Source organism: Diadema antillarum, unplaced genomic scaffold (genome assembly GCF_040938485.1).
Source record: "Diadema antillarum isolate AM-2024a unplaced genomic scaffold, OU_Dant_1.0 scf00000006, whole genome shotgun sequence".
Classification (NCBI taxonomy): Eukaryota; Metazoa; Echinodermata; class Echinoidea; order Diadematoida; family Diadematidae; genus Diadema; species Diadema antillarum.
The window spans coordinates 2,354,325-2,426,413 of record NW_027270895.1 but is presented as its reverse complement, the minus strand read 5'-3'; the positions used below and the strand labels follow the sequence as shown (position 1 = coordinate 2,426,413).

The following is a 72,089-nucleotide window of genomic DNA, read 5'->3' as shown; positions in this document are numbered from 1 at the left end:
TTTAAGGTCGGAACTGGTGTCTTCGAATGACAGTTCATTGTCCATTATCAATGACAGTTGCATGCTATATAAAAATGTATATGGTATGTACAACAAGGGCAGATTTGTTCATATTTTGATTCACCCGGACTATTGTATACAGGTTTTGAGGAAAAGAGGGAATTAAACAGTACATTCGATTGTTCACGTGGAACTTCTTGCACTAGAATGAAATGACGAATATAAAATATATCTATGAAACCTGCTGGTTTCTATTTACCACGCGGGGGTCTTTGAAAGTTATAAAAAGTTATGATAATAGTCACCGTGCCTTATGAAAGTAAAAATGTCAAGTGGCGCAATCAAATTGCAAATCAGTATACCACATGTTATTTACAGACACCATTACAGACATCATTATATATAATTATATATATATATATATATATATATATATATATATATATATATTATTTTCTGCTATTTTTACCGCTATCTATCATTATCGTTATATATATATATATATATATATATATATATATATATATATTATTTTCTGCTATTTTTACCGCTATCTATCATTATCGTTATCATTTTCAATATTATCTTCATCATTATTATTTTTTGTATACAATATCTTTATCATTATTTTGACCGATTTCTTTGATCCTCAGTCTTGATAAAAGGCAGGGCCTGAAAGCTTGAGAATAAAAATCAAACCGTGAGGATTCATGCTACGTCTATCGTGTCATCCTTTCTCTCACCTACGCACTACTAAGATGCGACGGCCCAGGGGTTTAACAACTGAAAACACACTTATCGCGCTGTACATTATATGTATATATATATATATATATATATATATATATATATATATATATATATATATAATGTAATATATGTATGTGCATATACATTACTCATGCATATATATGGTCAAATAGTATTCAACCGATCCAGACGTAGCTTTGTATTTCTGTTTTCTCTATTTTAGTTCGAGCTTTCTGCTCTGATGGCCATCAGGATCTATATGCATTGTCAGATCCTGTAGAAACATTATTTTTGTATAGATCTTGCCTCTGAATGAATGCCTGTAGGGCTCAAAGCTCGAATAAGATAGCGGCAACAGAAAGCAGAAGCAACGTGTATATATATATATATATATATATATATATATACATTATATATATGTATATATATATATATACATTCATTTATCATAGATATCTAAAATATAAATATATACATTATATATATATATATATATTTCTCTTTGTTTCGGTCATCTGTTGTACCCGTGCTCCTCATCTCAATCTGTTACTCGAACATATTTGGGACCTACGCTCCACAAGCTTGCTTTTTAGTAGGTTCCTTCATATTTCTTCAGCATTCTTTCCCATTCTCTAACTTTTATAGATCGACCACTATGTGTGATATGTTTACAGTATTCTATGTATGTCTCCTGCAGCTGGATATCATGTATTCAATTTTGTTACATTTGATGCATTTTTATTATTCATTGAGAAATGAAAATAAATGAAGTGGAAATGAAATGAAATATGTACAATATATATATATATATATATATATATATATATATATATATATATATCCGTTGGGTATATATCCGTCGGGAATATATGGTTTGTTGAGGGTCGAAAAGTGCTCAATGCTGTACAGCAGAGCATATTAGGCGTACCTGTGTTTTGGTGCCTTGTCTGCTACCGGCGGTTTCACGCTGTCGCGATCTTCAGGCAGACTGACAAAGTGGTGTGTTTCTTTCAACTTTTTCAACTTTCAACTTTATTTTCACCTCCATCAAAATGAACAAAGAACTTTATGTACATTGCGTATACACGGGATATTTGTGATACAGAACAAAACTTGAAAAGGTACATAAGAAAATTATGAAAGTGAAAAGTAGATGTGATTACATCTTTGTTAAATACATAAAGCGTATAATACAAGTCAACTAAGGATGAGGATGGAAGTGGAGGGTCCCACTAAGAAGCAAAGCTTGTACGATATGGGACCCTCAGAAAAATACACAAAACATCAATATAAAACACAATAAACGAACCGATGTCAACTGACATCAAAATGATTGGGAAGAGGAAAAAGAGAGAAAAGGAAAGGAAAAAGAAGAGGAAAAAAAGAGAGGAAAAAAAGGGAGAAAAAAGAGGGAACTACAGCATGTGCCATCGTGGACGCAAGCAATCTGGATTTCATAATGTAAAATAAGTGATAAAATACAAGCTGGATTGAATGTAATGCAAAACATTTTTTATACGTAGTTATGTTGGTAAGAATGCAGGAGAAAAAAAAAACACATCGTTATATTTAGAACACAAAGAGGGACATAGTTTAATAGGAGGACTTATGTAAAAAAAAAAATGATGACTTGACTGAGATGATAAAGGGAAACTAACTCTGTTGGATGTTGTAAAGTTTCAATAAAAATGGTTTTAATTTATTCTTAAAGGAATTCAGAGATTGAGCAGTAGTAATGTTACTGGGAAGTGAATTCCAGTACTTTCTGTGCTCATGTGGCGCGGTGGATCGGTTTGACGCATGGATGGTTTTCCTTTTCCGGTGTCTGCATTTGGATAAAAAAAAAAACCACATCGTTATATTTAGAACACAAAGAGGGACATAGTTTAATAGGAGGACTTATGTAAAAAAAAAAAAAATGATGACTTGACTGAGATGATAAAGGGAAACTAACTCTGTTGGATGTTGTAAAGTTTCAATAAAAATGGTTTTAATTTATTCTTAAAGGAATTCAGAGATTGAGCAGTAGTAATGTTACTGGGAAGTGAATTCCAGTACTTTCTGTGCTCATGTGGCGCGGTGGATCGGTTTGACGCATGGATGGTTTTTCTTTTCCGGTGTCTGCATTTGGATAAAAGCAACCTCTGCCTCGATGAGAAGGCCATCATCATCCGAAACAAAAATGCACTCAACAAAAGGTCCGAACTTATATCCAAATGCAGACACCGGAAAAGAAAAACCATCCATTTTTAGAATTTGATTGGTTGATTTGTGGGCTCGTTATGTGACACGTGATCACCACCACGAGTATCACGCCGTTTTCAATTATAACGAAATTATAACGAAAAATACTAGGCACCTTTTGGATCTAACCTCAGTGATCGCTACATCATCAAGTTCCTATGCATCATGAGTCAGTGTTGGCGCATTAGATTATTCTGGAATCATTTCATGAATACATGATTTCAAATTCTATATGCAATCTCTAGTGTATTGATCGGATCAACGACAATAACAGCGAAGAGATATGGGGGAAAATACCATGCTTAATGTCATGTGTCTGGTTGCTCTTGTACTGTTAGTAGATCACCGTAGTGGGCAATGTATGCCAACCCGGAGAACTCCGGGCCCTGCTTCGTGCAACGCCAAATGTACCTACTCAGAGACAACGAGAGAGGCTGACTGCGAAAACAGACAGCTGAGTGAGGTACCAATGGAGTGTAGTGCTGCTTTCTTCCTCTCCTTGAGTCACAATCAGATCGAGAAAATCGAACCTGGAACCTTTGAGGGATTTTCTGACCTCCAAGTTCTTACCTTATCCAACAATAACATCAGACAGGTAAGCTATAGATGCTGTATGAGTTATATTAGCAGTGAATCTAGTTTATATTGCCCGTGGCTAGCGATTATTGGGGAGCTTTAGATTTGCGACACGACAGTTACGTTGGCCGTTCTTCTCGGGCGTTCTTCTCTCTCCCTCTCTCGTTCATCACAATAAACTATGAAAAAAAAAACTATTTATAATGGTGTTTACACCAAGTATAAATGTTAAAATGGATACTAGTTCATTGATTATGATGTTGTTTTTGTTTTTAATACATCTGTAAATTTATATGAAACTCGAAATCCGTGCAATATGTATGTTCCATTTTATCAATATAACATATCATATAAGTAGCATAAAATTGTGGAACAGAGAGCCCATTACTTCCATCATTCAGAAGAAAATGTAAGTTACAGCTTATTTCAAACTATTGTGTAAATGTGTAGTCTTATATGGCTGTATGTTACACTGTACATAACGTTCGTTTTGTAGATTTTTTTGTTTTGCTTTGTAATTGTTTCGTTTGGTACCCTGCAAGTGCATTTAGCCCTTGTTACTGTGAACTGTGTTTGTTGTTGATTATTCTGTAATGTTTTGATTGATAAGTGGTTATTACCATAATATCATTCTCAACAGCTCACTATTCTTTTGTCTATGGGGTTCGGCCTCGGAAAGTCAATGACCTATCTGATCCCCTCCACACGTTACTCGCCACTCATCCCGAGTCACATATTTATGTGCATTGTTAACAGTTGTTTTGCTGTATGTACAGTTTGCAATGTTTACTTGATTCTTTTTGTATTTTATGAAAAGTGGAAAATAAAATTTGAAACTTGAATAGTGGTATGCATCAATTAGCTCTCTGCGGCGTGAATTTGAGCGGACGCTAAAAAGGCACAGAAACTTTCATGAAAACTCAGACGTCGCGAGATTGATTTTGACAAGCGGTCTTGCGCATGAGCAGAGCAGTTCAATAGTGTTAGTTGAGATTGGAGTAATTTTTAACTCTTTGCAAGACAGTTAGGAATCACTAGCTAGTAGACCCTATATGAAAGATTAAAGTGCGTACAATTCCAAGTGAAATTAAATGGTCATTTGATGAAAACCGGGTTTGAATTGGCTTAGCTATCGAAAAAAAAAATAGTGGTCCGTATAACTGTGGGTCCCACCTTTTATTAGTACAAACTTGTTTTACTTTGGATTTTCTTTTTTAATATCGCAGCCATTTCAAACCGATTTTCCATCAAATAAGATTTTTATTCTTTTCAGAATGTTCCTTGATATTTCGTTTACACGTTAAAAGTGGTTTTCTAATCATCTTGCGAAAAGTTCAAACCTAAATCCCCATGTCAACCAAAACTTTACCATCCCGTTAGAATGTCCGCGTCGCACAAAACTGAAGTTCCCTGTGTTATATCAGACATACAAAACACCAGTTGATGACGAATCATAAAAAAAACCTCATTCATGAATCTGGCCTCTTTTCCTGAATATCTATGACACACTTCATCTGTAGTAATAGTCCAACATACCCAAGCTTATCCCTCGCCACCAATGTCTATCAAATTTATGCCCTAATTTTTGAAGACAAGACTTTTCACCATAATTATGAAGATAAATATTATTCCGTTTAGAAATTAAATTCTGTAAAAAGTTATAAGATGAACAAAATCAGTAGGCCTCAATGTTTAAATAAGTTCGGCCAAGCAATGAGGAAAATATAAAACTTGCAGTGAATCTGAGCAATCGACTCAAAGTACATATAGCCAGGGCTGTGCCGTCATCTCACAACTCTTTCTTTTTTCTTTTTTTCTTTTGATTGGTCATTTAAATACAGTTCTATGCAGAATCTTCTACACCTTTTCACGCTCCATACACACTTTAATACACAATGGAGACGAACACGCGGAACAAGAGGTGGCACACATCACATTTCCCTGAATGTTCTTTTTTATTGGAAAAAAAAATCAAATATTTGTATAACCTAAAATGATATTATACATCACAACGTTGAAGTTCAGTTTTTAACACTATGAATGTCATGCCTCCCTCGTATTGAAGAGGGTCCTCTACCCCATCCCACCCCCTCCCTCGGTTACCGAGCGCGCTCCCTCGCCTGCTTGTATTCCCCAAATATTGAACATAACGGTATGATCGTTGCCCCCTAGGAACGATCATGAATATATAACATTTCACACGTAGGATATATGTGGGGGTTTTTTATTCACTGAAATTGCCATATTGGTATGACCAATTATGGTATGATAAATATAATTGATAAATATAAATATGTGACCGTGCACCTCAAAACGAACATAAAGTCGCACACACTGATTTTGCATGAGGACTGAAAATAAGTGAAATGGGTCAACCTAGCCGAACTTGACTTTTTCATATTTTCTGAAAGAGCGGGTCTTCCTTTACATTATGTTTAAATTTGGTATCACAAAACGGGAAGGAAAGTGTGTTTTTTTAGCAGTTTATCTCGAGCATTTTTGGTAGAATAGTGTGATTAGGTGTTTCTTTAGAATCCCTTTTTCATTTCTGAAAAACCTTGTCCACAGTCTTCACTTTCAACTCTAATAACTTTTAAAAGGATAGTGCTACTGCTTTGAAAGTTGGCATCAATTATGGACAGAATGTGTTAATGAAGCATGCTAAATTTCAGTTTAATCTGATAATCCCTTCATTGTTGTCACTCTGGTGGTTTACTTCCTGTTTTTTGTCCATTCATCGCACAGCCAGCACGGTTTGGTAAAGATTAAGCGCTTGAATAGACACTGTACTTCAGAGCCTCTTTTATCAGTTCACACTTTTCCTGAGTTTGTGCTTTCTTTCCAATATTTAGATAGGTTAGGAGAGTCCATTTGATTTGAGTTATACATCATTTTAAAGCTTAAAGTCTGCTCTTTCAGAATATGGTCTTAACTAAAAATTCATGTCTGGCGACTTTTTGTTTGTTTTGAGGTGCAGTGTCACATATATTGACTGCTATTTTGTTGCTTTTTTTCCAAGGATAGGCTTAGTTCGTCCCTTCTCCTTTGTTAGGAGAATTCTTGTACAACTATGAGTTGGCGAATAATTTGATTTTTATTGAATTTATAGTTTGGGTTCGGCAAACCTTAATGGGGTGGGAAGGGCTCTCTTTTTTGTATGTTGTTCACTACTCATGAATATGAGCTATAGAATCATGTGTAACAGGCTGTATTTTTCTCTTGTCCTTGTGCTGTCCTTGTTTATCGTCGGTACTCTGCTCTCTTGTAACACTCGCACCTTGTCTTCTCCTGCTTCTCTCTCCCCCTTCTACTATTCCATTCTTTTCGCATCGTTGCTCGCATTCTTCAGTTATCCCTTTTCTTCTGTTCCTTGGGTCATTGCCTTGTGCACTCGAACACACTCTGCATGGTTCTCGCTGAAACTCGAGTTCGGTCTTGCCATTCATCCTTTATATCTTAGATGATGCGAATTGAAAACTTCGCTTTCAGTTCACTAAATGACGACGAATTTTTTGAAATGTTTCATCCAGATCCAGTATCAAACACAATCAATGACTCCCAAAATGATGAGTATCCTGCTGTTTATGATTTCGATTTCTGTGAAACAGATGTAGAATTTGATGAGGATAATAATGAACGATATTTAAGCTCCAAGTGTTATACTATGAATCAATTCAAATCTTTAACCGGACTCACCGATTGTTTTTCATTATTGCATTTGAACATAAGGAGTTTGAACAAGAATTTTGATAAGTTCTGTTGTTTTCTGAATAATACTCATGATATATCTTTTTCTATAATAGGTCTTACTGAAACATATATTACTCAGGATTCTGCTTCCGCATATTCTCTTCCAGGCTATGATTTTATAGAGAATAGTAGACGCGATAGAATGGGCGGAGGTGTTGGTTTATACGTTAAACAAAACCTTGATTACGTTATACAAAAAGATTTAATTTGTATGAACGGAATCGTTGAATCATTATGTGTTGAAATTAAGGTCGCCCATGCTAAAAACAAACTTGTATTTATAATGTATAGACCTCCTAATTGTAACACCCAACATTTTTTGGATTATTTGCAATTTCTATTCCATAATCCAATATTTCATAATAAAGACTGTTATATCATGGGAGATTTCAATATAGATTTATCTAAGTTTCAAACAATGAATACTGCTCAATGTTTTCTTGATATTATTATGTCCACATCTTTTTTACCCCTTATAACCAAACCAACTCGAGTAACCAATCACTCGGCAACTCTTATTGATAATATATTTTGTAATATTAACCCCTTACCGGTCTCCGGTATCATCCTTTCAGATTTATCAGATCATTATCCTATTTTCACTCACATACCCCTTCAGAAAAAAATCACCATAAACGACCCGGTGTCAACTTTCCGGAAGGTGACACCTGGAAATATAGAGAGGTTGCAAAATGACCTCGGTAATGGGGATTGGTCTTTTGTATATTATACCGAAAATACAAATGAAGCTTATGACTTGTTTATGAGTACTTTAATTTCGGTTATGGATAAGCATGTTCCTGTTGTTAAAAAGAAATCCAGAAATTATAAAAGATCCCCTAGACTTCCATGGGTATCTATTAGAAGTCCTTACTGCGATCAATCAATCGAAAGAATAATTTGTATTATGCTGACAAAATTAAACGTACCCAGCAATCTCATGATAAATACACTTCATATAAATACGTCCTCACACAAATATTACGTTATGAGAAACGGAAATATTTCACCACTCAGATAAGTTTGTTTAAACATGATATCCAAAATACTTGGAAAGTTATCAATAAGGCTATCAACAAAAATAAGGACAAACCCCGTATTACATCAATCAAACATGGTGATGTATTTGTTGATGATGTTTCCTCAATAGTTGATATTTTCAACCAGTATTTTTCACAAATAGGAAGTAATCTTGCCCAAAATATTCCACATAGTCATCTGAATTTTCAAGATTATTTAGAAGTCCCTAATCCAAGCTCATTGTTTTTCGTGCCTTTGCATAGAAATGAATTATTAGATATAGTTCAGAATTTGAAAAATAAAAAAAGCTCTGGATATGACGGCATTGATAATGTCCTTTTAAAAAGTATCATTGATTATATTATTGATCCACTTGTATATGTATTTAATTTGTCTGTAAGTAATGGTGTTGTCCCTGAGGCTATGAAAGTCTCCAAAGTAATTCCCGTCCATAAAAAAGGGGAAAGGGAAGATGTCTCCAATTATAGACCAATATCCCTGCTAACCTCTGTTTCGAAAATATTAGAAAGGGTTGTTTACACCAGGCCTTTGAAGTTCTTAGACACCCATAAAATTATTTCTGATTATCAATTCGGATTTCGGCAAAAGTATTGCACATCTCATGCAACCCTTACCTTCCTTGATAGGGTTTCAAAAGCGATAGACACATTTCACCATACTATTGGAGTTTTCCTGGACCTCTCCAAGGCCTTTGACACCATAGACCACAGCATACTACTTCACAAATTATCACATTATGGTATCAGAGGAAAGGCCTTGGAGTGGTTCAGGAGTTACCTTACTAATCGAAAACAGTTTGTATTTATCAACGGACATGCATCGACTACACAAAATGTTAACTGTGGTGTTCCTCAAGGAAGCTTACTTGGTCCCCTTTTATTTATTCTCTATGTTAATGATATGTCAAATTCTTCAAACATCCTCTCTTTCTTATTATTTGCGGATGATACCAATGTGTTTTTATCCGATTCTGATTCTGATCGATTAATTGATATTCTAAATAGTGAATTAATGAAGTTACTTCAGTGGATAAGAGCGAACAAATTATCAATGAATTTGCAAAAAACAAAATGCATGTTGTTCAGTAATTCGCTCGAAAATTTACCGAGAAATATTTTCTTGGAAGACACGGTCATAGAAGAAGTTTCCTCCATCAAATTCTTAGGTTTGATCCTGGACAATAAACTTACCTGGGGTTCGCATAATTCTGTATGTCGTGTTATTTCAAGGAATATAGGTGTTATAAACAAAGTTAAATTTTATCTTCCCAAAAATGTACTTTTTATGTTATAATTATTCTTCTTTGATACTACCTTACTTAAATTATGGGATACTCGCATGGGGAAACACTTTTTCTACTTATAGACTATACAGAAAGAATATTATTATTACAGGAAAAAAGCTCTTCGTATCATTTGTCACGAATCGTGGAGAAGTCATACTAATAATTTATTCCACGAAAATAATATTTTGAAAATTCATGATTTTTATCGTTTGCAACTAGGACAATTCATGTATAAACTCACCAACCATTCTCTCCCCCTTGTGTTTGATTCCATGTTTTTAAAGAATGAAACTGTTCATGCATATCCTACCCGTCAATCCCATGAATATCATTTGCCTTTTACTAGGACGGTTTTCGCAAAATCTTTATTCTCCTTTTCTGGACCAAAATTCTGGAATTCTCTGGATAATAATATAAAAGAAGCTTTAAGTTTTTATACATTTTCTTTAAAGTTAAAGAATCATTCAAAAACTTCGTACGCAGCATAATTCATTTTTTTTTTTTTTTTTACTTTTGATTATCACAGTTGTTGTTGCTTCGTTATTCTCACTACCCTTTCTTCATCAGCGAGCCCGTGCTTCTGTGCCTCCAGTGCCCTGGCTATGACCCACCATTTTCCTCTCCTCTCCCCTCCCCCCCCCCCCCCCCCTTGTCCACCTCGGACTTACTACCTTCTTCACTACTATATCTTTATATCTTTCTATCCTCTCGTCATTTTTTTCCTTACAAGAGAGCCGCCATGTGATTGTTAATGTGCGTGCGTATGTGTGCATGTATGTGTGTATTACTCTGTCTGTCTTTTTGGGGTTTTTTTTTGGTTTGTTTGTGTTTTTTTTTTTTTTGCTACCGCTTAGGGAAATTTGTTGTTGTTGTCTTTTTGCAATTTTTTTTTCTCTATGAGGGGATTGCAATTCTACAAGCTCTGCTTTTTAGCAGTCCCCTCCATTTCCAGCAATATCGTTTGTGCATTTGCCACAGTGACGTAACAGTTATTTGTATCTCTGTTGATAATTTACCTATATTTTTCTTACAATGTTATTCTGTTCATCGCATTGTGGTACTGATTTCATGACGTCTGTGTATATGAGCGTTTCTTTGCATTTCTTATTTGTTTGTTGGAAGTGAAATAAATCAACTTGAACTTGAACAATTAGAAGTAGTACAAGTTGGCAAATATTGCCATATGTAGCGGTTAAGAACATTAGATATTAGTACTTCAGACAGAGGTGCATGTAGGCCTAGCTGTTAACTATACCTCAAACCGAACAAAATAATCACGAGGAACGGAAGTACATTACTTCTACAAATTAAGTGGTTACAAAATAGATGCAAGAGTGATTACTGACATATCCACATTAGAACAGGAAGAAAGAATGGGAAAATGTTTAGGGTGCCTAGTACCCATCAAGAGGTTTGTGCTTGGACCAAGACAGACATGAAATTGTCTGATTGGTTTCTATATAAATGGATGTTAAAGATATTATGATAGGGATTAAAGAGTTGCCAATTCGGATCCCTTCAGGTGTATTTCGAAAACTCTCTGCTATGTCATGAGCATGATTACTGTAGACAGAGGTAAATTGAAGCTAAATCTCAATTTCACGCAACATGTCAGACAGAATCTGAAAATTCTTAATACAACGAAAATTATCATTTCATCTATTTTGTCGTACAGGTGGAATCTAACGTCTTCGCTGGTGCACCAAAGCTGAAAGAGATTTACCTTTACGATAACAATATCGAGATATTCGACAGTCTTGCCCTGGATGGCACTAACGGTGGTCTTCAACTCATAGATTTAAGCAACAATTGCATCAAATACATTGAATCAGGCACCTTTCAGTTTGTTGTCAAACTAAAGTTCATTGCCCTGTACAACAATAGCTTGTCAAGACTTAATCCTGGTGTCTTCGATAATTTGAGACATCTAGAAGTTCTCGACCTCGGGTCTAACAAACTGAAGACATTACCAAGCAACATTTTTATGCATTTGATTCGACTTCAAACGATCATCCTTTCTGGCAACCAGTTGATGTCTACTGGAAGAGTTCTCCTTCTCCCGCGAATCACGACTCTGGACATGCGCAATAACAACTTGACGAGACTTGCGAATATAACGGAGGAGACACTGGGTCGTCTGCAAGTATTATTACTCGAAGGCAATCCTTGGAACTGTAACTGTCAACTAGAGACCCTCCGTCTATGGTACTCTAGGCGTAACTCTCAGGGAGATCACAGAGCATACGTTGATAGTCCCACTTGTTATGAGCCGCATATTCTCGCCAATCAACCAATAAATGGAGTTCTTGAGGGATTTTGCCCGAATTTAAATTTTAACTCTACCACTGACTCACCAATGACCACGAAATTATCATCTGACGAAATCAACAATATCACATCACCGGATACAAACAAACCAAAGTCTCCTGGTAGAAGTAACTTGATCGTTGCAGTGACGTTGATTATTTTAACGATGTTGTTAGTGTGTATGATGTTATGTGTATTGAAACACAAATGTCGGACTTCTAAGCGTAATTTGCAATCAAAAACCAAGACAACAAACGATCAACAACAGCCCGACAGCACGTCATTTCCTCAGAGCGAGCACCAAATCGCCAGTGAGAATATATTAATGGGAAATGGGTCAGTAAATGAAGGAAGAGCAGTTAAACATGACAGGTGCGAGAGTGAGCCAATAACGAATGAGACTACTCCAATGATAAATTCCTCAGTGCAAGGAGCACAAGAAGCTCCAACGCATGAGAGAGAGCGACGAACCAACGAGACTACACCAAAAAAGATTAATGGATTTAAGGGTAATACGGCCGTAAAGGGAAGAAAAACGCTACCTGTGTCGTTCTGTTATGAGAAAGAGAAAGCCCGAAAGCAGTTATCATTTTGAGACTCATTCCCTTCCAATCAACGGCGTAGCCAGGATTTCATCTTAGGGGGGGCGGTTAGTCGGCGAGGGAGCGAAGCGACCGAGCCCGAGCGAGCGGAGCGAGCGAGGGGGGGGGGGGGGGGGGGGAGGGTGTGGGAGGGGGGTGTCCCCCCTCCCATGGTAAGAACTTTTTGCATTTTGATGTTGTAAATGGTGCAATTTGATGCATGTTTTTGCGCGTTTTATCGACGTGAAACAGTCCCACTTGTTTAAGGTATATAGCAGTTTATTTTGATGTAGATTATTATTGAACAATTTGCCTATAAAATGGTATAATTTAGACACACTTCTTGTATTAATTCTTTTCACTGAATATCATGAACGCGACTGAACCCTAGCGAGCGGAGCGAGCGAGGGGGTAGGGGAGGGTGTGGGAGGGGGTGTCACCCCTCCCACGGTAAGAACTTTTTGCATTTTGATGTTGCAAATGGTGCAATTTGATGCATGTTTTTGCGCATTTTATCGACGTGAAACAGTCCCACTTGTATAAGGTATATAGCAGTATATTTTAGTGTAGATTATTATTGAAGAATTTGCCTATAAAATGGTATAATTCAAATACACTTCTTGTATTAAGTCTTTTCATTGAATATCATGAAGGCAACTGAACCCTAGCGAGCGGAGCGAGCGAGGGGGGAGGGGAGGGTGTGGGAGGGGGTGTCCCCCCCCCCCCCACGGTAAGAACTTTTTGCATTTTGATGTTGCAATGGTGCAACTTGATGCATGTTTTTGCGCGTTTTATCGACGTGAAACAGTCCCACTTGTTTAAGGTATATAGCAGTATATTTTAGCGTAGATTATTATTGAAGAATTTGCCTATAAATTGGTGTAATTTAAACACACTTCTTGTATTAATTCTTTTCACTGAATATCATGATCGCGACTGAACCCGGGCGAGCGGAGTGAGCGCGGGGGGAAGGGGAGGGTGTGGGAGGGGGGTGTCCCCCCTCCCACGGTAAGAACTTTTTGCATTTTGATGTTGCAATGGTGCAATTTGATGCATGTTTTTGCGCGTTTATCGACGTGAAACAGTCCCACTTGTTCAAGGTATATAGCAGTTTATTTTGATGTAGATTATTATTGAACAATTTGCCTATAAAATGGTATAATTTAGATACACTTCTTGTATTAATTCTTTTCACTGAATATCATGAACGCGACTGAACCCTAGCGAGCGGAGCGAGCGAGGGGGTAGGGGAGGGTGTGGGAGGGGGGTGTCACCCCTCCCACGGTAAGAACTTTTTGCATTTTGATGTTGCAAATGGTGCAATTTGATGCATGTTTTTGCGCGTTTTATCGACGTGAAACAGTCCCACTTGTAATATAAGGTATATAGCAGTATATTTTAGTGTAGATCATTTTGAAGAATTTGCCTCTAAAATGGTATAATTCAAATACACTTCTTGTATTAAGTCTTTTCATTGAATATCATGAAGGCGACTGAACCCTCGCGAGCGGAGCGAGCGAGGGGGAGTGGAGGGTGTGGGAGGGGGGTGTCCCCCCTCCCACGGTAAGAACTTTTTGCACTTTGATGTTGCAATGGTGCAATTTGATGCATGTTTTTGCGCGTTTTATCGACGTGAAACAGTCCCACTTGTTCAAGGTATATAGCAGTTTATTTTGATGTAGATTATTATTGAACAATTTGCCTATAAAATGGTATAATTTAGATACACTTCTTGTATTAATTCTTTTCACTGAATATCATGAACGCGACTGAACCCTAGCGAGCGGAGCGAGCGAGGGGGTAGGGGAGGGTGTGGGAGGGGGGTGTCACCCCTCCCACGGTGAGAACTTTTTGCATTTTGATGTTGCAAATGGTGCAATTTGATGCATGTTTTTGCGCGTTTTATCGACGTGAAACAGTCCCACTTGTAATATAAGGTATATAGCAGTATATTTTAGTGTAGATCATTTTGAAGAATTTGCCTCTAAAATGGTATAATTCAAATACACTTCTTGTATTAAGTCTTTTCATTGAATATCATGAAGGCGACTGAACCCTCGCGAGCGGAGCGAGCGAGGGGGAGTGGAGGGTGTGGGAGGGGGGTGTCCCCCCTCCCACGGTAAGAACTTTTTGCACTTTGATGTTGCAATGGTGCAATTTGATGCATGTTTTTGCGCGTTTTATCGACGTGAAACAGTCCCACTTGTTTCAGGTAGCAGTATATTTTAGTGTAGATTATTATGGAACAATTTGCCTATAAAATGGTGTAATCTAAATGCACTTCTTGTATTAATTCTTTTCGCTGAATATCATGAACGCGACTGAACCCGAGCGAGTGGAGCGAGCGAGGGGGGAGGGGAGGGTGTGGGAGGGGGTGTGCCCCCTCCCACGGTGAGAACTTTTTGCATTTTGACGTTGCAAATGGTGCAATTTGATGTATGTTTTTGCGTGTTTTAACGAGTTGAAACAGTCCCACTTGTTTAAGGTTGCAGTATATTTTAGTGTAGATTATTATTGAACAATTTGCCTATAAAATGGTATAATTTAAATACACTAGTCTTCTTGTATTAATTCGTACACTGAATATCATGAACGCTGTCTGTTCAGCAATCAAGCAGAAAAAGCATGCACACGAGGGTGTAGATAGGGGCATATCCCCTGCCACACGAAGGTGATTTTGCGTTTTCAGACCTGAAATTCAGCGATCTGGTGCAAATTTTTGGTGCAATACTTTTTCATCGAAGTGTTATAATCACGGAATTTAGCTCTTATTCCGAATGTGCACCATCTGTGTGTATGTATAAAGTCTAGTGAGGTAGAGCTTAGGGGAAGGGGGATTCCCCCTCCCGCTCGCGGAGCTTTTGGGTTTTTAGAATTGAAATAAAGCGATCTGGGTATAGCCACAGTCTACTTCTATGCGTGGCGGGGGGGGGGGGGCGAGCAGGGAGAAGGCGATGGAGCTTTTGCCTTTTTAAGGTTGAAGTTGAGATATCTCGTATACGCATATTTGATAGAATCAACATTTGGGAAATCACCAGAGGGGGAGGGTTTGGGAGGGGGATACCCCCTCCCAAGCACGAGAGATTTTGCATATTTTGAATTGAAATTCAACGATCTGGTGCACACTTTGAGTGAAATATTAAAAAAAAAAAAAAATCTTATTTGATGAAAGGTTGCAAAGGAGACCCGCTTCATGTGCATGCATACAGTATACACGCATTTTCTTTTTCGCCTCCCAAATCCCCGGTCCAAATCTTAGGGGGGGGGGGGGGGGGGGCGACCGCCCCCATCGCCCCCCCTGGCTACGCCAGTGCTTCCAATAGAACATAAAATAAAACATTTGTCTCTGCTTCTTTCCAGTAATGCGGCGATGAAAGCTGATGAAGGAATGTATATTTTCGTGTACATGTATATTGATATGAACTGACGAATGATATTGCTTGTGGCTATGTTTAAAGTGCGTAGATCCCAAGTGTTTTGAATGAGATCAAACAAGATTGATTTATCAAAATTATGAATCAATGATTGATTCAAGTTTACAAATGATTAAGAGCAAATATAGATAGTGTCCTCCCAATTGCAGTTCATTGTCCACTGTTATGATTGGCGCATGATATCAAACACATTATACAACAATAATATCTGAAAAGGCCAGATGTTGTTTTTTCTTTCACTTGCCCTTTGTATACACAAGTTTCGTGGACATGAGGGGTGGCGGTACACAAGTTTCGTGGACATGAGCGGAGGTGGTGCACATGGAGTGCATAAAGAACAGTGTATAACTACACATTCATTGGAAACTTCTTGCAGCAGACCATGAATCCATCTATTCATTCATTCATTCGTTCAAGTGCATGGGCACAATGTGCGTGTTCGTTATGTGCTAGTAATTTGCATTCAAACTTCTAATCTGGAAATTAAAAAAAAAGGTAACTCTGTGAGAAAACAGAAGTATTCGCAGGTCTTGTGTAAGAACGATTATATTACATTAAGTAAATTCAGATGTCGATCTAATGGACTACCCGTTAATAAGGGCAGGTTTGATGCAAGCCTGACGGATAAATTGCATTGTATTATATGTTCATCTGCAGATATAGGGGATGAATTTTATTATATCAACATTTCTGTTTGTCCCTTTTGCCACAAAGAGATACTATCGTATTTACCTAGTAGCTTGACGGCCATTAGACCAAGTGCATTACACACAGAAACAAAAATAAAGCAATTAATTACTTTATTTTTTTAAAAATCGAGTGAAAAAAATCACTCTTGAACGAGTGAATACAAAAAATAAGAGTGAATTAGAGCGAAATTAGAGTGAATTTTGAGTGACCTCAGGGATCACTCCAAAATCTTCGAGTAATCCCTGAGGTCACTCTAAAACGAGTGAAAATGAACATTTTCACTAAAAATTCACTCTAATTTCGCTCTAATTCACTCTTTTGTTTTGTATTCACTCCTTCAAGAATGATTTTTTTTCACTCGATTTTTTTAGAGAGATATATTTCAAGACTGCACTTTTTTTAACGTACAGATGATTCTGAAAGTACTATTTGTATCACACTTTATTTTTTGCAGGTGTTTAATGTAAACTCTTCTTTTTGATTAGTTTGAGGGATGCTTTAAAGATTATCACGGAACTTTTTTTTAGAGCAAGTTCAATTTGTGTAATGTAATGCAAGTGTCTTAGGTGACTAGGCAATGTTGATGGTATGGCATACACGTCCAATTGTGTACTCGTGACGTCTTGGTTGCAGATTGATGTAATATCGGCGATCTTGCCGTTTGAGCAAGATACATGGAGTGCAAAAATATGTACTTGTCTTCGATTTAAAACCAGATTCTTATGTACATTATCATATATACATCATAACTATGCACATGCGTATGGCCTATATAGAGATATAATTTCATCATGGAAATACATTTATCAAAGAAATATTGACACACAGTATTATTGGAGTATGTTTCGTATTTGTCGGATGGTGCATGTGTACGTGGTACAAATCATTGTTTTACATACAACATATATTCTTTTTCAGGGCCGATTATATTTTTCTAATAATTATATTCAATCTCATCTGTGTCCCCACCAAGGATCTCCGCATTGCTAATAAAAAACGGTCTGCCAATGTCAGTGATTGGAGATCTAGGGAGAATTCAGAAAATGAAACCGGAAGGTTACTAAGTATTCTCTAACTTCCTTAGATTTGAAATCAATCTATGATACTGTGGTTAGAGACAAATCTAAAAATTATAGACTGAGACAGTACATTGAATTCTAACTCTATTATATCGAGATTTTCAGTCTAATTTTAGAGTTGTTCCTCAGCTCAATGTATTAGGAATTTAGAGAGTACCAGTCAAAAAGTTAAGTACTATAATATATATTTTGTGTGCATATTTGAAAAGACAACAACCAAACTATATATATATATATACATATATATACTGTATATATATATATATATATATATATATATATATATATATATGTGTGTGTGTGTGTGTGTGTTGATTATATACAAAACTTAGCATTTCATCATTGCCATTTCTTGTATTGTTTTTTTTTTCAAATCATAGAACCTGTAATGAGGAGAAATTACATTACACAGCACCCAGGCGTTAGTGCGGGGGAGTGTGTATGTGTGTGTGTGTGTGTGTGTCCATACGCGCGCAGAAGGTGGGACATGGGTGTGCGGGTAGAAAATAAGTTTCCCTTTCAGGGGTCGGAGCGTTCGACTGCTACACCGGGATCTAAATGACAGTGAGATAAGAAACATCAATGACATTATCTCACTTCTCATTGGTCAGCTCATACGGCACAATCAGACAGTTATAATGGGCTTTAAAACGTAAGTAAACCATTGAAAAAACACTGCAAGGCACAAGGATAAAAACCAATCAATGTTTTACGATTTTTAGATAGTTACTGCAACGTTGTAAATATAAATCGCAAAATATTGTTTTCAATGTAATCTTAAAAGAGATGGGGAAAATAAACAATGACATATTCGTATCCGTTCTCCCAAAGTTTGAAACCATCGATTTTATGTACCTATTTACTATTAATTTAGTATCTGTTCATCACAACATGTCAATACAGGATGTCTTGATCAGCATGAGCTGTTTTTCATCAAAGTCCTAAAATTAAACACAAGAAAACATGAAAATGGTCCAATCTTGGCAAAAATTATCAGCATTCAAATCAAGGTCAGCTGTAGTTACAGAAACAACAAAGCAAACAAAAATTGCCAAATGAATACAAATCAATTAATAGTCACATATTTGCAAATCTTTTAACAATCAAAAAGACTGTAAAGAAAAAATGGAACAAATCTCACAAATGAAATAGCATCAGAACTCATATTCGCAAGAAATGATACACAATACAATTCATGTCGCACTTTTCTATGGCAAGTTCTCAAGTTAGCAAACACAGTCAAAGGCACGAACATACAACCATGCATCCCTCACACACATTTTACACGCGTATAGATGCTAACATACATACCGGTACACACACTTTTACAGGAATATTGCATTAGATTCATGAACATAGCAGACATCATTCCCTGGCACGACCTCTCAGAAGGAGAACGTTTCAAATATTTATGAAAACTCCAACAATCTTCAATTCGGAAATATTAAACGGAGACCAGAAGAATATATAAAGACTATATTAGCAGCTGAAATGGTCACACGAAGAAGAGAATATAATTACAGAAGATATTATTTACTTATATATGCCTTTAAGATTCTGCGACAGATTGTAAATTTTGTAATAAGCTTCTAGTAACATTTATTTTTTGTGCTTCTGAGAATCGAACATTTATGAAACGTTCTAAATTAGGTTTTAGAAAAACCACAATAAGTGAGTCAGCAATACGGGTACTGTGACCGTGTGTGGCAAACCAATTCTATTTCAGTGAACAACGTTTATATCTTTTTCCATTTTTTATATTTGACATTATAGTATGGTAGAGGACAGACCGAAATCCATTATCTCATATACGAACTGAATGATGACCTAGCTTTCACATAGCGTTCATGCTCCCAGACAGACAGAGCCGTTAGCGACCTTTGCATCCTTTGCCTCCAGTACTGGTTTTGTTTAGGTGAAACATTGATTCGCAAACGGAAAGAGCTCTGTTGTTGTTGTGAATGGCACTCTTTCTGAATGGCACAGTTGGCCTTTTTCCAGTCTGTGGGTTGTTTTTCTACAAGCTTGCACCCCTCCCCTTGACATACAGGTGCAACCATCGGGATAAAATGTTTGTTCGTTCCTATTTCTGACAGTAATATAATGTATATTTTATAATACTTCGAGAGCCCGTTCAATCATTCACATCTGATACGGATTTTTAGCAGAGGATACCTATAGTTTCTACTGTTATTAAACAAAACAGATTATTCGTTGCAATTTTAACAATTTGGGAAGTCATGTCAAAGCTTTGTCCAATGGTGAGCCAAACCAAAGCACAACACCACAATTGAATAGAATGCTGTCCCTCTGCCTGTGCGTAGCTGCAATCATTATATTTTACTATCGAGATATAGGGAGGTGAAACGTACATAATCGTTATTTTTATTCCGCCTCCCTCGGCCAAATATGATTATTTTCCTTTAAAGCATGGAATACAACGCGTAGAATTAAACGTGTCAGTGTGGAGTGCCTACAACTCTGACAGGCATAATGCATTCATTATATAATGATTCGATCATAAACTCGTAATCATAACTATATATAAAGACCAGCTACGTAGACTACCACTGACCTCACTGCATGTCTGGATGTGAGCAGCATAAAGTGCACGATTCGTCAGTGTTAGATTGATCATAACCACGATAACCTACCTTCCTTCTATCCCTCCCTCTCTCGCTCTCTCTACCACTCTTTCTCCCTCCATCTCTCCTTTTCTACATGTGTAGTATGATTATCTCACTGTGATGTTGATAAACATAATAGCATTGTATTATATTTCAGTTGTCTTTTTTTCTCTAAAGTCCTGAACAAGGCAATACAGACGCTATATTATGCATTGTTCTACCAGGACACTTCCACTACGGCAGAATGGGGATCCCCAAATGATCTGATTGGCTGGCTCATGCTCAATGTCATGTGATCACACTGCGCGAAATTTTGAAATGTGTAAAGATCTCGCCGCATTACAGTTTCAGTTACACGTCGCGATCAAAGCCATGGAAGTGAATCACATCGATATAACTGTCTTAGCATTGTGAGCTACCTAGCTTCAACGTGTGACACTAGCTGAAAATCAATTATATATCCTTCATTAATTCAACGAAATCAGTTTTCGCTCTACAGAGATGTTCGGATCAAAGTTGATAGCAGTGACGGAAAAGAATATGATTAGAATTTGTTTGGTTGTACTGTTGTTAGATCAGGATTACCACAGCGGGCGATGTATGCCAATTGTGTCTACTCCGACCCGTGCTTCATGCGACGCCAAGTGCACCTATTCAGAGGCCACGCGAGAAGCAAACTGTGAATACAGACAACTAAGTGAGGTACCCACGGAATGTAATGCTGCTACCTATCTCTCCTTGAATCACAATCAGATTGAGAGGATCGAACCTAGAACCTTCCAGGGCTTTTATGATCTGGAGGTTCTCATCTTGTCCAACAATAAAATCAAACAGGTAAGACATCGTCAACGGGCAGTGTTCCTATATAATTGCTCGTTAAATACATTAACAAAACGCCAGGTGAAGGATCCACAAAATGTGTCCCGTGGATATGACTTCTTGTCCTGAATGCCTTTGACAAATTTATTTTTCGGTAAGCAGTACAAAATATCAGAGCACATTCTTCGCCATAGATTTCTGCCAAATTTCATTTGAAACAAACGCTTTTCACAATAAGGGAAGCATTACCTCCATCTTCAAATTGACTTCAAATTGATTAAAAGAGTAATGTTGAACAAAACCAGAAAATAATTTTAGAATTAGGCCATTTAGTGAGAAAGATATGGAATTGCGATGATAAAGCGGCTTCTTCTAATGCAGTGTTTTCGACGTGAAAAATAATTTATAGAAGCAATACCCAGTTCTGTATATGAAAAGAGATCACTGCTAGAATATTACGATACTACAGTGATTTGACAAGAGTGATATTCATCATCATTTTGTTTATTTCAGTTTAAGTCCTACATGGTTATGATTTCTGATAAGGTAGATTTCAGAAACAGTATTTTGGAAGTAGCAGTTTCTAGAAGGTCAAAGGATTGGATATTAGTACATGTACTTGTATATAAACAAGTGTAAACTGCTTAAAACTAAATAATAAGTGAGGAGTGAAAGAAGATAATGATTAAATAAAGTTGTATAATAGTATCACAATAGTGATTGCATTCTTATCTAATTTAGAACAAGAAAAGAATGGAAAACAATGAAATGTGTAATGGCAAACAAAATGCTTGTCCTATAAACGATTATTCATGAAATCGTTTGACTGGGTTCTATAGCGGAAGTGCTTAGGTCGACTGTGAAGGAGGATAAACTGTTACCAATCTCATGGAAGCATATCCTAACTTCCAAACTACCAAGTGATGGCGTTCTGTGTTATCTATGTAGGCTTAAACTCATTACAGTAGAGTTTATTTAAACATCTCATGTGTGACATAATCTGAACACATCATATCTGAGAACATCATAATAATCCATGTTCATATTCCTTTATCATACAGTTGGGAGCCAACGCCTTCACTGGTGCACCAAAGCTGAAAGAGATTTACCTTTACGATAACAATGTCGAGATATTCGACAGTCTTGCCCTGGATGGCACTAACGGTGGTCTTCAACTCATAGACTTAAGCAACAATTGCATCAAATACATTGAATCAGGCACCTTTCAGTTTGTTGTCAAACTAAAGTTCATTGCCCTGTACAACAATAGCTTGTCAAGACTTAATCCTGGTGTCTTCGATAATTTGAGACATCTAGAAGTTCTCGACCTCGGGTCTAACAAACTGAAGACATTACCAAGCGACATTTTTATGCATTTGATTCGACTTCAAACGATCATCCTTTCTGAAAACCAGTTGATGTCTACTGGAAGAGTTCTCCTTCTCCCGCGAATCACGACTCTGGACATGCGCAATAACAACTTGACGAGACTTGCGAATATAACGGAGGAGACACTGGGTCGTCTGCAAGTATTATTACTCGAAGGCAATCCTTGGAACTGTAACTGTCAACTAGAGACCCTCCGTCTATGGTACTCTAGGCGTAACTCTCAGGGAGATCACAGAGCATACGTTGATAGTCCCACTTGTTATGAGCCGCATATTCTCGCCAATCAACCAATAAATGGAGTTCTTGAGGGATTTTGCGCGAATTTAAATTTTAACTCTACCACTGACTCACCAATGACCACGAAATTATCATCTGACGAAATCAACAATATCACATCACCGGATACAAACAAACCAAAGTCTCCTGGTAGAAGTAACTTGATCGTTGCAGTGACGTTGATTATTTTAACGATGTTGTTAGTGTGTATGATGTTATGTGTATTGAAACACAAATGCCGGACTTCTAAGCGTAATTTGCAATCAAAAACCAAGACAACAAACGATCAACAACAGCCCGACAGCACGTCATTTCCTCAGAGCGAGCACCAAATCGCCAGTGAGAATATATTAATGGGAAATGGGTCAGTAAATGAAGGAAGAGCAGTTAAACATGACAGGTGCGAGAGTGAGCCAATAACGAATGAGTCTACTCCAATGATAAATTCCTCAGTGCAAGGAGCACAAGAAGCTCCAACGCATGAGAGAGAGCGACGAACCAACGAGACTACACCAAAAAAGATTAATGGATTTAAGGGTAATACGGCCGTAAAGGGAAGAAAAACGCTACCTGTGTCGTTCTGTTATGAGAAAGAGAAAGCCCGAAAGCAGTTATCATTTTGAGACTCATTCCCTTTCAATAGAACATAAAATCAAACATTTGTCTCTGCTTCTTTCCAGTAATGCGGCGATGAAAGCTGATGAAGGAATGTATATTTTCGTGTACATGTATATTGATATGAACTGACGAATGATATTGCTTGTGGCCATGTTTAAAGTGCGTAGATCCCAAGTGTTTTGAATGAGATCAAACAAGATTGATTTATCAAAATTATGAATCAATGACTGATTCAAGTTTACAAATGATTAAGAGCAAATATAGATAGTGTCCTCCCAATTGCAGTTCATTGTCCACTGTTATGATTGGCGCATGATATCAAACACATTATACAACAATAATATCTGAAAAGGCCAGATGTTGTTTTGTCTTTCACTTGCCCTTTGTATACACAAGTTTCGTGGACATGAGGGGTGGCGGTACACAAGTTTCGTGGACATGAGCGGAGGTGGTGCACATGGAGTGCATAAAGAACAGTGTATAACTACACATTCATGGGAAACTTCTTGCAGCAGACCATGAATCCATCTATTCATTCATTCATTCGTTCAAGTGCATGGGCACAATGTGCGTGTTCGTTATGTGCTAGTAATTTGCATTCAAACTTCTAATCTGGAAATTTAAAAAAAAAGGTAACTCTGTGAGAAAACAGAAGTATTCGCAGGTCTTGTGTAAGAACGATTATATTACATTAAGTAAATTCAGATGTCGATCTAATGGACTACCCGTTAATAAGGGCAGGTTTGATGCAAGCCTGACGGATAAATTGCATTGTATTATATGTTCATCTGCAGATATAGGGGATGAATTTTATTATATCAACATTTCTGTTTGTCCCTTTTGCCACAAAGAGATACTATCGTATTTACCTAGTAGCTTGACGGCCATTAGACCAAGTGCATTACACACAGAAACAAAAATAAAGCAATTAATTACTTTATTTTTTTAAAAATCGAGTGAAAAAAATCACTCTTGAACGAGTGAATACAAAAAATAAGAGTGAATTAGAGCGAAATTAGAGTGAATTTTGAGTGACCTCAGGGATCACTCCAAAATCTTCGAGTAATCCCTGAGGTCACTCTAAAACGAGTGAAAATGAACATTTTCACTAAAAATTCTCTCTAATTTCGCTCTAATTCACTCTTTTGTTTTGTATTCACTCCTTCAAGAATGATTTTTTTTCACTCGATTTTTTTAGAGAGATATATTTCAAGACTGCACTTTTTTTAACGTACAGATGATTCTGAAAGTACTATTTGTATCACACTTTATTTTTTGCAGGTGTTTAATGTAAACTCTTCTTTTTGATTAGTTTGAGGGATGCTTTAAAGATTATCACGGAACTTTTTTTTAGAGCAAGTTCAATTTGTGTAATGTAATGCAAGTGTCTTAGGTGACTAGGCAATGTTGATGGTATGGCATACACGTCCAATTGTGTACTCGTGACGTCTTGGTTGCAGATTGATGTAATATCGGCGATCTTGCCGTTTGAGCAAGATACATGGAGTGCAAAAATATGTACTTGTCTTCGATTTAAAACCAGATTCTTATGTACATTATCATGTATACATCATAACTATGCACATGCGTATGGCCTATATAGAGATATAATTTCATCATGGAAATACATTTATCAAAGAAATATTGACACACAGTATTATTGGAGTATGTTTCGTATTTGTTGGATGGTGCGTGTGTACGTGGTGCGTATCATTGTTTTACATAATACATATCATATTCTTTTTCAGGGCCGATTACATTACTAGTTTTTCTAATCTCATCTGTGTCCCCACCAAGGATCTCCGCATTGCGAATAAAAAACAGTCTGCCAATGTCAGTGATTGGAGATCTAGGGAGAATTCAGAAAATGAAACCGGAAGGTTACTAAGTACTCTCTAACTTCCTTAGATTTGAAATCAATCTATGATACTGTACTTAGAGACAAATCTAAAGATTATAGACTGAGACAGTACATTGAATTCTAACTCTATTATATCGAGATTTTCAGTCTAATTTTAGATCCGTTATTTTGTTCCTCAGCTCGATGTATTAGGAATTTAGAGAGTACCAGTCGAAAAGTTAAGTACTATAATATATATTTTGTGTGCATATTTGAAAAGACAACAGTCAAACTATATATATATATATATATATATATATATATATATATACAAAACTTAGCATTTTCATCATTGCCATTTCGTGTATTGTTTTTTTTTTCAAATAATAAAACCTGTAATGAGGAGAAATTACATTGCACAGCACCCAGGCGTTAGTGCAGGCGAGTGTGTACGTATGTGTGTGTGTGTGTGTGTGTCCATACGCGCGCAGAAGGTGGAACATGGGTGTGCGGGTAGAAAATCAGTTTCCCTTTCAGGGGAGCGTTCGACTGCTACACCGGTATCTAAATGACGGTGAGGTAAGAAACATCAATGACATTATCTCACTTCTCATTGGTCAGCTCATACGGCACAATCAGACAGTTATTATAATGGGCTTTAAAACGTAAGTAAACCATTGAAAAACACTGCAAGGCACAAGGATAAAAACCAATCAATGTTTTACGATTTTTAGATAGTTACTGCAACGTTGTAAATATAAATCGCAAAATATTGTTTTCAATGTAATCTTAAAAGAGATGGGGAAAATAAACAATGACATATTCGTATCCGTTCTCCCAAAGTTTGAAACCATCGATTTTATGTACCTATTTACTATTAATTTAGTATCTGTTCATCAAAACATGTCAATACAGGATGTCTTGATCAGCATGAGCTGTTTTTCATCAAAGTCCTAAAATTAAACACAAGAAAACATGAAAATGGTCCAATCTTGGCAAAAATTATCAGCATTCAAATCAAGGTCAGCTGTAGTTACAGAAACAACAAAGCAAACAAAAATTGCCAAATGAATACAAATCAATTAATAGTCACATATTTGCAAATCTTTTAACAATCAAAAAGACTGTAAAGAAAAAATGGAACAAATCTCACAAATGAAATAGCATCAGAACTCATATTCGCAAGAAATGATACACAATACAATTCATGTCGCACTTTTCTATGGCAAGTTCTCAAGTTAGCAAACACAGTCAAAGGCACGAACATACAACCATGCATCCCTCACACACATTTTACACGCGTATAGATGCTAACATACATACCGGTACACACACTTTTACAGGAATATTGCATTAGATTCATGAACATAGCAGACATCATTCCCTGGCACGACCTCTCAGAAGGAGAACGTTTCAAATATTTATGAAAACTCCAACAATCTTCAATTCGGAAATATTAAACGGAGACCAGAAGAATATATAAAGACTATATTAGCAGCTGAAATGGTCACACGAAGAAGAGAATATAATTACAGAAGATATTATTTACTTATATATGCCTTTAAGATTCTGCGACAGATTGTAAATTTTGTAATAAGCTTCTAGTAACATTTATTTTTTGTGCTTCTGAGAATCGAACATTTATGAAACGTTCTAAATTAGGTTTTAGAAAAACCACAATAAGTGAGTCAGCAATACGGGTACTGTGACCGTGTGTGGCAAACCAATTCTATTTCAGTGAACAACGTTTATATCTTTTTCCATTTTTTATATTTGACATTATAGTATGGTAGAGGACAGACCGAAATCCATTATCTCATATACGAACTGAATGATGACCTAGCTTTCACATAGCGTTCATGCTCCCAGACAGACAGAGCCGTTAGCGACCTTTGCATCCTTTGCCTCCAGTACTGGTTTTGTTTAGGTGAAACATTGATTCGCAAACGGAAAGAGCTCTGTTGTTGTTGTGAATGGCACTCTTTCTGAATGGCACAGTTGGCCTTTTTCCAGTCTGTGGGTTGTTTTTCTACAAGCTTGCACCCCTCCCCTTGACATACAGGTGCAACCATCGGGATAAAATGTTTGTTCGTTCCTATTTCTGACAGTAATATAATGTATATTTTATAATACTTCGAGAGCCCGTTCAATCATTCACATCTGATACGGATTTTTAGCAGAGGATACCTATAGTTTCTACTGTTATTAAACAAAACAGATTATTCGTTGCAATTTTAACAATTTGGGAAGTCATGTCAAAGCTTTGTCCAATGGTGAGCCAAACCAAAGCACAACACCACAATTGAATAGAATGCTGTCCCTCTGCCTGTGCGTAGCTGCAATCATTATATTTTACTATCGAGATATAGGGAGGTGAAACGTACATAATCGTTATTTTTATTCCGCCTCCCTCGGCCAAATATGATTATTTTCCTTTAAAGCATGGAATACAACGCGTAGAATTAAACGTGTCAGTGTGGAGTGCCTACAACTCTGACAGGCATAATGCATTCATTATATAATGATTCGATCATAAACTCGTAATCATAACTATATATAAAGACCAGCTACGTAGACTACCACTGACCTCACTGCATGTCTGGATGTGAGCAGCATAAAGTGCACGATTCGTCAGTGTTAGATTGATCATAACCACGATAACCTACCTTCCTTCTATCCCTCCCTCTCTCGCTCTCTCTACCACTCTTTCTCCCTCCATCTCTCCTTTTCTACATGTGTAGTATGATTATCTCACTGTGATGTTGATAAACATAATAGCATTGTATTATATTTCAGTTGTCTTTTTTTCTCTAAAGTCCTGAACAAGGCAATACAGACGCTATATTATGCATTGTTCTACCAGGACACTTCCACTACGGCAGAATGGGGATCCCCAAATGATCTGATTGGCTGGCTCATGCTCAATGTCATGTGATCACACTGCGCGAAATTTTGAAATGTGTAAAGATCTCGCCGCATTACAGTTTCAGTTACACGTCGCGATCAAAGCCATGGAAGTGAATCACATCGATATAACTGTCTTAGCATTGTGAGCTACCTAGCTTCAACGTGTGACACTAGCTGAAAATCAATTATATATCCTTCATTAATTCAACGAAATCAGTTTTCGCTCTACAGAGATGTTCGGATCAAAGTTGATAGCAGTGACGGAAAAGAATATGATTAGAATTTGTTTGGTTGTACTGTTGTTAGATCAGGATTACCACAGCGGGCGATGTATGCCAATTGTGTCTACTCCGACCCGTGCTTCATGCGACGCCAAGTGCACCTATTCAGAGGCCACGCGAGAAGCAAACTGTGAATACAGACAACTAAGTGAGGTACCCACGGAATGTAATGCTGCTACCTATCTCTCCTTGAATCACAATCAGATTGAGAGGATCGAACCTAGAACCTTCCAGGGCTTTTATGATCTGGAGGTTCTCATCTTGTCCAACAATAAAATCAAACAGGTAAGACATCGTCAACGGGCAGTGTTCCTATATAATTGCTCGTTAAATACATTAACAAAACGCCAGGTGAAGGATCCACAAAATGTGTCCCGTGGATATGACTTCTTGTCCTGAATGCCTTTGACAAATTTATTTTTCGGTAAGCAGTACAAAATATCAGAGCACATTCTTCGCCATAGATTTCTGCCAAATTTCATTTGAAACAAACGCTTTTCACAATAAGGGAAGCATTACCTCCATCTTCAAATTGACTTCAAATTGATTAAAAGAGTAATGTTGAACAAAACCAGAAAATAATTTTAGAATTAGGCCATTTAGTGAGAAAGATATGGAATTGCGATGATAAAGCGGCTTCTTCTAATGCAGTGTTTTCGACGTGAAAAATAATTTATAGAAGCAATACCCAGTTCTGTATATGAAAAGAGATCACTGCTAGAATATTACGATACTACAGTGATTTGACAAGAGTGATATTCATCATCATTTTGTTTATTTCAGTTTAAGTCCTACATGGTTATGATTTCTGATAAGGTAGATTTCAGAAACAGTATTTTGGAAGTAGCAGTTTCTAGAAGGTCAAAGGATTGGATATTAGTACATGTACTTGTATATAAACAAGTGTAAACTGCTTAAAACTAAATAATAAGTGAGGAGTGAAAGAAGATAATGATTAAATAAAGTTGTATAATAGTATCACAACAGTGATTGCATTCTTATCTAATTTAGAACAAGAAAAGAATGGAAAACAATGAAATGTGTAATGGCAAACAAAATGCTTGTCCTATAAACGATTAGTCATGAAATCGTTTGACTGGGTTCTATAGCGGAAGTGCTTAGGTCGACTGTGAAGGAGGATAAACTGTTACCAATCTCATGGAAGCATATCCTAACTTCCAAACTACCAAGTGATGGCGTTCTGTGTTATCTATGTAGGCTTAAACTCATTACAGTAGAGTTTATTTAAACATCTCATGTGTGACATAATCTGAACACATCATATCTGAGAACATCATAATAATCCATGTTCATATTCCTTTATCATACAGTTGGGAGCCAACGCCTTCACTGGTGCACCAAAGCTGAAAGAGATTTACCTTTACGATAACAATGTCGAGATATTCGACAGTCTTGCCCTGGATGGCACTAACGGTGGTCTTCAACTCATAGACTTAAGCAACAATTGCATCAAATACATTGAATCAGGCACCTTTCAGTTTGTTGTCAAACTAAAGTTCATTGCCCTGTACAACAATAGCTTGTCAAGACTTAATCCTGGTGTCTTCGATAATTTGAGACATCTAGAAGTTCTCGACCTCGGGTCTAACAAACTGAAGACATTACCAAACGACATTTTTATGCATTTGATTCGACTTCAAACGATCATCCTTTCTGAAAACCAGTTGATGTCTACTGGAAGAGTTCTCCTTCTCCCGCGAATCAAGACTCTGGACATGCGCAATAACAACTTGACGAGACTTGCGAATATAACGGAGGAGACACTGGGTCGTCTGCAAGTATTATTACTCGAAGGCAATCCTTGGAACTGTAACTGTCAACTAGAGACCCTCCGTCTATGGTACTCTAGGCGTAACTCTCAGGGAGATCACAGAGCATACGTTGATAGTCCCACTTGTTATGAGCCGCATATTCTCGCCAATCAACCAATAAATGGAGTTCTTGAGGGATTTTGCCCGAATTTAAATTTTAACTCTACCACTGACTCACCAATGACCACGAAATTATCATCTGACGAAATCAACAATATCACATCACCGGATACAAACAAACCAAAGTCTCCTGGTAGAAGTAACTTGATCGTTGCAGTGACGTTGATTATTTTAACGATGTTGTTAGTGTGTATGATGTTATGTGTATTGAAACACAAATGCCGGACTTCTAAGCGTAATTTGCAATCAAAAACCAAGACAACAAACGATCAACAACAGCCCGACAGCACGTCATTTCCTCAGAGCGAGCACCAAATCGCCAGTGAGAATATATTAATGGGAAATGGGTCAGTAAATGAAGGAAGAGCAGTTAAACATGACAGGTGCGAGAGTGAGCCAATAACGAATGAGACTACTCCAATGATAAATTCCTCAGTGCAAGGAGCACAAGAAGCTCCAACGCATGAGAGAGAGCGACGAACCAACGAGACTACACCAAAAAAGATTAATGGATTTAAGGGTAATACGGCCGTAAAGGGAAGAAAAACGCTACCTGTGTCGTTCTGTTATGAGAAAGAGAAAGCCCGAAAGCAGTTATCATTTTGAGACTCATTCCCTTTCAATAGAACATAAAATCAAACATTTGTCTCTGCTTCTTTCCAGTAATGCGGCGATGAAAGTTGATGAAGGAATGTATATTTTCGTGTACATGTATATTGATATGAACTGACGAATGATATTGCTTGTGGCCATGTTTAAAGTGCGTAGATCCCAAGTGTTTTGAATGAGATCAAACAAGATTGATTTATCAAAATTATGAATCAATGACTGATTCAAGTTTACAAATGATTAAGAGCAAATATAGATAGTGTCCTCCCAATTGCAGTTCATTGTCCACTGTTATGAATGGCGCATGATATCAAACACATTATACAACAATAATATCTGAAAAGGCCAGATGTTGTTTTTTCTTTCACTTGCCCTTTGTATACAGAGGTTTCGTGGACATGAGGGGTGGTGGTACACAAGTTTCGTGGACATGAGCGGAGGTGGTGCACATGGAGTGCATAAAGAACAGTGTATAACTACACATTCATGGGAAACTTCTTGCAGCAGACCATGAATCCATCTATTCATTCATTCATTCATTCAAGTGCATGGGCACAATGTGCGTGTTCGTTATGTGCTAGTAATTTGCATTCAAACTTCTAATCTGGAAATTTAAAAAAAAAAGGTAACTCTGTGAGAAAACAGAAGTATTCGCAGGTCTTGTGTAAGAACGATTATATTACATTAGGTAAATTCAGATGTCGATCTAATGGACTACCCGTTAATAAGGGCATTTTTGATGCAAGCCTGACGGATAAATTGCATTGTATTATATGTTCATCTGCAGATATAGGGGATGAATTTTATTATATCAACATTTCTGTTTGTCCCTTTTGCCACAAAGAGATACTATCGTATTTACCAAGTAGCTTGACGGCCATTAGACCAAGTGCATTACACACAGAAACAAAAATAAAGCAATTAATTACTTTATTTTTTTTAAAATCGAGTGAAAAAAATCACTCTTGAACGAGTGAATACAAAAAATAAGAGTGAATTAGAGCGAAATTAGAGTGAATTTTGAGTGACCTCAGGGATCACTCCAAAATCTTCGAGTAATCCCTGAGGTCACTCTAAAACGAGTGAAAATGAACATTTTCCCTAAAAATTCACTCTAATTTCGCTCTAATTCACTCTTTTGTTTTGTATTCACTCCTTCAAGAATGATTTTTTTTCACTCGATTTTTTTAGAGAGATATATTTCAAGACTGCACTTTTTTTAACGTACAGATGATTCTGAAAGTACTATTTGTATCACACTTTATTTTTTGCAGGTGTTTAATGTAAACTCTTCTTTTTGATTAGTTTGAGGGATGCTTTAAAGATTATCACGGAACTTTTTTTTTAGAGCAAGTTCAATTTGTGTAATGTAATGCAAGTGTCTTAGGTGACTAGGCTATGTTGATGGTATGGCATACACGTCCAATTGTGTACTCGTGACGTCTTGGTTGCAGATTGATGTAATATCGGCGATCTTGCCGTTTGAGCAAGATACATGGAGTGCAAAAATATGTACTTGTCTTCGATTTAAAACCAGATTCTTATGTACATTATCATGTATACATCATAACTATGCACATGCGTATGGCCTATATAGAGATATAATTTCATCATGGAAATACATTTATCAAAGAAATATTGACACACAGTATTATTGGAGTATGTTTCGTATTTGTCGGATGGTGCATGTGTACGTGGTACATATCATTGTTTTACATACAACATATATTCTTTTTTCAGGGCCGATTATATTTTTCTAATAATTATATTCAATCTCATCTGTGTCCCCACCAAGGATCTCCGCATTGCTAATAAAAAACGGTCTGCCAATGTCAGTGATTGGAGATGTAGGGAGAATTCAGAAAATGAAACCGGAAGGTTACTAAGTATTCTCTAACTTCCTTAGATTTGAAATCAATCTATGATACTGTGGTTAGAGACAAATCTAAAAATTATAGACTGAGACAGTACATTGAATTCTAACTCTATTATATCGAGATTTTCAGTCTAATTTTAGAGTTGTTCCTCAGCTCAATGTATTAGGAATTTAGAGAGTACCAGTCAAAAAGTTAAGTACTATAATATATATTTTGTGTGCATATTTGAAAAGACAACAACCAAACTATATATATATATATATATATATATATATACATATATATACTGTATATATATATATATATATATATATGTGTGTGTGTGTGTGTGTGTTGATTATATACAAAACTTAGCATTTCATCATTGCCATTTCTTGTATTGTTTTTTTTTTCCACATCATAGAACCTGTAATGAGGAGAAATTACATTACACAGCACCCAGGCGTTAGTGCAGGGGAGTGTGTATGTGTGTGTGTGTGTGTGTGTGTGTGTGTGTGTGTGTGTGTGTGTCCATACGCGCGCAGAAGGTGGGACATGGGTGTGCGGGTAGAAAATAAGTTTCCCTTTCAGGGGTCGGAGCGTTCGACTGCTACACCGGGATCTAAATGACAGTGAGTTAAGAAACATCAATGACATTATCTCACTTCTCATTGGTCAGCTCATACGGCACAATCAGACAGTTATTATAATGGGCTTTAAAACGTAAGTAAACCATTGAAAAACACTGCAAGGCACAAGGATAAAAACCAATCAATGTTTTACGATTTTTAGATAGTTACTGCAACGTTGTAAATATAAATCGCAAAATATTGTTTTCAATGTAATCTTAAAAGAGATGGGGAAAATAAACAATGGCATATTCGTATCCGTTCTCCCAAAGTTTGAAACCATCGATTTTATGTACCTATTTACTATTAATTTATTATCTGTTCATCACAACATGTCAATACAGGATGTCTTGATCAGCATGAGCTGTTTTTCATCAAAGTCCTAAAATTAAACACAAGAAAACATGAAATGGTCTAATCTTGGCAAAAATTATCAGCATTCAAATCAAGGTCAGCTGTAGTTACAGAAACAACAAAGCAAACAAAAATTGCCAAATGAATACAAATCAATTAATAGTCACATATTTGCAAATCTTTTAACAATCAAAAAGACTGTAAAGAAAAAATGGAACAAATCTCACAAATGAAATAGCATCAGAACTCATATTCGCAAGAATTGATACACAATACAATTCATGTCGCACTTTTCTATGGCAAGTTCTCAAGTTAGCAAACACAGTCAAAGGCACGAACATACAACCATGCATCCCTCACACACATTTTACACACGTACAGATGCTAACATACATACCGGTACACACACTTTTACAGGAATATTGCATTATATTCATGAACATAGCAGACATCATTCCCTGGCACGACCTCTCAGAAGGAGAACGTTTCAAATATTTATGAAAACTCCAACAATCTTCAATTCGGAAATATTAAACGGAGACCAGAAGAATATATAAAGACTATATTAGCAGCTGAAATGGTCACACGAAGAAGAGAACATAATTACAGAAGATATTATTTACCTATATATGCCTTTAAGATTCTGCGACAGATTGTAAATTTTGTAATAAGCTTCTAGTAACATTTATTTTTTGTGCTTCTGAGAATCGAACATTTTTGAAACGTTCTAAATTTGGTTTTAGAAAAACCACAATAAGTGAGTCAGCAATATGGGTACTGTGACAGTGTGTGGCAAACCAATTCTATTTCAGTGAACAACGTTTATATCTTTTTCCATTTTTTATATTTGACATTATAGTATGGTAGAGGACAGACCGAAATCCATTATCTCATATACGAACTGAATGATGACCTAGCTTTCACATAGCGTTCATGTTCCCAGACAGACAGAGCCGTTAGCGACCTTTGCACCCTTTGCCTCCAGTACTGGTTTTGTTTAGGTGAAACATTGATTCGCAAACGGAAAGAGCTCTGTTGTTGTTGTGAATGGCACTCTTTCTGAATGGCACAGTTGGCCTTTTTCCAGTCTGTGGGTTGTTTTTCTACAAGCTTGCACCCCTCCCCTTGACATACAGGTGCAACCATCGGGATAAAATGTTTGTTCGTTCCTATTTCTGACAGTAATAATGTATATATTATAATACTTCGAGAGCCCGTTCAATCATTCACATCTGATACGGATTTTTAGCAGAGAATACCTATAGTTTCTATTGTTATTAAACAAAACAGATTATTCGTTGCAATTTTAACAATTAGGGAAGTCATGTCAAAGCTTTGTCCAATGGTGAGCCAAACCAAAGCACAACACCAGATTTGAATAGAATGCTGTCCCTCTGCCTGTGCGTAGCTGCAATCATTATATTTTACTATCGAGATATAGGGAGGTGAAACGTACATAATCGTTATTTTCATTCCGCCTCCCTCGGCCAAATATGATTATTTTCCTTTAAAGCATGGAATACAACGCGTAGAATTAAACGTGTCAGTGTGGAGTGCCTACAACTCTGACAGGCATAATGCATTCATTATATAATTATTCGATCATAAACTCGTAATCATAACTATATATAAAGACCAGCTACGTAGACTACCACTGACCTCACTGCATGTCTGGATGTGAGCAGCATAAAGTGCACGATTCGTCAATGTTAGATTGATCATAACTATACGATAACCTACCTTCCTTCTATCCCCTCTCTCTCGCTCTCTCTCCCCCTCTTTCTCCCTCCGTCTCTCCTTTTCTACATGTGTAATATGATTATCTCACTGTGATGTTGATAAACCTAATAGCATTGTATTATATTTCAGTTGTCTTTTTTCTCTAAAGTCCTGAACAAGGCAATACAGACGCTATATTATACATTGTTCTACCAGGACACTTCCACTACGGCAGAATGGGGATCCCCAAATGATCTGATTGGCTGGCTCAAGCTCAATGTCATGTGATTCACACTGCGCGAAATTTTGAAATGTTTAAAGATCTCGCCGCATTACAGTTTCAGTTACACGTCGCGATCAAAGCCACGGAAGTGGCTCACATAACTGTCTTAGCATCGTGAGCTACATAGTTTCAACGTGTGACGCTAGCTGAAAATCAATTTTTTTATCCTTCATTAATTCAACTAAATCAGTTTTCGCTCTCCAGAGATGTTCGGATCAAAGTTAATAGCAGTGACGGAAAAGAATATGATTAGAATTTGTTTGGTTGTACTGTTGTTAGATCAGGATCACCACAGCGGGCAATGTATGCCAACTGTGACTACTCCGACTCGTGCTTCATGCGACGCCAAGTGCACCTATTCAGAGGCCACGCGAGAAGCAAACTGTGAATACAGACAGCTGAGTGAGGTACCCACGGAGTGTAATGCTGCTACCTATCTCTCCTTGAATCACAATCAGATTGAGAGGATCGAACCTAGAACCTTCCAGGGCTTTTATGATCTGGAGGTTCTCATCTTGTCCAACAATAAAATCGGACAGGTAAGACATCGTTAAAAACCAGTGTTTCTTTAAATTAGAAACGACATACAAAACGACAGGTGATTAATCCACAAAAATGTGTCCCATGAATATGACTTGTCCTGAATGCCTGTGACAAAATTCATTTTCTGTAAGCAGTACAAGTAATATCAGAGCACATTCTTCGCCATAAATTTCCACTAAATTTCACTTGAAACAAATACTTTTCACAAAAGGAGTCATTATCTCCATATCTTCAAATTGACTTTGATTAAAAGAGTAATATCGAATAAAAACAGTAAATAATGATGGCATCTTTTGATGAAATGTTGTGCTTTCGAAGTTAAAAAAAAAAAAGATTTATTGAAGCAACATCCAGTTCTTTGAAAAGTGATAGGAACTGCTAGAATATTGCAATACTACAGTAATTTGACACTAGTGACATTTTACATTCATCACCATTTTGTTTATTTCTGTTTAGGCCCTACATAGTTATGATTTCTGATAAGATCGACTTGAGAAACAGTGAGTTTATTTTTGGAAGTAACAGTTGCTCTATATTAGGCGGTTAAAGAATTAGATATTAGTACTTGTATGAAATGAATGCACGCAGTTACAAATTGCCCAGAACTGAATGATAAACGAGGAGTGGAAAAAATAGGTTATCTAAGTGGTATGTAAATGCCAGAGTAGTAATTGCACTCTTACCCAATCTACACAAAGAGTGAAAAATACAGGAATGTGCAATGGCAAATGAGCAGTGTGGTCCTGAAAAGCAGTCATAAAATGGTTGGGATGATTTCTATAGACCGATTCGGGTTCGTTGAGGGCAGCAGACAATTTGTGGCACTGGCCGCAGCCATGAGCTCATTTTGAGGTGTCTTAGCCGACCCCCCCCCCCCCCCTCCTCTCCCCCACCCCCCGGGCAACATGTTTATCGCGCACTTGTAACAAAGGTTCGCGCACTAAGCAAGCGTTCGTGCACTCAGTACGAGACGTCTATTGGCTAAAACAACCATGCATCAGTTTTTCATTCCGCGCGCGGAAGGGGGTGGGGGAGAGGGGAGGGGGGTCGGCTAAGACACCGCAGTAATGGCGCTGCCCATGCCTAAAATACACATAGCGCGTCACAGAATCGGTCCATAGAGGAAAGTGTACAGATGGAGGAGCTGTGGCATAGTGGATGAGACTCTCGACTCCCGATCGGAGGACCCGAGTTCGATTCCCGTCCAATGCTTACGTCCTTGGACAAGATGTTTTACCCACCATGTCCCTGTCGACCCAGGTGTATGAATGGGTACCTGACAACGCTAGGGTAATATTAATGGCAGGCCCTCTGGTAGAGCAGTGGCAACACTGAAGAGGCTACCCTGGGTAAATAAGACCTTATCATTATTATTATTATTATTATTTTATTATTACAGGTCAATATATTTTGAAGGACACGTTAAAACGTATCGTAACTCCCGAACTATTTTTAAGTGATTATATTGTTTTTGTGCCAGATTAAAATCTCGGTAGGAAAGAAATCATTTTCACACCCCATGTGTGACATAAATCTTTGAACACCATAATGATCGCTATCTATATTTCTTTATCATACAGGTGGAAGCCAACACCTTCACTGGTGCGCCGAAGCTGAGAGAGATTAACCTTCAAAATAACAATATCGCGATATTTGACCGTCTTGCCCTGAATGGCTCCGGTGATCTTCGAGACGTATACTTGAGCAACAATAACATCAACGACATTGAAACAAGCACATTTCAGTTAGTGACCAAATTGAAGCTCATTGCTCTGTTCAACACTAGCCTGTCAAGACTTAAACCTGGTGTGTTCGATAATTTGAGACATCTAGCAGTTCTCGACCTCGGGTCTAACAGACTGAAGACATTACCAAGCGACATTTTTGCGCATTTGATTCGACTTCAAACGATCATCCTTTCAGACAACCAGTTGATTTCTACTGGAAGAATTCTCCTCCTCCCGCAAATCATGTGGCTAGACATACGCAATAACAACCTGATGAAACTTGATAATCTAAAAGAGGAGACACTGGGTCGTCTTCAGGTATTCTTACTCGAGGGTAATCCTTGGAACTGTGACTGTCAACTAGAATCTCTCCGTCGTTGGTACTCCAGGCTTCACTCGAAGGGAGATCACAGAACAGAAATTGATAATCCCACCTGTTATAAACCGCCTTCCCTCGCCAAGCAGCCAATAAATGGAGTGCATGAGGGATTTTGCCCGAATTTAAACTCTAGATCTACCACTGACTCACCAAAGTGCACAACATTACTACCTGGTAAAGTCAACAATTTCACATTACCTTTTACAAGCAAACCAAAGTCTTCTGGTAAAAGTAACCTGATTGTTCCAGTGACGTTGATTATTTCAACTATGATGTTAGTGTGTATGATGATATGTGCATTTATACACAAATGCTGGAGTTCTAAGCGTAATTTGCAATCAAAAACCAAGACAACAAGCGATCAACAACAACCCGATAGCACGTCATTTGCTCAAAGCGAGCAACGAATCGCCATTGAGAAAATATTAATGGGAAATGGGTCAGTAAATGAAGGAAGAGAAATAAAACATGACAAGTGCGAGGGTGAGCCAGTAACCAATGAGACTACTCCAATGATGAGTTTGGACCCAGTAGAAGGAGCACAAGATGAAGCTCCAACGTATAGAGAGCAACGAACCAATGAGACTACACCAAAAAGAACTAAAATAGTCAAGGGTAATTCGGCCGTAGGGGGCGGGAAGGCGCCGCAAAAGACTATCAGAGTTGAGGGTAATACGGCCGTAGAGGGCGGGAAAACGCCACCTGTGTCGTTCTGCTATACATCAGAAAAGACAGAGAAAGCCCGAAAGCAGTTAACATATTGAGTCTCATTCCCTTTCAATAGAACATAAAATCTAACACTTTTCTCTGTTTCTTTCCAGTAATACAGTGAAGAAAGCGGATGAAGGAATGGATCTTTTCATGTGCATATATATTGATTTGATCTGACGAATGACATTGCTTGTGGCTGTGCAACAGGTCTTAATGTTTAATGTGCGTAGATCTCTCGATAAAATCGTGGAGACCAAACGTTGAACATACCTTTCACAAGCAAGTGTTTGAGAACGAAGTAAACATGGACTTTAAAAAAAAGTCTATAAAGCTGTTCGGTAACTAAACTAATTGGCTTTCCCATTTAGGAAGAAAAGTTGTAACTTTGAGAGAAGACACCAAAAATTCAACATCGTTGCAGCCCACTCAAGATGCTCTTTTGGGGCAAATTGAAAGTTTGATGCAGGGTCCAGTTTGCAATTTATTTTTTCAATTGTGTGCAGTGTACACATTTATGGTGCACCTTCAATGCATAGTCATAATTTCAGCATGATTGGGCACTTGTGATTTTGCTCACCAAAGATGATAATCACAATGATAATGATGTTGATCTTCATATATTACTTATGAAAATTATCATCACCATTGTAGTCATGGTATTATCCAATGCTAGCCTCTTTGGTGATCACACTGTTTTTCCCAGATGGCTCTGCAATTGTTACCATACTTGTATACTCTGCATGCATAACAATGTCAGAAAAACTAGGCAGGCATTGTCATTTCTATACACCTTTGTCCAGAGGGGCATTGATATTATAACATCTTGTAAATGCATTGATGTAGGTACTGACACAGAAGGGTTCAGAGAGCCATCCATTTTACCACCATCATCCCATTGTCTCTGTTTTCTTAGCTGAAATTGTTAACTCATCCAGTTTTATTGAAGAGGAATCTAATATTTCTATTTAGAATGTAAGCCTCTGCACATTTGGCAAAAATGCTAAGTTTCAAATTAATAATCTGAACTGATAATTTATATTTGGCATTAGTGCAATCTACATATATTTGACATGCAATTGTAGATAGCTCTAGGCAGGCAGAGTATTTTTTGAGGTTTGGCGTGTACAGTGTATATAAGTTGATATCGGTCTTTCATATGTTCTGCAAAACTAGTATACGATGTATTAATTGCAATTTCATGTATAATTGCCACGGAGAGTCTCGAATTCCCCTTCGAGACTCCTGAAGAAGGTGGAGGCCACCGAAAATTTGAGTACAATAAACTCATTCTTTATTGGCAAAATAATGCATTACTAGTTTATTTCTTGATTCTTCTTATATTGGAGCCAATACGTGAATTTGCAACATATTTAATAAATACATATATATATGTGTATATATGTATATATATTTATATATACATATGTGTATGTTATTATATATATATATATATATATATATATATATATATATATATATATATATATATATTGTAACGCGAGAGTGTCCTTTGTCTAAAATTCTGTTTGCTGCCACCACATGGTTTTAGGAGTCATGACCTCCGAGATCAGTTGACTTGGTGTCAAACGACCCTAACAGTGGAGTGAAAGGTTCTCTTAGTACGGCTGTGAGCAGGAATAGTTATGTCAGACACTAGGCATGTGATTGGTTGTAACTTGATCTTAGAAAACAGCGTGTGTGTCTAACTGTCATGTTGTGTGCACATACACTTAACATTCACTACTGCGCATCCAACAGTCCATAATCAGCACACGCGCGCAATATGCCAACCACAGTCACCACTATATACCAAAGAGTATAGAAGCGCACGCACTGCGCTAAGAGGGAACACTCTCCCGATTTTGCGTAGTACGCAATGGGCGGGCTCGGTCGCCATTTTAGGATGCAAACCGCCGGGTGATCGATAGAGGGCGTATTTCTGCCTCCGTTTCATTTCATGGGGCATACAGGATAAAAGATGAATTCAGGACCTTATTATGGCATATAGAAGTAGAATTCCTGCCTAATTATGAAATACAGTTGAAGAATAATGTTTTTAACTTTCCAATCTATAATCCATCAATGTTCGCCAGCTAATTTATTACCGTATGCAAGCCTACTTGTGTCCTAAGCAAAGTAGTGCTTATAGTACAGAATGATGTGGGGTGCTCATAATTTTAATATCAAGGGCACTTTCTCTCCCTCCTCTTCTCTCCCTCTTCCTCTGACCCCCTTTTCTCTCTCTCTTCATCTTATTCTCCTCCTCCTCCTTCTTCTTCTTCTTCTTCTCCTTCTTCTTCAATTTCTTCTTCTCCTCTTCCTCCTCCTCTTCCCCCCTCCTCATCCTCTTCCTCCTCCTCTTCCTTCTTCTCTTTCTTCCACCTTCAGTTACACAGTTTGAGCCGTGGACAGAATTTCAGTTTCGTCATTCATGTTTTCAAGTCGCCCGTGTTTTGTTTTTTTTTCACGTATAGACTAATTATCCCCATGATGAAATATATTCCGTGGACAAAATAAAACAGATCCGTAATGAAATTTTTATGAATGGTTCAAAACTGGTAAGAGCAGACTTTTTTTCACTTTTGTATTTTTGCCAAGTTGACGCAAATGAATCAACCATCAGCATGCGAAAGTGTTGTCTTTTATATTCCTTGTGCCTATGCAACTGACTTGCTCTGACCTATATTTACCAAGTTCAGCATCATCCTTCTTGGATTTGTGTTGCGGAATATGTCAGTTATGTATTTCAGGATGTACTCTTGGTGAAATGATATGGAAATTTTGAAATGAAATTAGTAAAGTACCATTTTTGTCGGTTGTCTATAATCAAAGAGCCCAGAAATAGACTGAAGTCTGTGATTGTTCGGTGATTTTCTCATCTACAAATCAAAATTTGTTTGAAACTCTTGATCATGCACACAATGAGTCGAGACGGTCAGAAGGTGTGGGATGGGAATACCCCCTCCAACACAAGAAAGCTTTTGCATTTGTTATTGAAATTCAAATCTGGGTACACACTTTTCATGGAATATTTTCGAAACACACACTCAAATATTTTCAATCAAAAATGAGAAAAATTATTCTATTGATAAAATATGAAGAGGTAAATCATTGTACATCTGTCACCTCTTATTATGCGTCTTCACCATGTGAGTCTATGGGGTGGATGTATAGCGCTCAATGGTAATTTTAAAACCAGCAGTTGGAATGGTGTGTATATGGTGATATAGATATTACGATCTCAGAGTTATTCTCACAATAGGATCACGAGAAATGCAACCAGTAAAAAGAAGGGTATAATCTGTAATTGTTCCACGGTTTTTTACTGATCAAAATCATCTTAAAATCCATCATCTGATTCTTGGGGGAAAAAGGGATTTGAAAACTCTTCCAGACCAGTCCTCCCGCCAGTAAACGGGACGTCCATGGTTCCTACCTGACTCGCTCTCATGAAACTATCTCTCTCAGTCGTTTCTTGGAGTCAAGATTTTCAGCTATAACGCCGATGAAGGGGGAAACGGGGAGGGGGGGGGGGAGGGCAATACCCGGGGAATCAACTTGTTACAGTTGTAGTTTGTTGTAGGTTGTTTTTTTTTTTGGTTGTGGTTTACATATATTTTCAAACATTAACTCTTCTGTTGCATTTGGAGATTTTGGTGTTGTTGTTGTTGTTGTTGTTTTTAGGTTTTTTATTTCTATTTTCCTCATTTCCTTGTTCAAGCGGACCCTGCTCGCCAGAGGGGGGGGGGGGGGGGGGGGGGGAGGGGTCACCCCTTAAACCCTCATCCCTATAATAATCAATACAGGTCATATCTTTTCTATCATTGCAGCCTTTGTACAGAAAGGCTGCCAAAACATTATTTCTTTTTTTTTTGGGGGGGGGGGGGGAGCGCCGGGAGACAGGCATCACCCAAACGATCAACACTAACCTCTTTACTACTATGTGTGCAGATTGACCATGAAACATATAAATATGAAAATAACTCTTTGTTATGACTAGAATATGATAAGGAAAATTCAGTTCGTTATATTAGGAAATTGCGTTCCTTAAATAGAGTCTCGGGGAGAATAATAGTATTGTATACCAATGGTATATACCATATTATATCCCTCATGTAAAGCTTCTTGCCATAGGATTGTATAGGGCACGAACATGGTGTAGTTTTACTAGCTAGCTACGAGCAGCTGGATGCGGTGCAATTGGTTACTAGCCAGCGGGATATAGTACTTTTGGGAATCCACGATTTGCACCCAATCGTGATCGTGTGATCGATATCTATGTTATTATCTTCACCTTGTTCTTTGTCACATGTATTTTAATGAGAATTTGGAAATAAATGAAATGAAATGAAATGAATCTACATTTCTCACTTAAGAATGTACGCAGTGCGCGTAGTAGCGATACTTTTGAGCGACAGTCCTGTGGCTTGTAGCTAGCTAGCTAGCGCTAAGAGAGCGCGGAGCGCGCGGTGTGCGACAGCATTACAGAAATCTGTGGTGCGATGGCGTACGTGGGTGTGTAACGTTAGTGGACGTGTGATCAGTGACTGCTTCAAGTAACGGAAGAATGATCGCAGGAGGACACTATATCAGGTACGAATTAGGAATAAAATAAAACCGATTTTGAAGATAATCTGGGTATTAAACGAAGCCGCTTTAGGCCTACTTCTAACGTAGTCCTGGACCTCCTCGATCTTTCGGAGTTTTGCACGCTGTAGTGTAGCTCTGTGTAGGAAAGTAGGAATCAACAACAGCGCAGCGGTGTCGTTCGCTACGCGCTGCACACACTGCTGCTGCACTGCTACTATACGGTCTAACGTTAGATTTATCGTTCACAAAACCTGCACACTTTTCCAAAAGGGAACCGTCATTACTCTAGTAAAATGCTCGAGAGGGATATAAAACAAATATCGACTGCTTTCTTTCGGGCCATGGTAAAACTATTTGACCTCGGTGATGTCTCAACAGTGCCATGTCCCTCGACTTCGTCTCGGGACATAGCACTGTTGAGACATCACCTCGGTGCAAATAGTTTTACCATCTCCCTCTGCAGCAGTCGATATTTGTATAATATCCTATCTATACATTATCAAAAGAAGAGAACGACCTAAATATATGATTATTGGAATCGATATTCATACCATTCGAATAATATTACATAGGGTCTACAGCCAACAGGGCCCGGTAAGAGAGAGAGAGAGAGAGAGAGAAAGGGAGAGAGAGTGGGAGAGAGAGAGAGAAGAGAGAGGGAGGGGAGAGAGGGAGAGGGAGAGGGGGAGACTTAAGAAGCGCTTTGTGAGTACGTTTTAGTTAGGCCTGCACATACTTTAATTAGTTAGCTCGAACTTTGAGGGACAACAGTTTGGAACAAAAAAGGCATTTCTTCAATTGTATATCATACTTAAGTAGAAATTATGCTTCTGTATGATATAACAAGGTCCTACATACATCTGAAACCTTGGATGCCCCGTAAAAAGAAGAAAATGAAAGGGAGGCAGAATTTTCTCTATACGGCCACGTGATATACGCGCCGGACGATCCAGCGGCTTGCATCCTAAAATGGCCGCCGTTGGGCTCCACTGCGTACTACGCCCGTTTACGTGTAAAATCGGGAGAGTGTTCCCTCTTAGCGCACTGCGTGCGCTCTATACTCTTTGCTATATACTAAGCACCTCGTGGTCTCACACCACACGTGCAGCCAGTGTCAAAGTTCCACGCTACAGGCAGCCTCACATTGCCATTCCACTACACTAACACTGTCACAATCACCACACTTAGTCTCGCGAGTAGCATGGTAACATTCAATTGCTTCCGAGCGGGGTTAATAATTCGATGGAGAAAGGCGTCCGCATCAAGCAGACTTATTGTGATAATTTTACCTACATGTACTTAGACTTCAAACTACAACTGACTTGTTCCTAAGGAGAACATACAGGCTACAATTCACACTACGATATGACTACAGGATACTGGTACTTCACCACATCAACACTCACTGGACACTAATCGTGACGCACAGGCATGGGCGTCACCAGGGGGGGTGCGTTGGGTGCGAACGCACCCCCCTTCAGACCCTAAAAAAAAAAAAAAAAAATCGTGGGCAGAAAAAATCGCACCCCTGGTTCTGGCAGCACTGATTTTATACATATCTACTGTATAGTACAAGTGTATCCTATACAGTGTTTACTATTTAGATAGATTTTGGACATCCTTCCCATGCTTGGTCACTTCGACGCCACCTCGCTGGTCATACCTCCCCCAGTCATGAACATAAACCGACACCCATGTGCTTTGGGTTGGAGTCTCTGTGACTACCAGTGGCGGATCCAGGGGGAGGGGCGCACCGGGCGTCCCCCCCCCCCCCCCGCCCCCTCTTAATTTCCCAAAAGCGAAAAAGTATAGCTACAAACGGCAGTTTTGGGACTGTAAAATGTCAAAATTTTCAAGCTCGCTCGCTCCGCTCGCTGGCATTTAGTCGTAATGCCATTCTCCCGAAGTTGCTGCCAGTAATTGCCGGCAGTTCCCCCCCCCCCCCTCTTACTGCCAAAAAATATAGCTACAAACGGCAGTTTTGGGAATGTAAAATGTCACAATTTTCAAGCTCGCTCGCTCCGCTCGCTCGCATTTAAATTCTCCTGATATTGCTGCCAGTAATTGCCAGCAGTTGCGCCCGGTGCGCCCCCTTAATATCGAAAACAAAAAAGATATAGCTTCAAACGGCAGTTTTGGGACTGTAAAATGTCAAAATCTTTAAGCTCGCTCGCATTTAATCTTTACGCAGTTCCTCTGATGTTACTGCCAGAAATTGTCTGCAGTTGCGCCCGGTGCGCCCTCCTCTTAATTTCCAGAGCGAAAAAATATAGCTACAAACGGCAGTTTTTCTACTGCAGAATGTCAAATTTTTCAGTAATTGCCAGCAGTTGCGCCCGGTGCGCCCCCCCCCCCCCCCGTAATATCGAAAGCAAAAAAGATATAGCTTCAAACGGCAGTTTTGGGACTGTAAAATGTCAAAATTTTCAAGCTCGCTCGCATTTAATCTTTACGCAGTTCCCCTGATGTTACTGCCAGTATTATTGTCTGCAGTTGCGCCCGGTGCGCCACCCCCCCCCCCTTAGTTTCCAAAGCGAAAAAATATAGCTACAAACGGCAGTTTTTCTACTGTAAAATGTCAAATTTTTAAAGCTCGCTCTCTCCGCTCGATCGCTCGAATCGTTATGCAATTCACCTGATGTTGCTGCCAGTAATTGCCAGCAGTTCCCGCCCGGTGCGCCCCCCCCCCCTCCCTTGATTTCCAAAGCGAAAAAATATGGCTAAGAACGGCAGCTTTTGGACTGTAAAATGTAAATTTTTCAAGCTCGTTCGCTCAGCTCGCTCGCATGTAATCGTTATGCTCTCCTGATGTTGCTGCCAGTAATTGCTAGGAGTTGCGCCCGATGCGCCCCCCTAAATTCCAAAGCGATTTATAGCAACAAACGGCAGGTTGTTTTTTTTTCCTGTAAAATGTCAAAATATTCAAGCTCGCTCGCTCCGCTCGCTCGCATTTAATTGTTATGCCTTTCTCCTGATGTTGCTGCCAGTAATTGCCGGCAGTTGCACCCGGTGCGCCATCCCCCTTTATTTCCAAAGCGAAAAAATATAGCTCCAAATGGTAGTTTTTTGACTGTAAAATGTCAAAATTTTCAAGCTCGCTCTCTTCGCTTACTCGCATCATGCTCGCATTTAATCGTTATGCCATTCACCTTATGTTGCTGCCAGTAATTGCCAGCAGTTGCGCCCGGTGCACCCCTTTAATTTCCAAAGCAAAAAAATATGGCTACAAACGGCAGCTTTGGGACTGTAAAATGTCAAAATTTTAAAGCACGCTCGCTCCGCTCGCTCGCATGTAATCGTTAAGCCATTCTCCCGATATTGCTGCCAGTAATTTGTCGTTTCACGCTGTCATTCCATAATCCATTGTTTATATAGGGGGACAACCCCCTCCCACAACCTCCCCCTTGCTCGTTCCGCTTGTTCGGGCTCGGTCGCGTTCATGACATCAGTGTAAAAATTATTACTAGAAGTTTATTTGAATTATACCATTTATAGGCAAATTGTTCAATAATAATTTACTCCAAAGTGTACTGATACCTTAAACAAGTGGGACTGTTTCAAGTCGATAAAACACGCAAAATACCTGCATCAAATTGCACCATTTACAACATCAAAATGCAAAAAGTGCTCACCGTGGGAGGGGGACACCCCCCCCCCCCGACATCTCCCCCTCGCTCACTCCTCTCGCTCTTGCTGGCCGCGTTCATGATATTCAGTGTAAATATTAAAACAGGAAGTTTATTTGGATGATACTATTCTATAGGCAAATTGTTCAATAATAATCTACATCAAAATATACTGCTTTACTTTAAACAAGTGGGACTGTTCAAGTCGATAAAACAAGCAAAACATGCATCAAATCCCCCCTCGCTCTCTCCGCTTGCTCGGGCTCGGTCGCGTTCATGACATCAGTGTAAGAATCAATACAAGAAGTTTATTGAAATGATATAGTTTATACGCACATTGTTCAACAACAAATTCTATCAAAATGTACTGCTACCTTAAACAAGTGGGACTGTTTCAAGTTGACAAAACACGCAAAAAGCCTGCATCAAATTGCACCATTTACAACATCAAAATGCAAAAAGTTCTCACCGTGGGAGGCGCGGGGGGGGGGGGGGGGGACAACAGGCACTTCCACACCCTCCCCCCCCCCCCCTTGCTCGCTCCCTCGCATACTAACACACCCCCCCCCCCCCCCCAGATGAAATCCTAGCTACGCCGGTGCCCTTTCCCCGCTTGGTTTCCCTCAAAAACAGTAAAAGTCTAGGGATTGAGAGCTTCCTATATTCCAAATGTCTGTCCAAAAAAAAAAAAAAGATCTCGTTACATTAGGGTTAAAACGCACCCCCCTTGAAAAAAAGCTGGTGACGCCCCTGACAGGCAACCAGGTATGTACAAGAACAGTAGTGACAGTAAGAAATTGTAATTTACAACGTTAGGTTCAGATGTAATAACCTTGATCACTTATTATTACAGAACTATTTACAAGGCATTTGTGACCGTGCACCTCAAAACGAACATAAAGTCGCACACACTGATTTTGCGTGAGGACTGAAAATAAGTGAAATGGGTCAACCTAGCCGAACTTGACTTTTTCATATTTTCTGAAAGAGCGGGTCTTCTTTTACATTATGCTAAAATTTGGTATCATAAAACGGGCAGGGAAGTGTTTTTTTAGCAGTTTATCTCGAATATGTTTGGTAGAATATTGTGATTAGGTGTGTCTTTAGAATCCCTTTTTCATTTCTGAAAAACCTTGTCCACACTCTTCACTTTCAACTCTAATAACTTTTGAAAGGATAGTGCTACTGCTCTAAAAGTTAGCATTAATTATGGACAGAATGTGTTAATGAGGCATGCTTGATTTCAGTTTAATCTGATAATCTCTTCATTGTTGTTACTCTGGTGGTTTACTTCCTGTTTTTTGTCCCATTCATCGCACAGCCAGCACGGTTCGGTAAAGATTAAGCGCTTGAATAGACACTGTACTTCAGAGCCTCTTTTCTCAGTTCACACTATTCCTGAGTTTGTGCTTTCTTTCCAATATTTAGATAGGTTAGGAGAGTCCATTTGATTTGAGTTATACATCATTTTAAAGCTTAAAGTCTGTTCTTTCAGAAGATGGTCTTAACTAAAAATTCATGCCTGGCGACTTTTTGTTTGTTTTGAGGTGCAGGGTCACATTTGGTCTTCGGAAACCATAGTCGATGCAATTCAAACAAACTCTTTTACACTTAGTACATTGTAATTGTATGTGTATCTCAGTCCACTAAACGTTAGAGTTCTAACTTCATCCGTTCTACAATATGTAGATATATGCTAGTACTTCTATGGCTTTGTACTGACTATAACAAAAGAGAAAAGAAAAGCTAAGTGCAGACATTTTGTTTAAGAATAGGAAAGGTTACCGTGGGACTAAATATCTTCACATAAGACTAAGTATGTAGTAAACCCACACACACAATTCTGTTGCCTGCTATTATAAATATTAGAGTTTATTTTAACAGTAGCTATCCTATCGTTTAGAGCAATGCTTAGATTCTATATTTGTGACATTTAACAACCGTTCTTTCCATCCTTCATTACGTTCTTATCCATAACCATAACCTTGCTCCGAGTAGGCCCCTTATGTACTCTCTCGGTCTTCCAAACCTACCTAGTTAATATGACAGTGTCTCTACCTCAGATCCCCAAACGTCCTCCATGTCCTCATGCCAGCAATCAAACATTAACCAGTCTCCAGTATAAAAACATTCTTCTTCCCAATCCACTCCTCTGCACCCTACGGCGGGCTTTCATGGCCTTTTCCGCCCCAATTACTATTCCCTAACATGGTCACTGGTTTGGTGCTACACAGTGCCACTTAGACGTGTTAGAAGACATAGCAATTTACACACGTTCGCTTATAGTTACTGGCCTCAAGATTCTATCTCCCGGTAACTATGACAGGTAGATTCTTCTCATAAAAGCAACTGTCTGTGTTTTCCAACCTGTTCCATAACTTTCAAGAACATTTAATAAGTAACTTTGAGAATTTATATTTTCAACATTGGCATCTATTACAATCCTCACATAAAAATGTGAACCATCACTACAAAAGTGAACCACTCTCCTTAATGCCAAGTGAGGTCAAATTATCACTCATTCTATCGGGGGGGGGGGGGGGGAATGGGGGAACAACGGCAGGCAAAAGGTCCAAATTCTCCAACTGACATGGTGACTGGAACCCAGGTTGGTTCAGATCCTCTTGCTTGCCAGACTCCAGCCTAGATGCAGGAATGATACTAAGATCACATTCACAAGTGGATGAAAAATACAAGTTGTGCCTATTCGGCAAGTAAAGACCAGGCTCTGTATTGCTAACGCCATGTACCATCTTTCAACTGTGCTTGTTCAGCACGAAAACTGTTATCCTTGTGCAGGATTTCCACTCCAGATGGGTTGACAATACTCAGGAGTCAAGAGTTGAAAAGGGGGGGGGTACATACATGTACAAATTGTACCTGTACTTGCACAAGCATCAATACTGCTGAACCGTGCTAACTTATATCGAGGGAAGATGCATTGTAATGCATCCATACATGCTCTACTTACATGTAAACACTTCCTTATACAATCCTTATTTATGCCTTTATAACATACTGACTTCTGCTATAGATTCCTATTACACACATTCGTTCCATAGTAATCTTGCCACAATACCTGGACTTATACTTCATAACCTGTCTATACCAATGTACTGTATGGTAACCATGCCAAAGAATACCAACTTAAAACAGTACAGTAGATTCAATTGTACATCACTTGTTTCCTATTGAGGTACGCTTTACCACTTCGAACTAAGTTCTTAATGTATGGCAAAGTTTCTATTGATTGGTATTGCATAATAAATGGATGATTTACCAAGACCACAAAAAATGTTTCTTTTCTGCATTCCAATTCAAAAGTATCAAAATTCACATCTACTGAAGATGAGCCATATATGAATAATTGTGTCATGAAAAGTTATTAATGTGTTGAAAATCCGTAGTCATAGAGAGAGTCCAAAAAGTCAAGAATGTTCTAAATCTATCCATGTTCCCCTATCGTGGGATCCCCGGATCCCAAATTTGCACCTCTCTTTGCCCTCTTCTGCTGTCTCTCCTTGGTCTCATCTAATATAAACAGTAAATGAATTGAATCATGAGACAATGAAGCATACAACTGAATACAGTATCTGTTATCTCAATCTTGGTCTATATCTTCTATCTGTCTAAGTTGTTACACTTTGGTCACTTTACTATTGAACTCCTTCTATACCATCATTGCCAACAATCATTTACAGTGATGGAGGTTGAGGACGATTGATGAGAGAACTGGTGTGACTAAAGAAGTGATGCTGATGAGAGTGCTCGCAGAAGTGAATTTCCCGAAAAGTGACGAATTAAGCTTCCCGCCGGCTTTATATACGGCGATTCTGGCCGCTCATTGGCTAAAAGTCCCGTAATTAAGCCCTTTGTTATACTACGCCCCCTACGTTAGCGTTCAATATCACCAAGACAACTAACGGGTTGCACATCTAATACACAGGGGAACCCGCGAACTACAAATGGGACAGTCGGGATTCGGAGTATAAATCAAGCTTAATTATTCAGGATACACATCAAAAACAATAAATTATGGTAATTTAGAAGTATGAATACCTCACAGCTTGACCAGCTACGGAAACAGGTATTGTATGCACCTTAAATTCATGTGACAAGTTATGGTTCGCTAAACAATCGCAACTTAGTCCCACATACTATAATCTATGGTGTTATCGGTAACTCTTGCCTACAATGTGTAAAATGAATGTGTAGTGTTTCACGATCGTGATTCTGCATAAAATCTAAAGTCTGCACTTAGAAAAAGATTTTTAGGAAAAATGTACTGGGGGGGGGGGGGTATTCACCACAATATATATCAACATATATATATATTTTTTTCCTATGTATACGTATGTATATGTTGATACAGTCTTACGCCTATACAACGTTTTCACCACCTAGGAATTTTAAACTTGGCACAACACAGTCTGGTTGCATATACGCATGTAGCCTATTGTAGGTATGTTTCAAGGATACCCCCCCCCCATCTACTTCCATGATAATAAAACAACAACAGTAAACATAAAGGGTTTTTTCAAGATCGGCGATAGCAAAGTCAATAAGGGAGCAAAAAGATCAATGAAGAAGACAGATCTATATGAAGTCCAATCAATGTCTCAAATAGACTGAGATTTATCCTACCTAGGAAGGTCTTAGTTATGCTTTATAACAGTATTATTCTCCCTTACCTAATGTTGCATGGGGTAACAGTTTTAAGACTTATATTGATAAACTCAAAGTATTACAAAATAAAGTTATTCGGTTTGTTACCGACTCCAGTTTTAGGGAACTTTGTAGTCAGTCATTATTTCTCAAGATGAAGTTGTTACCCTTTGATGAATTTGTGTCTTTAGGTAGTATGATGTTCATGTTTAAATTCCAGTTTCGTCCTCCTTATGCCTCTTAAAAGACCTATTTTTTTTTTCAATTCCCAGATACATACTTACAACACACGTCAAAGAAACCTTCTGCATCAACCTCGTGTTAGGATAAAATAAATGTTGCATTCAATTCTTTCCAAATCACATGTATTAAAGATTGGAACCAGTTACGTGCAGACGTTAGGGTCTGTACGACTGTTAATAGATTCAGGATTCTATGTATATCATATTTACTCGCTAGATTGAAATAGATTAGGTACACAGTCATCATTTTTTTAGGATTTACTACTGCTACAGAGGAGGCTCGGTATGCTCATTGTACCAGACATCTTGTCATCACTTGTTATTTTCTAAAAAAGGTACAAAACCGCCCTTGGAAGTGTATTTCATTGGGACTGACAAAATCAGGTTTTGTTTTTTTATTACCACGCTCTGTTACAAGGGAATATTGGATCCAATAATCCAGTACATCGATTTTCCTTTGTATAGTGTCGACGAATCACTGTGGTATGTGTGTGTGTGTGTGTGTGTGTGTGTGTTTGTGTGTGTTTGTGCGTGTGTGTGTGTATTTGTGTGTGTGTGTGTGTGTGTGACCAATTGATGCTCTAGCACATTTCAAATATCATTATCAGCAGGGGGACTTACGTTATGTTATCTTCAGGTTTTTTTTCTTTTTTTCTTTTCCTTGTACATCTGTATATAAATGTATATTCGTTATGATTGTTAATGTTTATATACAATGTATGTTAATAGTAATAATAACAATAATAATTAACCATTTTATAGAGCGCAAATTACATTCAAGTCTCTAAGCGCTTTTAGAAATGAGAAAAGACAGATTATACATATGTAAGAACACGCAAATACAAAAGAAGAAAATTACATATAGGCCTATCCAACTTAAAACACATCATTATACAATTTACAGAACAATGAAAGATATTTTACAAACAAATGAGACTTCAATACAGACTTGAACTGATCTAGTGATGAACAGTCTCTGATATCATTGGGGAACTGATTCCAAAATTGAGGTATTAAATATTGAAATGATCGTTGTCCGTATGACTTAGTTACTACATTAACCGGTTTTAACAAATGTTTGGTGCTTGAGCGAAGTTGTCTGGGAGGTTGATATTCTTGGAGGAGCTGTTGCAAATAATAAGGAGCTAACTGATGCTGACAGTTATATGCAATTACAAGTAACTTATATACTAACCTATCTTTGACTGGCAACAAGTGCAACGCGTGTAATGTTGAAGAAATAGAGTCATTTGTGTGAGTTCGGGTAACTAATCTTGCAGCTGAATTTTGAATTCACTGCAGTCTACCTAACATTGAATCTGACAAACCACATAACAATCCATTACAAATATCAATTCTACTCATTACAAAAGCATGTATGAGCAGTTCAGTTGCACTTTGATCAAGATAACGTCTAATTGAACCAATTCTATGTAGTCCAAATGACGCGATGTTATAAATGTTTTTAAATGTTATATAACTGTTATTAATGTTATAAATGTTTTCACATGTTATAACTGTTTATATGTTACATACATATATGTTACAGTACGCCACACTCATAAGCTGTGCTCTTGGGGACTATGTTTGGTTTGGTTTTCCAATAGATTGAATTGAATTGAAATCCAGCAGTAGACATATTCGCAGCAATAAATCGAAGGCAGTTAAAAGTTGCCTCCCGGTGTATTCTTACACAAAACGAAAAATTTATCGATTCAACTCTAATGTCTTTTTTTGTTTTACTCAATCAAGTAGAAAACTTTCGTCCCTGACTAAAGTTTGAATAGCAACCATTTGTAACACTATCATGAGTCAAACTGTTTCAAAATTTACATATTATATAATCATAATTATAACCCCTAACATTCTCTATCGGCATGATCGATTCTGGAAGAGGTAAATCCAAAGATCATTATCATAGTCTAATGCTGAATGAATCTCATAACACTAGATCATAACCATAAAGTCAGTGACAATGTTCAGGCTTCCAATAAAGCGAGGCGTTATCGACCTTTGCACCCTTTGAACCCTTCGCCTTCTCATGGTATAGGTCCATGGCCTTCTGTACAAATTTTGTCACGGTAACTTCGACTATACCGACCCAAAGAAGTTACTCTAGTCAGTGGCGGATCCGGAGGGGGGGGGGGGGGGGGGAGTCGCATGAGCCTCTAAACCCTTTTAATTATGTAAACGGGCCTCCCCTTTACGGAATTCCTAGATTCGGCCCTGCTAGTATAGCGAGGGTAATTTTTGCAATTTTGTGGATTGTTCCTCTACGAGCTTAACCCTTCCCCATGTCACATGGGCGTTGCCAAAGGGGGATATAGCTTTGATATTTTTCCCTATTATGTCTAATAAGGGTTCTCTCACTATTTCCCTAAGGCTAAAACCTATTGTTCATGAGCTTTCAATCATTTACAATACTACAACCAATATAGACCATGCATAATTCCAAATCAAAAACACGAGCAACAGTAAGGGTGTTTTATTTTTCTTTTCTTTCTTTTTCAGAGATGCCAAGTTCAAAAAACTTTTATGAGTGAGATTTTCATGACTCGGCGGTGTCACCCCTCCCATGGTAGGGAGCTTTTTTGAATTATTAGCTCTTAATGATGCGATCTGGTGCATACTTAAGTGACTATCTTTTACTAATTTTGAAAGACAAAAGGAAAATATACCTTCAAATTGCAACTATCACTTGAATCCTTTGAGCTATGCTCCTTATTTTTAGCACAAATTGCAGACTTTACCCGATGCGTGAGAAAAATGGGTGCGCTGCGTGAGATCGTGAGACAGGCCCTAAATGCTTGAGTCTCACGCAGTGTGCCCATTTTCCTGTCAGCCAGCAGAGCATAATATACTTGAATACGAAAATGTCTGAGCACAGTGAAGTAGAGCAATAGGAAGTGGAATCCGGATAGATTAGTAATTTGTCTGTACAATTTCGTTCATTGCTACCTGTGACTGATGAAACCTACGACCATATGAAATATATTCTGGGATGGACCTGGTTTTTGTTTGCTCGTATGTAGGCCTGGAGAAAACATAACTAGTATCTCCCGTTTAATTCAATTTTTTTTTTTTCATTTCCACTTCTCGTTCTCTCTCCCTCTCCCTCTCTCTAACTTTGATAAAGGCCATGAACAATAGGAACCCCTGAGTAATTCATGTACTGGGGTATTCAATTTTAGGTTTGCTGTTTTTTCGTTATCTAATTGTACAAGTCGTATGAGAATGCGAAATCGCCACAATACAATGCATTATTCTACCAGAGACTGCAGTAAAAAAATGTGTCGGGGATTACCCTGCTGCGCTTCATTTCTTAAGAATCTGATTGGCTGCTTTGGGGGCTCGTTATGTGACACGTGATCACCTCCGCTGTCCGCGAGAGATCCGCCGTTTTCCAGAGAGACTGCGGTAAAAAATGCGGGGATAAAAATGCTGTGCTTCATTTTTTTAGAATCTGATTGGTTGCTTTGGGGGCTGGTTATGTGACACGTGATCACCTCCGCTGTCCGCGAGAAGTCCGCCCTTTTCCATAATAAAAATTCCCGCTAAATATTAGGCACCTATTGGATCAAATCTCTGTGATCGCTATGTCCTCAAGTTCCTCTCGATCCTGAGTGCACTGTAATTGGAACATTAGATTAGTTGGGGATCATTTCATGTCTACGATTTCAAATTCTATATGCAATCTCAAGTGTATTGATCGGATCAACGACAATAGCAGCAATGAGATATGGGGAAAATATCATGCTCATGTGTCTGGTTGCTCTACTGTTGGTAGATCACCGTAGTGGGCAAGGCATGCCAAGTCAGCAGACTCCAGCCAGTGCTTCGTGTGACACCAAATGTTCTTATTCAGAAGTAACGCGAGAAGCAAACTGTAAATACAGACAGCTGAGTGAGGTACCCATGGAGTGTGATGCTGCTATCTATCTCTCCTTGAGTCACAATCAGATTGAGAGAATCGAACCGGGAACCTTCCAGGACTTTTCTTATCTCGAGGTTCTCATATTGTCCTACAACAACATCACACAGGTAAGACATCGTTTAAGGATTACAGACGCAGAGATCTGGACAGATCGCGAGTATACAATGTGCACGATGTATAAAAGTATAGGTCTAATCCTCAAAAAACGGACACAAAAATTTGACTTCCTATCTTACCCAGTGAATATGTCCAAGTTCATTTGAAGCAACCAGTATAAAAGCCTACTGATACGCAATATCAGACCTCACCTCCAGCTACCATTTTCCTTTTTATGAAACCGACAATTGTCGCAGTCAAAACTTCATTTTACATATAATAAAGGTTGAACAAAAGCAAGCAGTGAATGTTTATCAATTTCGGTCAAGAATAAGACATTTTTGAAGGTGAACATTGTAAGCATTTTCGGTGAAACAGTGTCATGTATTTTTATTTTGTGTACTTTTCACGTTATAAGCAGGCTCCTTAATCTAAAAAAAAAAAATCATTACTAGGGTAGCAATATATAAAAAGAAACATTTGACACGAAGGATATGCGTCTTTGGATTATTCTAATAATTAACATTTTTGATGCAGTCGATTTGAGAAGCAGAGTGCTTATTTTGGAAATCGATAGTTGGTTTATTTCGAGGCGGTCTAAAGATTCAGATATTGCTAGGTAACCGCGTAAACTGTCTAGATCTAAATGATACATGTGGAATAGAGGTTGACTTGTTCCATAAATGATGAATATGCTTAAGCAGTGGATGCATTCGAAAGAATGGAATAACAATTAAAAATGCGTATTGACAAACAAGCAACTTCGTCCTAAATGTGAGTAGACATGAAGTTAAAATGGTCTCTGGTTTCTGTACGGATAGGGTTCAGGTCAGTTGTGAAGGAGTATAAACGCATTGCCCATACCCTGACAGCGCAATTTGACTCCTAAAGTAGGCCCACTAATTTTTGTGACATCACGTGTGTGCAAAGGTCATTTTTACACCCCAGCATGTGTCACTTAATCAGGACACACCAAATCTCAGAACACCAAAATAATGGTTGTTCATATTTCCTTTACCATTATACAGCTGGAAGCCAATATCTTCACTGGTGCACCAAAACTGAAAGTGATAAACCTCCAAAGAAACAAACTGTCGATACTACACATCGACATTTTTGCGCACTTGAGTCGACTTCAGACGCTCATTCTTTCTGACAACCAGTTGATCTCTACTGGAAGAATTCTCCTCCTCCCGCAAATCACGACTCTGGACGTTCGCAATAACAGACTGGCACGGCTTGAGAATCTAACGGAGAAGACACTGGGTCATCTTCAGGTATTCTTACTCGAAGGCAATCCTTGGAACTGTGACTGTCAGCTAGAATCCCTCCGTCTTTGGTACTCCAGACTACAGCTGCTGGGAGATCACAGAGTTGACGTTGATAGTCCCATCTGTTATGAGCCGCCTTCTCTCGCTAGGCAGCCAATAAACGGAGATCTTGAGGGATTTTGCTCGAATTTAATCTTTAGCTCTATAACTGACTCAACAAAGAGCACAAACGGATTATTTGATGAAATGATCAATTTCACATCTCCAGATACAAGCAAACCAAACTCTCCTGGTAAAAGAAACCTGAAAGTAATTGTTCCGGTGACGTTGATTATTTTAACGTTGATTTCAGTGTGTGTGATAGTATGTGCATTGACACACAAATGCCGGAGTTCTAAGCGTAATTTGCAATCAAAAACCAAGACCACAAACGATCAACAACAGCCCGACAGCACGTCATATCCTCAGAGCGAGCTACGAATCGCCAGTGAGAATATATTAATGGGAAATGGGTCAGTAAATGAAGGAAGAGCAGTTAAACATGACAGGTGCGAGAGTGAGCCAATAACGAATGAGACTACTCCAATGATAAATTCCTCAGTGCAAGGAGCACAAGAAGCTCCAACGCATGAGAGAGAGCGACGAACCAACGAGACTACACCAAAAAAGACTAATGGATTTAAGGGTAATACGGCCGTAAAGGGAAGAAAAACGCTACCTGTGTCGTTCTGTTATGTATCAGAAGAGAAAGAGAAAGCCCGAAAGCAGTTATCATTTTGAGACTCATTCCCTTTCACTAGAACATAAAATCAAACATTTTGTCTCTGCTTCTTTCCAGTAATGCGGCGATGAAAGCTGATGAAGGAATGTATATTTTCGTGTACATGTATATTGATATGAACTGATGAATGATATTGCTTGTGGCCATGTTTAAAGTGCGTAGATCCCAAGGGAAGAAAAGGGGGTGTTTTGAATTAGATCAAACAAGATTGATTTATCAAAATTATTAATCAATGATTCATTCAAGTTTACAAAATGATTAAGAGCAAAATAGTGTTTTCCCAATTGCAGTTCATTGTCCACTGTTATGAATGGTGCATGATATCAAACACATTATACAACAATAATATCTGAAAAGGCCAGATGTTGTTTTTTTCTTTCACTTGCCCTTTGTATACACAAGTTTCGTGGACATGAGGGGTGGTGGTACACAAGTTTCGTGGACATGAGCGGAGGTGGTGCACATGGAGTGCATAAAGAACAATGTATAACTGCACATTCATGGGAAACTTCTTGCAGCAGACCATGAATCCATCTATTCATTCATTCAAGTTGCATGGGCACAATGTGCGTGTTCGTTATGTGCTAGTAATTTGCGTTCAAACTTCCAATCTGGAAATTTAAACAAAAAAGGTAACTCTGTGAGAAAACAGAAGTATTTGCAGGTCTTGTGTAAGAACGATTATATTACATTAAGTAAATTCAGATGTCGATCTAATGGACTACCCGTTAATAAGGGCAGGTTTGATGCAAGCCTGACGGATGAATTACATTGTACTATATGTTCATCTGCAGATATAGGGGATGAATTTCATTATATTAACATTTCTGTTTGTCCCTTTTGCCACAAAGAGATACTATCGTATTTACCAAGTAGCTTGACGGCCATTAGACCAAGTGCATTACACACGGAAACAAAAATGAAGCAATTAATTACTCAATTTTTTTTAAAAAAAATCGAGTGAAAAAAAAAATCACTCTTGAACGAGTGAATAGTAAAAAAAAAGTGAATTAGAGCGAAATTAGAGTGAATTTTGAGTGAAAATGTTCATTTTCACTCATTTTGGAGTGACCTCAGGGATCACTCCAAAATCTTCGAGTAATCCCTAAGGTCACTCTAAAACGAGTGAAAATGAACATTTTCACTAAAAATTCACTCTAATTTCGCTCTAATTCACTCTTTTTTGTATTCACTCCTTTAAGAATGAATTTTTTTTCACTCGATTTTTTAGAGAGATATGTTTCAAGACTGCACTTCTTTTAACGTACAGATGATTCTAAAAGTACTATTTGTATCACACTTTATTTTTTGCAGGTGTTTAATGTAAACTCTTCTTTTTGATTAATTTGAGGGATGCTTTAAAGAATATCACGGAACTTTTTTTTTAGAGCAAGTTCAATTTGTGTAATGTAGTGCAAGTGTTTTAGGCGACTAGGCTATATGGTATGGCATACACGTCCAATTTTGTACTCGTGACGTCTTGGTTGCAGATTGATGTAATATCGGCGATCTTGCCGTTTGAGCAAGATATATGGAGTGCAAAAATATGTACTTGTCTTCGATTTAAAACCAGATTCTTATGTACATTATCATGTATACATCATAACTATGCACATGCGTATGGCCTATATAGAGATACAATTTCATCACGGAAATACATTTATCAAAGAAATATTGACACACAGTATTATTGGAGTATGTTTCGTATTTGTCGGATGGTGCATGTGTACGTGGTACATATCATTGTTTTACATACAACATATATTCTTTTTAAGGGCCGATTATATTTTTCTAATAATTATATTCAATCTCATCTGTGTCCCCACCAAGGATCTCCGCATTGCTAATAAAAAACGGTCTGCCAATGTCAGTGATTGGAGATGTAGGGAGAATTCAGAAAATGAAACCGGAAGGTTACTAAGTATTCTCTAACTTCCTTAGATTTGAAATCAATCTATGATACTGTGGTTAGAGACAAATCTAAAAATTATAGACTGAGACAGTACATTGAATTCTAACTCTATTATATCGAGATTTTCAGTCTAATTTTAGAGTTGTTCCTCAGCTCAATGTATTAGGAATTTAGAGAGTACCAGTCAAAAAGTTAAGTACTATAATATATATTTTGTGTGCATATTGGAAAAGACAACAACCAAACTATATATATATATATATATACATATATATACTGTATATATCTATATATATATATATATATATATATACATATATATACTGTATATATCTATATATCTATATATATATATATATATATATATGTGTGTGTGTGTGTGTGTGTGTGTGTGTGTGTGTGTGACCCTGCACCTCAAAACAAACAAAAAGTCGCCAGACATGAATTTTTAGTTAAGACCATATTCTGAAAGAGCAGACTTTAAGCTTTAAAATGATGTATAACTCAAATCAAATGGACTCTCCTAACCTATCTAAATATTGGAAAGAAAGCACAAACTCAGGAAAAGAGTGAACTGAGAAAAGAGGCTCTGAAGTACAGTGTCTATTCAAGTATTTAATCTTTACCAAACCGTGCTGGCTGTGCAATGAATTTGACAAAAAACAGGAAGTAAACCACCAGAGTAACAACAATGAAAGGATTATCAGATTAAACTGAAATTAAACATGCCTCATTAACACATTCTGTCCATAATTAAAGCCAACTTTCAAAGCAGTAGCACTATCCTTTCAAAAGTTATTAGAGTTGAAATTGAAGAGTGTGGACAAGGTTTTTCAGAAATGAAAAAGGGATTCTAAAGACACACCTAATCACACTATTCTACCAAAAATGTTCGAGATAAACTGCTAAAAAAACACACTTTCCTGCCCGTTTTATGATACCAAATTTTAGCATAATGTAAAAGAAGACCCGCTCTTTCAGAAAATATGAAAAAGTCAAGTTCGACTAGGTTGACCCATTTCACTTATTTTCAGTCCTCACGCAAAATCTGTGTGTGCGACTTTATGTTCGTTTTGAGGTGCACGGTCACATATATACAAAACTTAGCATTTTCATCATTGCCATTTCTTGTATTGTTTTTTTTTCAAATCATAGAACCTGTAATGAGGGGAAATTACATTACACAGCACCCAGGCGTTAGCGCGAGGGAGTGTGTATGTGTGTGTGTGTGTGTGTGTGTGTGTGTGTGTGTGTGTGTGTGTGTGTGTGTGTCCATACGCGCGCAGAAGGTGGGACATGGGTGTGCGGGTAGAAAATAAGTTTCCCTTTCAGGGGAGCCTTCGACTGCTACACTGGGATCTAAATGACAGTGAGGTAAGAAACATCAATGACATTATCTCACTTCTCATTGGTCAGCTCATACGGCACAATCAGACAGTTATAATGGGCTTTAAAACGTAAGTAAACCATTGAAAAAACACTGCAAGGCACAAGGATAAAAACCAATCAATGTTTTACGATTTTTAGATAGTTACTGCAGCGTTGTAAATATAAATCGCAAAATATTGTTTTCAATGTAATCTTAAAAGAGATGGGCAAAATAAACAATGACATATTATTCGTATCCGTTCTCCCAAAGTTTGAAACCATCGATTTTATGTACCTATTTACTATTAATTTAGTATCTGTTCATCACAACATGTCAATACAGGATGTCTTGATCAGCATGAGCTGTTTTTCATCAAAGTCCTAAAATAAAACACAAGAAAACATGAAAATGGTCCAATCTTGGCAAAAATTATCAGCATTCAAATCAAGGTCAGCTGTAGTTACAGAAACAACAAAGCAAACAAAATTTGCCAAATGAATACAGATCAATTAATAGTCACATATTTGCAAATCTTTTAACAATCAAAAAGACTGTAAAGGAAAAATGGAACAAATCTCACGAATGAAAAAGCATCAGAACTCATATTCGCAAGAATTGATACACAATACAATTCATGTCGCACTTTTTTATGGCAAGTTCTCAAGTTAGCAAACACAGTCAAAGGCACGAACATACAACCATGCATCCCTCACACACATTTTACACACGTACAGATGCTAACATACATACCGGTACACACACTTTTACAGGAATATTGCATTATATTCATGAACATAGCAGACATCATTCCCTGGCACGACCTCTCAGAAGGAGAACGTTTCAAATATTTATGAAAACTCCAACAATCTTCAATTCGGAAATATTAAACGGAGACCAGAAGAATATATAAAGACTATATTAGCAGCTGAAATGGTCACACGAAGAAGAGAACATATTACAGGAGTATTATTTACTCATATATGCCTTTAAGATTCTGCGACAGATTGTAAATTCTGTAATAAGCTTCTAGTAACATTTATTTTTTGTGCTTCTGAGAATCGAACATTTTTGAAACGTTCTAAATTTGGTTTTAGAAAAACCACAATAAGTGAGTCAGCAATGCGGGTACTGGGACAGTGTGTGGCAAACCAATTCTATTTCAGTGAACAACGTTTTTCCATTCTTTATATTTGACATTATAGTATGGTAGAGGACAGACCGAAATCCATTATCTCATATACGAACTGAATGATGACCTAGCTTTCACATAGCGTTCATGTTTCCAGACAGACAGAGCCGTTAGCGACCTTTGCACCCTTTGCCTCCAGTACTGGTTTTGTTTAGGTGAAACATTGATTCGCAAACGGAAAGAGCTCTGTTGTTGTTGTTAATGGCACTCTTTCTGAATGGCACAGTTGGCCTTTTTCCAGTCTGTGGGTTGTTTTTCTACAAGCTTGCACCCCTCCCCTTGACATACAGGTGCAACCATCGGGATAAAATGTTTGTCCGTTCCTATTTCTGACAGTAGTATAATGTATATTTTATAATACTTCGAGAGCCCGTTCAATCATTCACATCTGATACGGATTTTAACAGAGAATACCTATAGTTTCTATTGTTATTAAACAAAACTGATTATTCGTTGCAATCTTAACAATTTGGGAAGTCATGTCAAAGCTTTGTCCAATGGTGAACCAAACCAAAGCACAACACCACAATTGAATAGAATGCTGTCCCTCTGCCTGTGCGTAGCTGCAATCACTATATTTTACTATCGAGATATAGGGAGGTGAAACGTACATAATCGTTATTTTCATTCCGCCTCCCTCGGCCAAATATGATTATTTTCCTTCAAAGCATGGAATACAACGCGTAGAATTAAACGTGTCAGTGTGGAGTGCCTACAACTCTGACAGGCATAATGCATTTATTATATATGATTCTATTATAAAATCGTAATCATAACTAGGAAAGACCAGCTACCTAGACTACCACTGGCCTCACTGCATGTCTGGATGTGAGCAGCATAAAGTGCACGATTCGTCAATGTTAGATTGATCATAACTACGATAACCTACCTTCCTTCTATCCCCTCTCTCTCTCGCTCTCTCTCCCCCTCTTTCTCCCTCCGTCTCTGTTTTTCTACATGACTGTGTAATATGATTATCTCACTATGATGTTGATAAACATCATAGCATTGTATTGTATTTCAGTTGTCTATTTTCTCTAAAGTCCTGAACAAGGCAATACAGACGCTATATTATGCATTGTTCTACCAGGACACTTCCACTACGGCAGAATGGGGATCCCCAAATGATCTGATTGGCTGGCTCATGCTCAATGTCATGTGATCACACTGCGCGAAATTTTGAAGTGTTTAAAGATCTCGCCGCATTACAGTTTCAGTTACACGTCGCGATCAAAGCCATGGAAGTGGATCACATCGATATAACTTTCTTAGCATTGTGAGCTACCTAGTTTCAACGTGTGACACTAGCTGAAAATCAATTATATATCCTTCATTAATTCAACGAAATCAGTTTTCGCTCTAGAGAGATGTTGGGATCAAAGTTGATAGCAGTGACGGAGAAGAATATGATTAGAATTTGTTTGGTTGTACCGTTGTTAGATCAGGATTATCACAGCGGGCGATGTATGCCAACTGTGACTACTCCGACCCGTGCTTCATGCGACGCCAAGTGCACCTATTCAGAGGCCACGCGAGAAACAAACTGTGAATACAGACAGCTGAGTGAGGTACCCACGGAGTGTAATGCTGCTACCTATCTCTCCTTGAATCACAATCAGATTGAGAGGATCGAACCTAGAACCTTCCAGGGCTTTTATGATCTCGAGGTTCTCATCTTGTCCAACAATAAAATCGGACAGGTAAGACATCGTTAAAAACCAGTGTTTCTTTAAATTAAAAACGACATACAAAACGACAGGTGATTAATCCACAAAAATGTGTCCCATGAATATGACTTCTTGTCCTGAATGCCTGTGACAAAATTCATTTTCTGTAAGCAGTACAAGTAATATCAGAGCACACTCTTCGCCATAGATTTCTACTAAATTTCACTTGAAACAAATACTTTTCACAAAAGGAGTCATTATCTCCATATCTTCAAATTGACTTTGATTAAAAGAGTAATATCGAATAAAAACAGGAAATAATGATACGTGCCATCTTTTGGTGAAATGTTGTGCTTTCGAAGTAAAAAAAAAAAAAGATCTATTGAAGCAACATCCAGTTCTTTGAAAAGTGATAGGAACTGCTGAGAATATTGCGATACTACAGTAATTTGACACGAGTGACATTTTGCATTGATCATCATTTTGTTTATTTCTGTTTAGGCCCTACATAGTTATGATTTCTGATAAGATCGACTTAATTCAACTCAACTCAACTCAACTCAACTTCTGAAAATTATCATCACCATTGCAGTCATGGTACATGTATTATCCAAGGCTAGCCTCTTTGGTGATCACACTGTTTTTCCTAGAGGGCTCTGCAATTGTTACCATACTTGTATACTCTTCATGCATAACAATGTCTGAAAAACTAGGCAGATATTGCCATTTCTACACCTTTGTCCAGAAGGGAGTTGATATTATAACATCTTGTAAATGCATTAATGTAGGCACTGACACAGAAGGGTTCAGAGAGCCGTCGATTATACCATCATCATCCCATTGTATTCATTTTCTGAGTTGAAATGGTTTCATTCAGTTTTATTGAAGAGGAATCCAATATTTCTATGAAACAAACTCTCTGCACATGCAATTGGCAAAAATGCTAAGTTTCAAATTAATGAATAATATGAATTTATAATTCACATTGGCATTACTGTATTACAATTTTGAATCTTGAATTTTCAGATATTTTGACATGCAATTGTAGATAGCTCTCGGCAGGCAGAGTATTTCTTGAGGTTTGGCGTGTACAGTGTATATACGTTAATATCAGTCTTTCATTATTATGTTCTGTAAAGCTAATATACAATGTATAAGTGCAATTATAATTGCAACGGGGAGTCTCGAATTCCCCTTCGAGACTCCTGAAGAAGGTGGAGGCCACCGAAAATTTGGGTACAATAAACTCATTCTTTATTGGCAAAATAATGCATTTTACTAGTTTATTTCTTGATTCTTCTTATATTGGAGCCAATACGTGACTTTGCAATATATATATATATATATATATATATATACTTGTATATATATATATACTTATATATATAAATATATATATATATATATATACATATTTATATATACATATGTGTATGTATGTATGTATATATATATAATTTTTTCCTAGGTATACGTATGTATATGTTGATACAGTCTTACGCCTATACAACGTTTTCACCACCTAGGAATTTTAAACTTGGCACAACACAGTCTTGTTGCATCTACGTATGTAGCCTATTGTAGGTATGTTTCAAGGATACCCCGCCCCCCGCCCATCTACTTCCATGATAATAAAACAACAACAGTAAACATAAAGGGTTTTTTCAAGATCGGCGATAGCAAAGTCAACAAGGGAGCAAAAAGATCAATAAAGAAGACAGATCTATATGAAGTCCAATCAATGTCTCAAATAGACTGAGATTTATCCTACCTAGGAAGGTCTTAGTTATGCTTTATAACTGTATTATTCTCCCTTACCTATTGTAATGTTGCATGGGGTAACAGTTTTAAGACTTATATTGATAAACTCAAAGTATTACAAAATAAAGTTATTCGGTTTGTTACCGACTCCAGTTTCGGGGAACTTTATAGTCAGCCATTATTTCTTAAGATGAAGTTGTTACCCTTTGATGAATGTGTGTCTTTAGGTAGTATGATGTTCATGTTTAAATTACCAAAATATAAAGAGTTAACATTTATTCCATTCAATTATGGATCTCTATAGCTGAAATATGAGATTTCCGGATTTCTTTTAATTCTGTATATGAAATGAACAAGAAATTGTGAGCATGACATCATCAACTTGCTGATTTGAATATTCATAAAGAATGGTCAAGAAGACATAGTGTCTTCGGAAAAATGTTGAAATTTCAGAATGTAATCAACTTCTTTATTTCCTATCCGATTTTAATCATTTTACACTGTTTTGCGAGGATTTGTTTATAGTTATAGTTACGTTAATTCTTTTAGCAGTGACGGTAGTGTGTATTGCATTTGCATTGAAGTACAAATGTATCCGAACCTGTGTGCGGAATTCTCGATCAAACTTCGAGACAACAAATATACAACAACGAACCAAAGAGAATATGTCAGTTGAATATAAGTTAGTTAAAGTCAGAGCAGATGAACTTGCCGCGCATGAAAGTGGACAACCTGCAAAATGAGACTGCAATCATAAATACCCTGTAGAAGGACAAAGAAGCGAAGATACAACATCTGGCAACATGCAAGACACCAACAAAGAATAAAAGAAAAAAAAACGTACGGCATCTAATGGCAGTAAAACTTTAGTTATGTCCTCTCATGATAAATCACAAGGCAGAAAGAGACCTCGAAAGTGTCTGTGTTTAATTCCCTTCCATAAGAGGTTTAAAGAAAATATAACTTTTGCTCAGCTCGCCGGTATTGATACAAGTCGATTGCATATAGCGACTGCGTTGAATCTCATAATTATGTGCCAGTTTGATCTATTGTTGAATGACATTTACTTGTGGATAAGCAATAGTTATTTATGTGCAGTATGGTTTGATGTGCTGAAATCACTGGACAATACATAACAAACGAAACTTTAAACAAGAATTCCACATATCAGTTCTAAGTAAGAAGTGTACATGGGAGTGGTTACACCTCATTCAACAAGAAGAATATTGCTGGAAATTAGGTAAGGCAAAAATTAGTTTGCAAACGATTAAAATCAGAATAAGAATAGGGCCTGCATTTATCTTTTATACCAGGATATTGACTTCAATCAGTAAGCATTACTTAATGTGGGAAGTATAGTGTTTTTCAGTGGTAGTTGAAATGAAAGGTGCATGATATCAAAATGTATTTGTAAGTACAAGGACAAATTTCTTCATATTTTGCACCTAAATTAATGTGCACATGTTTTTTGAGAACATGACGGGTTATGATAAACATTTAGTACATAATGAATATAACCTAAGCAGTACATAATTGCTCATGTGGAACTTCTTGCAGTAGACTGACATGACGAGTATATGTATGAAACCTCCGGGTTACCTCAGCAACAATTGCAATGTATCCCTACTGTAAGTTTTCAATAATTGTTTTCTCTGTACAAATTACAAGCATTACGTCTATCACTAAAGAAAGTGAGATTTACGTTTATTTCAATGCGGAAAACGAAATAAATTTGAACTTGAACTTGAATATGAGCCTGCTATTATAGTTTGTATACATGAGTTTTAGAAGTAGAATTAATTTATGATTACAGTGACCGTGCACGACCGGCGCCACGTTTTTAAAAGTAGGGAAGGGGGCAGTTGTTACTATATTTCTGGCGCCACATCCGAGTTTCATCAGCTGACAAGAAAACAAAAATTGTCAGGCCTCTGGTACAACATAAACAAAACAGTTTAACCACGGTTTTGTTTTGTTTTTTCTAGTGCCACTTCCCGGGATAAAAAAAGTAGGGACCCCAAGTGGTTAGACCCTATGTATTTCCATGCATCATCCAGAAAAAAAAAAGTGTTCCGCCGGTCCTGCCTTGCCATATAAAGGTAGCAATGTCAAGTGGCGCCATTAATTTGCAGATCAATACAGACACTATTTCAGTGCTAGGTAGAGGCTGTGATGAGGTGAAGACTTGGATTTTGTTTAGAAGAGACATTAAATCTATGTGTTTTGGAGATTGCACTGTGATTACAAAAACAAACAAACAAACAAAAAAACAAACAAACAAACAAACGAACAAATACAAGGATGAAGTTAGAGCCACTGAGATTCTTAACTTTCTACGTTATCTCTGTACATACCATGTATGCAGTTTGTGTGTTGCCTTTTTTCTCCATATACTTTGGCAGCCTTTAAAAAAAAATCTACACGACACAAGACATGAGGCAAATAACGACAGCTAGTGCTCCTAATATTTATAGTCTGCCAAACTAATATAATTTCAGTTTTCAAATTTATTGTGACATTGGTGTAATGCTCAGATATCTTGACTCAAATAGCTCTCGGAACGCTGGGTGTTGTATAGTTGAAATTTGACGCCCAAACAAAATTTGTTAAGACATCGATACCTGGTACAGATTTTGATGATTTGTGACTTGCTCCCTTTTGCCAAAGTAGGCCCAAATCTTGTCATGCATGGGATTTTATAATAGATTACATGACACATAACTTGCGATTTTGGAGTAATGTATCATTTCACCTTTCGTAAGAAATCTTGCCTTACTTTGTTTAGCCACTGCGGTGTATAATAAAAAAAATGAATGAATTATTTTATTCTTAGCTAAAATGAGGATGATTTCATCGAAAAATTACACTTGCTACAGGTCGGTTGTGGTTATGTATAAAAGGCACTTTTTTAAGTAGCATTATTTTGTTTGAATATATCAAGTGTTCTAATTTTCACAATTTTCCTATTGTTCTTAAAAGCACTGCCACAGAACTCTTCACAGACAACCAAAACCAACTTGATTTAATTAATTAATTCATCTTCATTCTAGGGTCTGCAAATAATCATTGTAAACTCTGTCGTACATATTATTGGTTTCGGTGTAAATTAGACAGACTGCAGTTTTGTAAAGGTTCAGCAAGACTTGGAGTGTAATATCATTGATACTGATGTATATAAGTTCAAAACCATTCAATAGCGATTATGTGATGTAAACGCTAAACAAAAAATAAGTTGACAAATTGCCCTACATCGACGTAAATAAGCACTGAATTGATCAGTGTTTTAGTAGTAGCCGTGATAAAAAATCATGGGCGTACATACTCGAGCAGGATTCGAACCTACGACCTCCTGATCACCGGACAAGCGTCATCTCCACTAGACCACCGAGCTTTCGCCCGAAAGCAAGTGTTGGTTCTAATCCTTATAGCATGCAGCGGATACTGCTTTGTTATTCAAATTCATGAATTTCTTCCGTCGAGATGTTTTCATTTGTCAATCAGTTGCAATGAAAACATCTCGATGTATAGCCTTCTTACACCTATATAATGTCTCCACCACCTAGGGCTTTTAAAATTGGCACTACACTTCTTGCATCGGCCGCGGCGCCGTTTAAAGGGCCCCTGAAATCCAAATGCATGTTGATTTGTGTGGATTTATGATACCCTCAACATTACTTTTGCGGTGAAACGAATATCTAGAAACATTCCATATTTTTAACGATTTTTTCCTTCTATTTTTCTTCAGATTACTTCAGAACGCCCACAAAAAAAATCCTTCCAAACCATATACATGAATATATGTTATAGTGATGACCCCAACACCTACTCCAAACTAAAGAGGGACCCCACCGCCGTTGCCGAAAGAAGAATCAACCAGAAATTCCTATCCCTTCACCGATCCAACTTACTACCCTAACCTCTCTACTTCCAGCTTCGCTCTTCCTCCGCCTCCTGTCCTATCCTCTTCGGCTAACCCAAGATTCACAAGCCACTCACTCCTCTCCGCCCCATCATAGCCACCCGAGGTTCTCCATGCTACAATACAGCAAGACACCTCGCCACCCTACCGCGACTTCTAGTGGGACTCTCCACCCACTACGTGACCAATGCACAACACAAATTCAACCATCCGACATTCTCGTCAGCTTTGATGTTGTCTCCCTCTTCACTAGTGTTCCTGTCAACGAAGCCTGCGACATCATCAAGCAACGACTCATCTCCGATCCTAACCTCCCAGCCAGAACCAAACTCACCCCAGACCAAATCCACGATCTCCTACTCACATGCCTTAACTCTAAGTGGCACACTGGCTTCTACGAACAACTACAAGGAGCTGCCATGGGATCCCCCTCTCTCCAATCATCGCCAACATCTTCATGGAACACTTCGAATTCCAAGTTCTCCAATCCTCTCCCACCCGCCCTTCTCTGTGGTTCCTCTACGTCGACGACACCTTCGTCATCTGGCCTAACTGGATCCGAACTCGACATTTTCCTCGGCGATCTCAACCAACGACATCCCAACATCCAGTTCACCATGGAGATAGAACAAGACAACTCTATCCCCTTCCTAGATGTCCTCGTCAAGAAGACTCCCTCCGGCTTCCCTTCCCACCGAGTGTCCAGCAAGCCCACACATACTGACCGCTACCTGCACTACCGCTCCCACCACCATCCTTCGGTTCAGCAATCAGTACCCAACGCCCTCATCAGACGAGCCTACCAACTCAGCGACCAGGAACATCTACACAAGGAACTCAAACATGTCACACACGCCCTCACCACCATCAACAAGTACCCTCGTCGAAAGATCCGCACTAACCACCAACCAAGAAGACAAACAACAGCGCCCTCAACGACCAAACTCTCCTCACCAAACCACCTACTACTGTCGTACTACCCTACATCGGAAAGACATCTAACCAGCTACAACGCATCCTCAGAACAGCCGACATCAAAGTCAGACATCGCTCCTCTCACAAACTACACTCAATCCTCCACTCTCACAAGGACAAGATCCCGACCAACAAGCAGCCCGGCGTCTCCCTAACAAAAAAGTCCTGTGGTACTCCCTGTGGTACTTGTCGGTACCACACAATGTACCACACACTTGTAATGTTACCACAGGAACTGTGTGGTACTGTACCACAGGCTTGTAGGGTACTCCCTGTAGTACTTGTCAGTACCACACAATGTACCACATAAATAAATGTCACCACAGGAACTGTGTGGTACTGTTTTACAGGCTCATGTGGTACTCCCTGTGGTACTGGTTGGTACCACACAATGTACCACACAAATATATGTTAACACAGGAACTGTGTGGTACTCTGGGATGTACCACAGGGCAGTACCACAGGACATTACCACAGGAAAGTACCACAGGACAGTACCACAAGACAGTATACACACAAATTGTCCTGTGGTATTTTGGGACGTATACCACACGACAGTACCACAGGACAGTACCGCATGAATTGTCCTTTGGTATTTTGGGACTACCACAGGAAAGTACCACAGGAGAGGACAACAGGAAAGTACCACAGGTTAGTACCACAGGACAGTACCACACAACTTGTTCTGTGGTATTTTAGGATGAACCACAGGACAGTACCACAGGGCAGTTCCACAGGACAGTACCACAGGAAAGTACCACAGGATAGTACCACAGGACAGTACCTCATGACTTGTCCTGTGGTATTTTGGGACGTACCACAGAACAGTACCACAG

At 38.1% G+C, this 72,089-nt stretch overlaps 3 protein-coding genes across 3 annotated transcripts; all 3 read left to right on the top strand.

The window, feature by feature from the left end:
* Window positions 1-3,352: 3,352 nt before the first annotated feature.
* Window positions 3,353-12,548, top strand: LOC139715812 (uncharacterized). Its single transcript, XM_071627354.1, has 2 exons — window positions 3,353-3,589; window positions 11,322-12,548. The coding sequence occupies exons 1-2, from the start codon at window positions 3,356-3,358 to the stop codon at window positions 12,546-12,548; spliced, it is 1,461 nt and encodes a 486-aa protein (XP_071483455.1). The 5' UTR covers window positions 3,353-3,355.
* An 8,202-nt stretch (window positions 12,549-20,750) lies between these two features.
* Window positions 20,751-23,715, top strand: LOC139715431 (uncharacterized). Its single transcript, XM_071627006.1, has 2 exons — window positions 20,751-21,198; window positions 22,245-23,715. The coding sequence occupies exons 1-2, from the start codon at window positions 20,866-20,868 to the stop codon at window positions 23,469-23,471; spliced, it is 1,560 nt and encodes a 519-aa protein (XP_071483107.1). The 5' UTR covers window positions 20,751-20,865; the 3' UTR covers window positions 23,472-23,715.
* A 4,616-nt stretch (window positions 23,716-28,331) lies between these two features.
* LOC139715801 (uncharacterized) lies at window positions 28,332-56,250 on the top strand. Its single transcript, XM_071627343.1, has 5 exons — window positions 28,332-28,779; window positions 29,826-30,293; window positions 36,355-36,435; window positions 38,020-38,484; window positions 56,167-56,250. Exons 1-5 carry the CDS (start codon window positions 28,447-28,449, stop codon window positions 56,248-56,250), a joined length of 1,431 nt encoding a protein of 476 aa, XP_071483444.1. The 5' UTR covers window positions 28,332-28,446.
* The last annotated feature ends 15,839 nt before the right edge of the window (window positions 56,251-72,089 follow it).

Coding starts and splice junctions, on each gene's coding strand:
- LOC139715812 (XM_071627354.1), top strand. CDS start 3,356: ATGCCAACCCGGAGAACTCCGGGCCCTGCTTCGTGCAACGCCAAATGT. Junction 3,590..11,321: donor CCAACAATAACATCAGACAG/GTAAGCTATAGA, acceptor TTTGTCGTACAG/GTGGAATCTAACGTCTTCGC.
- LOC139715431 (XM_071627006.1), top strand. CDS start 20,866: ATGTTCGGATCAAAGTTGATAGCAGTGACGGAAAAGAATATGATTAGA. Junction 21,199..22,244: donor CCAACAATAAAATCAAACAG/GTAAGACATCGT, acceptor TTTATCATACAG/TTGGGAGCCAACGCCTTCAC.
- LOC139715801 (XM_071627343.1), top strand. CDS start 28,447: ATGTTCGGATCAAAGTTGATAGCAGTGACGGAAAAGAATATGATTAGA. Junction 28,780..29,825: donor CCAACAATAAAATCAAACAG/GTAAGACATCGT, acceptor TTTATCATACAG/TTGGGAGCCAACGCCTTCAC. Junction 36,436..38,019: donor CCAACAATAAAATCGGACAG/GTAAGACATCGT, acceptor TTTATCATACAG/GTGGAAGCCAACACCTTCAC.